The sequence below is a fragment of the Dryobates pubescens genome, chromosome 26 (genome assembly GCF_014839835.1).
Source record: "Dryobates pubescens isolate bDryPub1 chromosome 26, bDryPub1.pri, whole genome shotgun sequence".
NCBI lineage: Eukaryota > Metazoa > Chordata > Aves > Piciformes > Picidae > Dryobates > Dryobates pubescens.
The window spans coordinates 9,151,100-9,223,188 of NC_071637.1; the positions used below are offsets into that span (position 1 = coordinate 9,151,100).

General features: G+C 41.0%; 1 protein-coding gene across 1 annotated transcript; it reads right to left on the reverse strand.

Annotated features, from left to right (window-relative positions):
- Positions 1-3,293: 3,293 nt before the first annotated feature.
- Positions 3,294-55,159, reverse strand: BCAS1 (brain enriched myelin associated protein 1). The gene is made up of 12 exons (XM_054173354.1): positions 55,091-55,159; positions 54,904-54,985; positions 45,699-46,282; positions 40,024-40,179; positions 39,289-39,333; positions 34,341-34,481; positions 31,147-31,182; positions 30,622-30,825; positions 21,141-21,308; positions 13,997-14,062; positions 9,870-10,136; positions 3,294-4,398 (listed from the first exon to the last, which is right to left on the reverse strand). The coding sequence occupies exons 1-12, from the start codon at positions 55,157-55,159 to the stop codon at positions 4,324-4,326; spliced, it is 1,893 nt and encodes a 630-aa protein (XP_054029329.1). The 3' UTR covers positions 3,294-4,323.
- Positions 55,160-72,089: the final 16,930 nt, after the last annotated feature.

Here is a 72,089-nt window from a genome sequence, read left to right on the forward strand (position 1 = left end):
TCTATGTACAAAACCCATGGATTTTGTTGCATAAATAATTTCAAAGCCACTGTAAACATTTATATACAACAAGGTATTAAAGTAGTCTTAAAACATGTTCTAAGTAGTCTTAAAACATGTTCTAAGCTAGCAATGTGGAACACAAAAACCCTGGAAGCAGTTTTTGTTACTCCCTTAGATGTGAGATCCAGGTCTCAGTGTGAGGAAATTGACCTCTCATCTCATAAAGTGAAGAATCTCATACTTACCAGGGGCAAGATCCTAATCAGAATCCCAACTGGAAAACTGCTCCAGTTTAACACCAGTCTGAGGGGACATACATGTCTGGCATTGTCAACTGGGAGAAAGTCTGTATCTCAGTGGTGTTTGTCACTTTGCAAACCTCCCTGGGAACAAAAATTGATAGATGCACACAATTTAACAGAACAAATGCTTTCAGCAGACAGGTGGCCCAACAGAAACTTACTATTATACAGGAACACTAGTGTAATTATGATATTTGTAGGCTTATATTCTGCAGGAGATGAGACCCACAGAAACTCCTCAGCAGTCCTCCTGCTTTGGCCAGGGCATGGGTAGCAGGTGGAGGAGGCTGAGGCAGCCGGAAGCATGTGGACCAGGCTGTGGGGCACTGGTGCGTGGTGCCTGCCCACAGAAACAGCTATCACTGTTCTGGCATCAACTTTAAAAGCAGCACTTCATCCTCCACAGGTCACATGCAGTCAGGTCTCTTCGTTTTTGCAACCCACTAAGCAATTCCTTATACTTTGTGGCCATTTTTCAGCTATTGACTGGCCCCATTCCCACACTCCTGCCAGAGAAAAGCTATGTGGGGCCATGGAAGCCTTCACTGTCCCCAGGCACAGGCAGGTGCCAGGCACAGCCCCCAGACTGCCTCAGTTTCTCTCTGTCCCCTAAAATTTAGGGGGAAGTGTGACAACTCTGCCCTTCCTCCTGTCCACCCTGGGGATAGGGACAAGTGACCTCAGGCCAGGCAGTCAGCTCAGCATTGAGACAGGTCTGGTCAGACCTTGCTGCAGCCACCTGGGCCATGGCCTCCAGCAGGGCTCCTTAAGAGCCACCCACCGTGAGACATGTACAAGACAACCAGCAGACCAGACCCCCACCAGACTGTGAGGGTTTTTTAAAGCAAGAGTCTGCAGACAATGCTTACATCATACAAATACTAGCTGCAAGTAGCACAAATACTGTGGGTTTTTTTTCTGGTGTGTGCTGGCAATTAGCTGCTGGTTACACACAGAACTAAAGGCTGACTATTTAACAGCGGAAATAACATTGCTCTACCCGGGCTGTCCATTGTGAGAGTCAGCGCAGGGCAGTTTGGCCAGGAGTTATCTATAAAAACCTTCTTGAAATGCAATGAAGTTAAACATCTGGATAGCTTCCAGAGAAGAACAATTGAGCTCAGATATACTTTCATAGGAGAGAATTTGCTTTCAAGTTACGAAAAACCTACAGCACCCAACCTGCTGTGAGCCTGGTTGCTTCTTCATGAGTTTGGCTCACTGAGGGCTTGTCCTGGAGGAGGCAGGACATGTGGCAGAGTCCTGAACCTCACATGGGAATATGCTCCTCTATTCAGGGGGAGAGAAACATCTGTGTGATGGAGGGAAGCCTTTCTTAACACAAAATGTATCAATTTAGATCCATTCCCTGGATTTTTTAATATCTAAAGTATTGCATTAGCTTCTTAAATTTCTTCCAAAATGTGTACATGAAACACACCATAAGCAGCCTGATCTGCTTCAGATTCCCCTCAAAAGATCCTAAACATAAACTCAGAGCTTATTTGTTGACAACAGAGTCTAAATGCAATGTATTGCTTTGGCTGCTCTTTGCCTTTGTCATGGATTGCAGCCCCTTCCAAAGCTTTGATTTCCAAATTACTTGTTATGCTTTACCGGGCCTGAACATAAAAGCTGTACTTTTATGTTTCTTATATGGCCTGTGGAATGCGGAAGCTCAACTTAACTGTGGATGAATCTCCTAAGACCTTTCTTCCTCTTGGGGCTCCACGTGTTGCTGCTTTATGAGAAGGCTGACTCTCTTCTTCAAAGCTTGTGTTGTTCCTGTTATCAGAGAGGAATCAAACAAATTGGGGAGTTTCTGTGTGGGAGGCAGTGCCAACACTAACCGTTATTTTATCTGCAATAATAGCTCAGTGGCATAAGGGTCATCCACAGCCAAACTTACTGTTTTTCTTGTTTTTCTGCCAAGAGGATTTCCTGATTCCTGAAATTAGCCCCACTGCCAAGTGATACGGTAAAATCACATGGTCAGCAGTCCTAATTGCCTTGGGAATACAGAATTCAGTCAACAGAGACCTGCTCCTGAGAGCGTGGACTAAGGAAGAGCTGGTTTCTTCCACAGAAGGTCTGATCTAGCCATAACATATTATCCACACTCTCTGTAATATAAAAATGTGTATACAGTCTATAATATAGTTGTCCAGAGCAAATTTTTATTTGAAGACTGTTTAAATGTTATTCTAACACAGAGCAATTAACAGCAGTATGAAGTCAGCAAATAGCATGATAGCTTATTCCTCTTTTCTGATAACAACTCCCTGTGCCGACATCTGGCACTTTCATACTCTGTAACCATGGTTGTTGTCTCACTGTATGTAGTTTTACATGCCTTGATTTAATTAAAGCTGTATACTCTGGTAGTGTAGACAAAGCCTATGACTTCCTTTTAGTGAAGTAAAGCTGGATATAACAAGCAAAATTCTTCTCTTGTGCTACCAAACATGGGGATACATAGAAATCACTGGTCCTAAAAGGATGTAGAAGCAGGTCATTACGAATGAGGTTTGAAATCTGTAAGCAGTCACTCTTGATTGATATCACTTTATATGACATCAAAGGCCCATTGTGCTAGGGAGGGGAACAGAAAGTACTATTATAACTACAGGAACTTTCATCTGTGCTATACACACGCAGAGGCAGTGGCAAGTCTTAGTCGTCCGTGGCAAGTCCACAGGTCTGCAGAGGCCACTGCAAGAATACCACCTACCTCAGTGGCTTGTATTGAGAAACAAGGGTTTTTTTTTTTCCCTTTGTCTTCTATGACTGCTTAGAAATGTAATTCTGCAGATTTTACAAAATTCTCATCTGATATGCAGGTAAAACCTTCACTCAGATAAAGAAAGAATGGCAGCTATTCACTCCACAGGCAAGGTTTTTATGTCTTGGTTTATGCCTTAATGTCATATTACTCATCAGAAAACGGTAAATAACAAACTTAAAAATTAAAGGACTACATGATTTTTTTTTTTAAAGGATAAGTGTTTGTTTATTTAATCATAAGGAGGTCAAAATATACAGTACTGTATCACTTAGATGCTAGTATGGATTAAAATGTCAGGCCCACGGTTCCCTGTCCAGGTTAGCCTAGGGTTGAATAAATAGAAATCTTAATTTCTGCAAAATTTGTTAGCTACAGATATTAAAGGTGTCTTGTGAAGCAGGGAGGTGCGTGGACAGCCTTGATTTTGTTTTTCATTAGGATTAATTACATGTATAGATATAAACAAATATCAGATGAAACAAGTTTCCTATCACCTGAAGAAACATTAATAACAGGATTGTAGGTACAGCCTTGTGGTTAGGACTGGGGGGAGGGGGAGGGGATGGGACGACGAGAGTGCCCCCTTGTGTTCCTATTAGAACCTTAAATAGCTTCTAATTAGTTATCCCACTTTACCAAGACAAGAAAGAAGTTGTCTCAATTGTGTAAAGCCTTTGCATTTTAGCATTTTAATTTACATTAATAACCAATATGAAGCATAACTTTATAACCACTGATTCTATTATACTGCAGACTTTTTGCTAATTTCAGCTCTATTGAAAACCATAAAAGGTAACTTGGATGTTTTTACACTTAAGTATAACATTTATCAAAGGAGATTTTTCTTTCCTGGCTGCTTTAAAGCTCTCTAAAGCTGAGGATTTGTTGCTCATGCCTTGCTGCACAAACTGCATTCCTTTGTCACATGCATTTTTTTCTGCCGTTTATTTAATTCACTGCCACTTTCTTACCTTACATACTCTACCCTCTATAGACTTAAAATTGTCCACATGACCTTTCTTTAAATATACTACACATTGATCAATGATCTTTAGAGTTGCTTTCTAACATCTAATGAACAAATCCTGTAAATGATATGCCATAAATGATACACCAGTGTTTGCTTTAGCCTCAGGCATCTGATGACAGCCATGTAAAGGAAAATAATGAGTCATCCCTACTGCAAGGGAGTTTACAGAGAGCTGCTGATCCTTCAGCAGCCAAGTGTATTCATTACTTGGATTTCCCGGCAGGTAGGATAGACACTGGATCTGTTTGCACTTCTGCATCAGACATCCTTTTGGAACCCTGTGGAATAAGATACAGAAATTTATAAAAATTCTCAAATACTTCAGAAGAGTTAAGTCTGAGACTATGTGCTGAAGTTCTGCTACAAGATATTTTCTACTCACTTCACCTCTCTGCTTTTCTTAATTTATACTTTAATTATTAATCATGAATAGATGAGAGTCTTGACAATCCCAGAAAGCTACTGACTGTGACTGCCTGAATGTGTTGGTTATTTTAATATCATTTTCCCAGTTCACATGGAAAGCAATTGTCTTTAGAAACCAGACTGACACACCAGAGACGTGTTGCTGTGTACCTGTAGTATTGTATTTTTGGCATAACTTTCTCTAAAATTTCCCTGGCTTCAATGGTTCACTGAAACCATGCTAGGAGTCCTTCAGGCATGATTAATAGTGTATTATAGCCAGCCTTGGTCTGCTCTAAGTTAAAGGAACATTAAACACTTTTATGCATGACAGGTATTTGACAATGCCAGAGTAATAAAGCTTTTTTGCACTACAAATATAATACTGGTTTTGGAATCAGTTCAAGGCACTAATCTGGTTTAGATGAAGGAAATGCATAGATCTAGCTATACCAACTAAACTTTTGACTAGTAATTGATAAAAAACTTGGCTTTAGTTTAAGATTCCTTGACCTAATTTTACTGGCCTTGAAGTCATTGAAACTTCAGAACATGATAGCAAAATGGGTCTACAACCACTGTTTCAAAGGTCACCTAACATTGCATAGGCTGCCAATCCTGTTTGTAGACAGATGCCTTAACCATTACTTGCTAAACAGAAAAAAACAGCATGACAAAGCTAAAGGTGTCTGCTGTGTGCTTTCCCTACAATAGGAACTGTCCAGAATCACATGCAAATTGTCCTTTCACACACTAGATTTTACACTGAAAACCTGACTCATCAGTTCAGGACACCATAGGACTATTCTGTGTCAGACTGGGAGTATGAAAGATCTCAACTTCCTCATCCCTTTCAAGGAAACAAAAACAGTGGTTTATTTTTTCTTTTCTTTTTAAAATACTGATTAGACTCCACCTCACTGATATTCTTTTAATTTTTCACCTTTGAAAGCCTGAGTATAAAAAAAGAGCAGCCAAAATTTGCAATGGACTGAAAATCTTTAACTGCAATTTTGTACAGCTCAGCTGGGAGCAAGAGGTTTGCTTCTCCTTACACACGTTGAATTTGAAAGATGATCCTGAGCAGAATAATGGAGTTTGGGGTTCTTTTGGCCACTTGCATGGAGCAGCAAATAGAAGACATATAAGGAAAAAAAAAAGAAAATAAAAGGAAAAAAAAGAGTGTAATATGTTCTAATAGTCATCAAACAATACCAAACTCATCTAGTAACCCTAAAAACCTACACACCAGATAAAAGATTTACCACATTACTAGGGTAATGGAGCCTGTAAACGGTGGCTGTTCCTGCCTGATGAATGCAGGTATTGAGCCAGTTCTAGACTGATCTAGGAAACAAGATGATACTACTTGCCATTTCTCCTAAAAACGGTGGGAGGGAGAAGTAGAGCAGGAGCTCATTTGAGATAATCCCCATTTTGACTCATTTAGCACATTTGAAGAAGTATCTTATTTGCTTATACTACAGTCTCCCTGCTGCACCCATTTTCAAGGTGGCTGCTGATTAAAGCAGGAAGCTTTGAGGGAGCTTGTCTGATAATTCTTGTTAAACTGGAATTTCCAATCCCAGTGTGAAATAAAGAACTTTGTTCCTGCCCTTTTAACAGGCAAATTCCGGCTCTGCCCTCAGATTCAGAAGCACAGGTAGCACCGGCTCACCTCTTGCTCTCAGTTACTTGGTGTAAGCCCTTTTTCAAGCACAGTGAAGTTCCCTATATTTGTGATAGCTAAACTGGAATGTATTATTTTGGGCAGAGCACTTTAAAGCACTCACAGAGAAATGTTATGGTATTAGAGGATTTTTTTTTCCCCAGCTTGTGCCCAGGAGAAGTTAGTGTCAGTATACCAGATACTCTGATCAGAATAGGTCAGAATAGTTTCCACATGCTAAGCACTCCCTGCTTCTGATAACTTAAGTATGAGTTATTCCAGCTCAGACAACAATGTCATTAATCTTTTTTTTCTTTCTTTCTTTCTTTTTCCCCCCCTAATCTAATCTTTCTAAGACTCACTAAATACCTTTGCATTTTATATAGCTTATAAATTAATCTCTTTTACCATAGGAACAACCACTGAACCTTATCGTCTGTGCTAAAACCACACAGCTGAGCCGTAACACTGTTTGCTTGTGTAAGTGGCTCCACTTGTATCAAAAGTTTTAGCATTTGTTAGCCCAACTGGGAGCAGATGCTTGAACTGCAGTGTGTCAGCTGCATTCCTGCTCTGTGACATCCTCTTACTCTGTGCCCTTTCCCAGAGGAATCGTATTCAGGAGAGAGTGGTGTTAAAATAGCTGTTATTGAAATAGCTCACTAGAATTTATGAGGAGCTTGGTGTGCACAGGTTATGTGATCAAGTAAAGTCTGCTGGACCCCCTGTTAAATATCCCTGTTTCCATTTTACTAGCAGGCTTAATATTTCTGCTGAGTTTGTACCAGATATTTGAGCTGTTATCTTGAAACTGAAATTTTGGCATTGGTTTGTGCGTGATCTAATACTTTTAGGTTAATGATTACACCTTCCTGGGACTTAGTATGATCACCTAGGAGATGTGTAGATTTTTGTTAGTAGCCTTGCAGAAGCAGGTTTCTTAGGTATGGGTAACCTTGGAGATATTTAAAAAGAGGTAGTCATTTTTCTGTGAGATATTTTCCATACTAGACCTCATTGTTGCCATTTTCTTTGTTTTCTCCCAGTTCAAAAGCATAACAAACTCACCAAATCAGCTATACTGTTTAAAAAACACCACCCCCCCCCCCACACACACACAAGTATTTTTTGGTAAGTGCCACCTTTCATTAATGGGAGAGAGAAACTGCAAGCCTCTATAATTGCATCAGAAGATAAGGGACTATAGAGCCAAACTGTCTGGCATACTACTCAAGCAAGAAGAATATCTCACAGAACATCTCTACTTCTTCTACATTTATTCTGCATTTTTTTTCCCCAAAATGGTCTTTTTATTTCTACACAATCTCCACTCTTGATCAAAAAGCTTTTCCTTGCTGTTTCAGCTGAGACACTTTTCCTGCCTCTCTCTGTGTCTTTCATGAACTTGCACTTGGAAAGCATTTTTCCTCACAAGCTTCCACTTCCTCATATCTCCCTTTCTGGAATAATTCTATATTTGTATCTATTGCTAAACCCTATGAAAGATTTTTCTTTCTTTCTTTGTTTTTTTTTTTTTTTTGGATAGAGCTTGGATGAATGACTCTATACAAAATAAAGTGCACTTGTCAAGAGACAAACACTTTTTCACACAGTATCTACAGTGAGAGTTTTGACAAAGGAGGTCTCTCAGTGTTTAATTTCAACAAATATCTCCAGGCCAGAGAAACAAATCTCAATTATCTCCAGCAATAATAGAGGTAGTTAACATTTACCCCATTTCTTGATAATCTGTGCTAGAAAAATGTGGCTATCTTCCTCCCCTCCAGCTGACATAAGAGATATGTTTGAGTGGTTTAAGTAAGAGAACTCCTGATTTCAGTGCTGGGGAGAGGTTGCCAATAGCCACAGCAGGATACGACACCTCCACACCACAGTGGTGAGCATGGATCAGATGTTACCTGCATGCACCAGTGCACAGTGGAAATTTCATACAGAAATTGGAGGCAAAGGCATTGAGGAAAGAGAAGTGCACACAAACGTGCATTTGATAACTTCAGTCAGCCAACAATGCACAGATATATATAAAACAATACCCTGACCTTTTCATATTGCATTAAGCAAAAAGATCTCTTCTCTTGACTTTACTGGGAGCTAAGAGGAATGGATGCCAGTGCAAGGTGGTAGTTATGCTAGGTGAACCCCAAGACTTCCTTGTTCAATTGAAACTATAGGAAAACCCAGCTGATTTTGTAGTGGATCAGGATTTTACCCTGGAACAACGGGGAGAAAGAGAAAGCAGAAGTGGCTGAACTGTTGCTGATATTGCAACTGAATTGATATTGCAGAAAGTTATTTTTCTTTTGTTCTTAATTCCCCTTCTAATATGTGATTATTTTGGTAATGCAAATTGCCCTCTGTAGGATACATAGTAATTCTGTGAAATGTGTGCAAATTAAACACTTCTCACGATGTGGAAAAACATCTGCCTCTGAATGAGTCATAATGCTCTGCATGCCAGCCTAACTTTGCAACCTGCTGTCCTAACAGGGCTAATTTTCAAATCTGCATTAACATTTCAATATATACTGCTTGACTTTTCTTCTTTCAGGACTGACTTTTTCTTTCCTTAGAAGCAGGGTAGGGAGGGAAGGAGGAAAATCTCTGTCTCTCTCGGGGGGGCAGATTCACCAGGAATCATTGCAGGTAACCGTCAAATCTCTTTAAGTTCTTTACATCACTTGAGATTTCGTGATGAAGCTCAGTTTACACATGAGGTTTCCAAAAAGATGCCAAAAATGACCCCATAGCTCTGTGTATTCATTGCTACTGTGACAGTGTGAGGAAAGAGGAGCAAACTCTATCCTTCCAATGGATTTATAAGAAGTGATGGAAATTGGCCTTCTAGCAGGGGCTTTGAGAGGCAGTCCCAGGTTTAACCTGTGCTTTTTTTTTTCTGCATTGGCCCCTGAATATGCACAAGGGAAAAAATAAATTTTTCATGTATGCAATGCTCTGAGGAGCCACTAGCTGCATCAGTAACACCAAACTTTTTAGAAACCCTGATTCCTAGCACACTGAGTTATTTTGCTTCTACATTTCAAGTTTCAGTGGAGTGGGCACAGCAAATTTAGGGTAAGACATGACAAAATAAAGCCAGAAGCAAAAGAATACCATGCACATTTTCCTATGTGCTTTAAATATTCTATAACTGATTGCTAACACAAGGTGCTTATCTTGTGACCACTATTATGGTTCCCCACCCACCCAGTGGTCTACCTTGAGGTTTTGCTTGCAGGGATTTCTCATCTTTCAGAGACATCCCAGCTGAGCTGAACCACCGTCACACAGGCATCTCTGGTAAACTGGCACCACCTCCACTTTTCCTTAATAAACACACTGTAATTTGTAGGTGGTTCAGTACTTGCTAAAGGAACAGCTAAGTCATCCTAGTAGCCAAGGCATAAACCTCTAAAACAGAAGTGTGGGAACAATTATAGCTCTCATAGTAAACCATACCTGCCTATGAATCAATACCCTGAGGTCCAGAGTTTTCTTGCCTTAGCCCAAAAACTTGCTGTTTGGCCTTAGTCCTGCAAGCTGCTTGTGAAGTTGCACAGCATATGAGCACATATCTCACACCAGTAACAGCTTGCAGGCTGGGTGTTTAAATCAGCTGAAAAAAATGACTAAAAAGATAAGATCAACTTAACGTACAAGGCCCTTAAAAAACCCTCCAAGTGACTGCCTCTTCTCTGTTTTCTTGAAGGAGGGTTCCTTTGAAGCATCTCCTCCGTTCTGGATGGAGTCGGTCTCGGCCGCTTGCTGCTCCCTGGAGTCTGGCTGCTCCCTGGTTTCCTGTTTGCTGCCTTTCTGCTTGCTCAGCTCCACTGTAGACTTCTTGTCTTTTGAACTCTCTTTGCTCTTTTGGCCCACAGGTTCACTTTCAGCTGGGGCAACTGGCCTCTCTGTGGAGTTTAACGTCTAAAGCAGTTTCAAACAATGGTTATTTTTAGTGTGAAATGTAAACATTTTGGAAGGCAATCTATAAATATATTAAAAAATGAAAGGCCACCTGGCAGGGAGAAATCCTGCTGTCCAACAGGTTTGCATTTACAGAGCCTGGGACAAACTCCTGCAGCCTTGGCTTAGGGAAGGACTCTCAGGGAGCTGACAGAATTACTTACAAAGACTGCAAGCTCAAATCATCCCCACACAGACTTGCTCTATTTACACATACATCTATGCTGAAGCTGTTTCAGGAGGCAGAGAATATGCGTGGAAAAGATGCACAGCCACAAACATCCACTGCCACCTGAGGCTGCCAGGCTTTTGCATCCCAGGGTGTGAAAGCACCCAAAAAAATATAAGGGAAAGATTTAGGATAGAAAAAAGACACCATAAAGGAAAGGGTATAACAAACTCTGCTGGAGAACTGCAACACTCCACCAAAAAATTAACAGTTCAGGGTTTGGCTATGGAAGGCCACAGCATCACAGAAAATTTCATGTACAAATGCAAAAGAAGAGACAAGAAATATTCCAAAGACACAATGACAGAGCACCTGTTACAGCAAGGGAAAAGACTCTGAAACTCAGACAAATATGAGCTACGTTTGAAGTTCACAAGAGAAAAAACAGATACGGTAAACAAAGGATAAGACAATGAAACTGTCACTGTTTGCAGAGTAACAAATGACTAGCTATGGTTTTGCTAGGAGATCTGTTTGCAAATGTGCTTTTCTTTTTTTCCCATGAAAAAAAAAATCATATTGTCTTATTTATTAAAACAATAATTAAACTAGCACACACATCTACTGTGAAAAGCTGGAAATCTTACATCTTCCTGCAGGGCACAGCACAGAGCTGATTACTGTGTTATTTTCCAACTTCAGGGATTTTGCCATTAGTTTTGAAATATTTGGTGTTCTTCTAAAGCTTAGGGTTATACACTTAAATGACAAGCTTTGCTTTCATTAAAAACAAAAACATTTTTACACATTATGTTTTCAGAGAAAAACCTGAAAGCAAAAATTCTAGAGAAACACAATTCAAATACACCTCTCATGTCTGTTAAAAAAACCCCAAACCCTCAAGCCACTCTAATTTTGGGGAAACAAGTGAGAGAGGGTGGCAATACTACCACTGACACTTTAAGCTTGATTCACCTTTCTTCCCCATCTAATCTTCAAGAAGTCTCAACATATAAAATGTAGAACCTGCAACCATGTAATCCATTCAGTCTTGACCAGTTAGCTTAAGTCCTTGACAAAGTATTTGCTTGTATTTGACTGTTTCCTTCTCCAAAGGACAGATAGATGTGGTTATAAATTTATTTACAACTGGATTTGTCTGCTTTTAGACTTAAAAAACAAAACCAACCAAGCAGTCATGAAGCGAGCCTTTGCTCTAGTTCTGTAGGACATACATGAAGACAGCATATGACACCTAGGGATGCAGGTGATCAGTAGCCCCATACACACAGGCCCCATCTGGGTGTCAATAGTTTATTAAAGCAAATTCAGTAATACCAGAGTAGAGGAGAACTGTCATCTGGGGCTGCATGAACACTGCACACTGCCTGCATCTTCTTCACCTTGCTTCAGGAGAGAGACCTTCTTGGACACACTTATAAGTGCCCAAGCTCTGCCCAGGGAGGTGTTGGTTTCCCCAGCATTGGACAGTTTTAGGATTCAGCTAGGCAGGGTGCAAGGCCACCTTGTCTAGACCATGCTTTTGCCAAGGTAATCCTTGAAGTCCTTTCCAACCTGGTATTCTATGATTCCCTGCCAGCACAAGGACAAAACAGAACTTCACAACCCCAAGTTTAATTCTCTCTCTCTCTGACTCATTTTAACTATCAGATGGGAAGCTCTTGGTTGCTGAACCTGTCAGTTAGTTTGACAAGATCCTTCTTACTCTTATTTGCCTTCATTTGCTTTTGAAATATTTCTCTTTGGTACAATTGCAAATGTGAACATTCAATTCAAAAATAACCACAGCATCCAGAATACTGCTGTGAAACTGGATACATGTCTGAGATCAGAGGTGCCAGAAAACTTCTAGCCCCTATTAACATTCTATGAAATCTGTGGGTTGACTCTGTGGGTGTAAAATCAGAGTCTTCTTCAGCACACATGTTTGTTTGTGTAGGTGCCTCGTAGTTACGGTATTGCAGCCAACTCTGAATGGGATGCAACAGGACTGTTTCTGTGAGCAGGTTTCAGCCTTTGAAGTTAGTCAAACAAAACAGTTAAAAAAGGCATTCATAATACATTTTCCAGGCAAAATAAGGAAAAAAAAATCCAATCAGATAATCTCTTTGAGGTGTTTCATATTAACCTTGAAAGGCAGGAAATTGGCATATTTTATATTGATGGGAGCAGCTCAGGAAACACAAAGTGAAGCCTATGAATAATGAAACATGTTAATATTTCTTATTCTAAAGGGTGATCTGCACCTGACAGATTGCTTTTACCTCAGCACTAACAGTGCCACTGAAAAAAAAAAAAAAAAAGATTAACAGGATAGTACTTTTTCCCATAGTGTTACAGGAGACCTCATTGCAAGGCTGCTATTCAAGTGTAAAAAGACAGATCCTTAAATTTCTGCAGGTTCTGGGTCAGTATTGTAATGCTGTTCTGTTGCATACAGAATGGCAGTGACGAAACATGAAGAAGAATCGCAGCACTCCAGAGCTGCAATAGCATAATTTAAGGAGATCATTTCACAGAAATCCTAGTAAAGAAAAAAGTTATCAGCAGATGCAGTCTTCTATGAACTATGACTAATAAGTTGAGCTTAAAAAAAAAAAAAAAAGAAGGAAACTGGCTGCTAATTAAAATAATAAAAAGTGGATCCGTGACCGTAATTTTTAGTCACTTACTCAGACCATTTCACAAAGCTGTTGCATGAAATAAGCAATAAATGTCACTGGACCTTCTATATTCAGGATGCTTTTAGAGACAGAATTAATAATCTTAGTATCACATGACAGCAGGCAAACAGGAAGAGGGAGAAAATACTTTTACCATTAATTAAAAGGGAAAATAAAAAAGGAAATTCCGGAAGGTGAATTTTCAGTACAGCTTCAGTTTTGCTCTCAGGTCAAAGGAAACTCTATGTCCATACACAGAACCTGTGTGTTGTGCCTTACTACTGAATGTAAGTACTTGTGATATCTTGTCTTGCAGTGGAGGAGGGTATGACTCTCAGAAGAAATAATATTTGCCTTTCTAATGAAAATGTGATGATTCTGAGGCATTTAAAAGCCTTGAATACAATGTCAAGGTTGCATCTGAAGTTTTGGGTTAGATTTTATGAACACAGAATGAAGAAAAGCAGAATACACACAAAAAATGATTTCCTGGCTTTTGTTAAATTACAGTGAATGGTTTTCATTCTTACTTTCATTTCTCTTTAGAGTTTCCACCTAAATGATCCTTCCTCAGTAGACAAGTATATCAACAAAGTAAAAATTATTCTAGCTGCATATATTTAGTTTCACTGCCTAAGCCAAGGTACATGCAGAAAGCAAAGTAATAGCAAGAGAGAGAGGAATAAAAACTGAACAAACCCCCACCAATTATTTTAAAAGAATGAACACATCTGGACAAAAGCATCAAAAGCAAACAAACAAACAAAACCAAACAAAAACTGATAGCAGCCCTTTGAAATCTTGTTTAATAGTATTAATAGGTAAAATAGAGAAGAAATATGTACACATATGAAGCACAGTGAGCATGTAGCACTTTTATTTCAGTGATTTTTACATGTCAAAATCTAAAGTATGGGAATAGGTGGCAAGAACCCATCACCAGAAGAAGAGAAAATCCAAGGACTTACTTGGTGACTGGGGCTTGGGCCATTTACCTCTTCTGAACTGGCTGTCCATCCATCACCCTTGACTGACTAAAATAACAAAGGATTATAGGACTTCTAACTGAGTTCCTGTTTGAGGCATTAATTCAATACGAAAACACAAAAATCAAGACCTGCAAAGTTTGCTTTAAGGTTGCTCTTCGCAACACTAAACCAAAACCAGACGCTTCAGAAACTCTGCCAACACTTCTGAAACACCCACATCTTCTAGGTAGATTTTTTCCCTAGTTCTTTTCTCTGTGAAGTGATTGTCTCTGGCAAGTCAATTTTCCCATTATGACCTGAGAAATATGAATGAGGTGTCAGCAGACCAGAGATCTTTTCAGCCAGTAAACAAGACAGTGCTATCAGCCCTACCACTGTAGTTTTCTAGGAAAGAGCTCTTCCTTGCTTTGCAGAGGCAAAATCAGTCTTACAAACTCTAGTGGGACTTCATTTCTATTTAATGATCCTACCAAGTGCATATCCTGTGATTAATTAAAACCCATTCAGCTTCAAGGATATATTTTGATATTTTACCATCAGCATCCATTTTTCCACAATTTTTGCTTTCCTGTTTGTGCCTTCTCTTTCTACACATCTAAGAAATGGTCCTTGGTGCCCAGTCTTCCCAGCCCAAGGCTGAGTCACCGGCAAATCATTCTAAGCAAAGCTTGACTCTGAGACGTGTTTTTAAGGTACAATCCTCCACCTAGGCTTAAAAATGAGGAAAACCTCTTTGACATAAAAAGCTCGAGGAGAGGCAGTCACAAGATTTGTGACAAAGGTTAGTTAAAATTATTACTAGATAAGAAACAAGAGGAATAGTATGCACATGTTTAATTAAAAAGCATGTCAGAGGGTTCAATGTGGCATTCTCCTGAGCGCCATATAATCCGCAGGAGCTTAGCAGAAAAGCATAAAATAAACTCCAGAATTTCAAAGTGCCCAGAATTTAAATGTCATTTTTCATTGCATAAGTTCAATGAAAACAATGAAAGGATGTGACTTTTGTTCTAAAGATAGATCAGGCGGATTTGTGGTTTTCTGCAGCTTGTAGATTTGTTACTCGAAGCACAGAAGCATCATCTTGATTATAGGTATGGTGTTACTGCGAGGACCTACCTCACACTGATTTTCCTATGAAACCACAGAAAATCAATAAGTAGCAGTAGCACAACAGAAGACTAAGGCACTCCATGACAAATCATTATTTGTCACAAACGGTGGGAAAAATTCTCTTTCTGGAACATGCTGCTGCACGGTCTCTTTCATGTTTATGCTCGTGACTCTTTATCTGTGCAAGAGGTTGCAGAAATGGAAGGGAGGAAGCACAGTGCGGTCTGTCTCAACATTACAGGATGGAAGCTCAGTCCAGAGTGTATGAAGATGTATTGTGATAAGATCTGGTTTGCACTTCTATTTCAGCAAACCTTTAAATGTCTTCATTAAGGGAAAAAAAAAATAAAGAAGAAGAAGAAGAAGAAGAAGAAAAGAAAAAGAATTTGTTGTAACAGCAACCACTTTGTTACCTTTTTTCCCTGGGGGAAGTGGGGAAAGAAGAACAAGCTGTGCTTCAGCCAACCTTTAGCAATACACCTTTTTTACTTCTTCTATTTTTTTTTCTTATTTTTTTTCCCTCTTTTTAAATTTTCTTCTTCTTCTTCTTCTTCTTTTTTTTTTTTTTTAACCAGAAGACAAATCACAAAGTAAAGACCTTGAGGTCTTTGTCTACACAAAGTTCCCTCTTGCCTTCAGTAAAACGTGTACGTAATGATCACAAGGATTTCTCTCTAGAGCACTGCTGACCTCTTGTCCTTGCCTTTGGTCATTTAGGATTGCTGCTGCTGAAAGCTTCTTGAAAGGGTTTTCTGCCTTCTGCAGCAATAAGGGTGGATCAGCATATCATTAAATAGAGGAGGACAGGGACAAGAATTAGGCTTGCTACATTTTCATGGATAATGAAGGAAAATTAAGTCGGGAGACATGAAACAGTTATTCTCGATTCCAAATGGTATTTGTTATGTCAAAATTTATTTACATGAGGAAGAAGACTAGCACAGACACTGCTGGCAATTTGGAAAAAATCCTTTTTGTTATTCCAGAAGGATATATTCTCCTTGGGAGTATATTCATTAATCCAGAAATAGGACATTTTATTTGCAGAGACCATAATCAATTCCATCTCAGACCAGCCATGCTGCCAGTCAACTTTCTGGCTGAGGACAAGGGCTACAGCCTCAGTTAAAAGTTGGCATTATGATTAAAACAAAAAAAAAAGGTGCCCTTTTTGCACCTTTCTTGTCTCTACAAAATATCTGATTTTGAAGAGATTTATCTTACCTAGCTTTGCATCTCTTTATATTCCATAGAGAAAAGGAGAAACTTTCAGGTCTCACATCATCTGACATGTCCTCAATACTAAGGAGCTCTCAGACCTGCTCACCTCTACCTGGTGCCTTTAAAAGGAACCTGGGATAACTAGCTCGGATGCAGCCACTGCTGTCAAGACATGTGCATTGGCTCTGATAAATGATAAAATAGATGTTTGATTTTGATTAACGAGGCATGAGAAACTTTCATCTGGAAGCACAAGATTTCACATTCACTTAGGTGTGGCTTAGATAAAAGAGCAGTGGTATTTCTTCATCTCTTATTGAATCACAGGGTTTTAAACTAATCCTTTATGTCTTTCTATAATTTCCCTATAGCTTTTTTTAGCATTAGTTAACCCTCTCCCATTTTAACCACAGCAATGGGTTTTGTGACCTTTGTAATTGCAAACAATTCATCACAAATAAGAAGAGACATCTGTAATGAGCAAATCAGCGGGCAGCCTGTGAGATATACAGTGTCTTTTCCATAGTACGCTACCCCTGGCTTTCAGGATGCCTGTACTTGTGTCAGTAGTGGCAACTATGGTGCTATGGATCGAAATGTTTTCCTGAAATCAGTCTGTGCTTGTGCTCTCTGAGCAGAGCACATCAAGACTGAGGCACATGAAGAATAACTGACTTGCCTGTCTGAGACTTACAAAAGACTGAAGTAGAATTAAACTTAGGTTTTGAGTCTCAGACTTGAATCCCAGGATGATAAGCCACCTTTTCTTAGACACCTGGTTGGTTGACCCATGTAACATAGCTGTGGATGTTATCAGAATACTATGGGATCATCTGCAGGAGGAAGAGAAACCCAGTAAACAATCTTATTAATGTAAAATTATAAGCCAATGTCTTTTTGCAGCCCAAGCAATAATACATTTATTTCCAGAATGGAAGCTAAACAATAAAGTGTATCAGTAAACAGAAGCCTGGATTTTATCAAAGAAGTCCTGCCACATTCCTTCTCACTGGCAGTCATGGTTTGTTCAGAGGCCACAAGTACCTGTGCTTAGCGAGATCCTATCTTATAAGAATTCAAGGCCTGCTCCACCTGCAACAAGAAAGAAGTGCTCCAAGAGGACCTGCTGGCTGAGTGACCTGCCTCACGTGGATGGCATACTTTGTACAGGCTCTGATGCCACTTCAAGGCATTTTCCCACACCTCCAGGAATCTCCTTTCCCTGTGTCCCCTGTGGAAGGTGGAACACCACAAGGTACATCTAGGTATTGGCTGAGGCTGGTCCAGATTTGCAGGTGAAAGAGATTGAAGAGATGTAACCACAAGACAACATAATTTTAGCACCTCTTAAGTGAGCCACTGGGGATAAGGACTTAGCTCCTCACACAGGTAGGAGGTGCAAGGGGATAGGATGATAACAGGCTCTTTACTGTGCAACTCAAATGTACATTCATGCTGTGACCGGAGCTGCGGTGTAAACTCTCGTATGTCTGAGTTAGTTTTAAATAAACTAGGGTTAGCAGGAACAGAAGACCAATGACATTAGCATGAGAACTGGGAGTCTGTGAATGGTAGCCCCCCAAAATGTGCAAATTGCTCTGTGCTGAGCTCCATGGTGCCAGAATTATGCTGCTTCCAGGACATGAGCTGGCAATTGCAGAGCTGGCAATTGCAAACCTGGCTCCAGAATTCCTCCACTTTATGGCTGTTACTGTAGAGTAGCCAGACCTCAAGACAAAACTACAGTAAAAAGTGACCTTTTATGACTGGAAATTATACCTTCCAGTAGACAGGCTGCCAGTATAGCTATTCTGAGCAGAAGAGCCCTATTAGACAACTCTGAAGTACTCAGTTTTCAGCCTCACAGCACTGGAGCTTATCCGTCTTTTCCTTGTGAGAAAAAAATCAAGCCTGTGTTGGAGTCTCAAATATTTTGTGCATTTTCAGCTCTTACCACTAGTTTCAAAGCTTTACTGAAGCTACTTGTTTAGTAGTGGCTCAGAATCCTTCTGTCTGCCTTAGGAATCAGAAACACTGAGTGACCAGTCAGCACGAAGCTGTAGGGCAGCTGCATAGCTCTGACTGTGCGTAACAGCATGGCATTGATCCAGTAATCCAGAAGCTTTCCAGAGGAAACAGCCTGGGACATACTTCAAGGACAATACATTTACTAAAATAATCCACAATCTGCTTGGAAATTGATGGCCAAAAGTAGTGCAGATGAATACTAGAGGCTTCAAAAACCTGTAAAACCAGTTACACAGCCAATACAGCTGTTTCCTGGGTAGGCTGAAGTTTGCCTACACACTAGTTCTGTCTTTCTAGGCCAAAATCTGGATTCAACTCCTGCTTTGATTAGAGCAGTGTTACATTTACTGCTTTTAACACAGCTCTGTTTACTTCCATGGTGACTAAGGTGGGTGTGGAATAGCTTTGGGTTTTTTTAATCAGTGTTATTTTTTTTGGTAGGCTGAGATGATCTGAAGTCATGGTTGCAACAGATGTTAGTCTCTGATACACACTGGCCCTGAGTCAGCTTCTTCATGCCCAGCATGCACCATGGTGACAATCCTCTATGCAGGATGACCACAAGTCTCCCTGGATTTAGAAATAAGTTTGTGATTTTCCCAAAGTGACTAGTTTTATAAATCTTACGGGGGTGCACAATTCTTGGCTGATACTAAGAATTTTAGTTTGGATCCTCAAATACACTGGAGCAACTATGTAGTAAAATAACTCTGAAGAACAAAAAGCAAATGCACCCATTGTGTGTTGAGCTGAAGATAACAACAACAAAAAAACCCCACAACAACCCCATGCAGTGCTACAGGCTGGGGTCGGAGTGGCTGGAGAGCTGCCAAAGAGAAAGGGACCTGGGGGTACTGATTGACAGCCAGCTGAACATGAGCCAACAGTGTGCCCAGGTGGCCAAGAAGGCCAGTGGCATCCTGGCCTGCATCAAGAATAGTGTGGCCAGCAGGAGCAGGGAAGACATTGTGCTCCTGTTCTCAGCACTGGTTAGGCCACACCTTGAGTACTGTGTCCAGCTCTGGGTCCCTCAATTTAAGAAGGACATTGAGACTCTTGAACATGTCCAGAGAAGGGCAACGAGGCTGGGGAGAGGCCTCGAGCACAAGCCCTACAAGGAGAGGCTGAGGGAGCTGGGATTGTTTAGCCTGGAGAAGAGGAGGCTCAAGGGAGACCTTATTGCTGTCTACAACTACCTGAAGGGTGTTCGTAGCCAGGAGGGGGTTGGTCTCTTCTCCCAGACAGCCAGCACCAGAATGAGGACACAGTGTCAAGCTGCACCAGGGGAAGTTTAGGCTCAAGGGGAGGAGAAAGTTCTTCACAGAGAGAGCTGTTAGCCATTGGAATGTGCTACCCAAGGAGGTGGTGGAGTCACCGTCCCTGGAGGTGTTCAAGAGGGGGATTGGACATGGCACTTGGTGCCACGGTCTAGTAGGCATGAGGTCTTGGGTGACAGGTTGGACTTGATGATCTTTGAGGTCTTTTCCAGCCTTGTTGATTCTATGATTCTATAAAGCAAACCCCAATATTTTGGAAATAAAATAAAAAAAACAACCACAAACAACAAACAAGCAAACAAAAAAAACCCAACAAAACCAAAAAACCCACCAGGATTTGGGCTGTTGCATGCACCTTCCATGAGCTCACTCACAGATTTTAACCTCTGGCAATGTGACTGCTCACACCAGCATGTACCAGTGAGCAGCCAGCCTGGGCTATTTATTGCATTGTGCAGTAAGAAATTACCTTTTTAAAATCTTAATGCATAAGCTACTCTGACACCCACACCATGTAGCTGCCTGGAAATAAAAAAGCATTGATTAAAAAACCCAGAAATCTTCCATAGACATTTGTGAACCGTGCCAAAACAGATCAATTACCACAGAAAGCCTCAAGGCCCGCTACAATTTTAAACAGAGAAGTATTAGTTCTAGACTTGGGTTATTTTCTTTCTTGGCCACTTTACTGAACTCTTTTGAGGAACAGAGTCTGGCTGTTGCCAGACAAAGCCATCAGGACAGCTTCATGCCTACAACCACAGGATGACAACAAGCCACCTTATCACCTTGGTGGTTTCCTTCCTCTCTCCGGTGTTCTGGGAATAAGGATTAGATTCTACTTTTGTCTTTAATGTTTCTATCTCACGAGTCATTAGCAATCGTATCCTTTTACCTGCCAGTTTAGGCAGCCTACATAAACTGTCAAAAAAAAATACGAATGCTTCCCTACTGAAAATACACCTCACTGAAGCAAGCCCAGGACTTAGAAAGGCGCAGAGCTGGGACAGCAGTGCTGTCGCGGCTAAGAGTTAACACACCTGTAGGCACGTCTCGCATTACCCCGAGGAACCTGTTTGTGAAACTGAAGGCTTCCTCGGTGGCACTTACAAATGCTACCGTGGCATTTCCCTCTTCAAACGCCACGGGTCACCCCGATGACGGAAAAACGGCCAGGTCGGAGCCCAGGGAGCTGTAGCAGCCCCGGGGCCGTTCCCGGGAGAGCCACGAGAGGGAGATGCAGAACGCGAGATGCGCGGGGGGACCCGGGGCAGGGACCAGCGGAGGCTGCGGGGGCAGTGGGCTGCGGGGTGGGTGTGCGAGGTCACATATCTCTGGAAATTGGTATAGCTTCACCCCTGGATTCTCACAGACATTAATTTTCGAAGGATTTTAAAAGACATTCCCCTCCCCCTCCTCCCCCCCATTAAGCCTTAATTAAAGGGAACACATCACTGAACTCTGGAAATGCAGTGTCTGCTTACCAGTTTAAAGAACTTCCTCAGGTTTGCTTTAGGAGTTTTACTTTCTTCTCTTCTAGGTTTCACTTCTGTGGCTTCTGGGCTTTTACTCTCATCTTTTTCAGGAGTCACAGCTTCTAAAGGCACCTCTGCTTTTTCATTGCTCACGATCTCTGCTTCATCTGATGCATTCTGGGGTTATTTTGGGAAGATATTAACAAAGTGGAAGAGACAGATTGAATCAATAAGGTTTTTTTTGTTACTGTTGGGGGGTTTTTTTGGGGGTGGGGTGGGGAGTGTTTGGTTGATTATTTGTTTCTAAGAGGTTACAATCAGGTACTTCAGCAGCACAGTTTGGAAAACAACTCTGGTGTGGAAGCTTTCTCAGCATCACTGTATCCAGCCAGGTTTCTTCAGGAATTTGATTCATCCCAACTCAAAGTAGTACATGAGCTGGTGGAATTTTAAACATTTGTTTAAAGTGAAGAAATAGCCTTTCTTGTACCACAGTACCAGTTCCCAAATGCAACAATTGATCTTTGATTAAGATTTACAAAGAAAACTGGAGCAAAAAGATTTACAGTGGTATGTGGCATGAGCAGATGACATGCAGCTAAAACTCAGTAAAAGCAAGAATGATCATACCCAGGAGTATGCATACAAAATAAAGAATAGGATTAAGTAATTAAAACACACCATGGACTTTACTAATTGTCAAAACTCTGTTTACCACCCTTGTTAGAGAGTGAAATATAAAAATGCAATGCTCCAGCCACAGCATTCTTAGACTGGTCACATTCACAGCACTAGCTCCTTTTCCCAGTTGCAAAGATATAAATGACATCTTGAGGTACAAGGTAGTTAAGTAGCTCATCTATTACTTCACTTAATCCCATGGGTCACAGTCACCCTCTTTGATAGTGTTGACCTTCATCTGAGTTCAAGACAAGCTGATGGGTATTCAGCAATGTTGCCTTTGTAGAAGGATTTTGGGTCCCACTGAGCTTTTGTGAATTACTAGAAAGTTCCTTCTACTATAACAGTACTTAAATCACAGGCATGTGGTTTGTAAATTCCTCTGAAATATGGATCTCCATAAGATTTATTGATTAATCTCCTGCATGTCTCATTCCACAGCCTTCTCAAGGCTGTCCTGGGAATGCTAGCTGTGTTTAAGTGAGCCAGACCCGTGCAGAGCAGAATATATGAGCAGGAGGCACAGTTCTGCTGTAGGAGGTGGAGACACCGCTGAACATGCATTTCCTTAGCTGACTATTCTGCCTTTTATAAGTGTCCTGGCAGATAACACTCTCCTGTTCTCTAAAACTGCTGATTAATTCCCATCCCACTGAACCGCATAAAGTATTTTCCTTCTGCCACAAAAAGTGGCTCATATGCTAACAACCAGGTAATTTGACATGGGGCAAGCCTTTTGTCACTTTGCAGCCTATAGCAGAGAGGTGAAGAGCATTGGAAAACCAGGATGTTACACCCCCAGCCTTCAGTACTGAATCAAACAGAAGCAGTTACCACAGGTATTGGCATTTCAACACATACTGCTGCTTAAAAATATAGCACAGCTCCAGCTGCAATGTGCGCTATGGTTACAGTAGGAAAGAACTGCTGCATATAAATTCCCAGAGGGACATTTCACAATTTTTACATGTACTTACAAGTCTTCACACATAATTCATACTCATAGGTATTTTGACCAAATTCATTTTGGCCACATGAGCACAAGGAGGACTTAAGAGAGAATACCATAGATTCACTCCAACCCCAGCTCCTGACTGAGAGCGGCAAAAAGGGGATGCCTCCTCCAGTGGCAACTTGCGGTACTACTGCCCTCATACACTTTTCATTTTGGCTTCAAAATGGTGATTCTCATGGAGTATCTTTGGTTTAATAGCCCCTGATGGATTTTTATTTTTTTTTTCCCCCCTACAGAAATTTAGGTCAGCATTTTCTGAGTTGATATAAGTTCCTGACTTCCAGTAGCACTCTATGGCAATGGCTTTTACAGCTAAAGTATGATTTAAAAAAAAAAAAAAAAAAGTGTTTTATTTGTATTTGTCATTAAATAATTTTATTTGATACTCCACTGCTTTTATTTTGAGCAGTGACGGATTTTTCCTGTTCACCTTTTGTGTTACAGTCGTCGTTCTGTGTGCTGCTGTCATCATCCTTTCTGTCAACTCCTTTGGGAGCCCAAAACCCCCAAACAATCCTAATTTATGTAGTTCTCCATACAGAAGCCATTCAATATATTTATGCAGTTTTCTCTCAGCATTATGCCTTTTAGTTCCATCATATTCTTTCAGTTGAAGGGGACCCCACATGCAAGACGGGGACTCACCATGGACTTAGCAGCATGAGAGATTTTGCTTTGTTCTTTGCTCCTCTTTTGTGGAAGAAATGAATATTTTGGGGGTGGGGTAGAGGGAGAATAATGATGAGGAAATAAATATTCCTTGTCCCCTGCTGCCTGAGATGACTGCAGCACAGGCTGCTTCTCCATGGAATTGCAGATTTAATTTATATTTATGAACATTTTGGAGATAATCAATCTATAATATTTTTAATCTATATCGCTGCCTATTCACACATACCTGTAATCAATTCACCATCTATTTGCTTGAAGGAAATGATTCATTGCATGAGTTGAAACAGTGGCTCAATAAAGCAGCAACCTAGCTTCTGGGAGCTCATCATTCAAAGATTGCAGTTTGGGATCATATTACTGCTACGCGGTTACAGCTGCAACCTAAATTAGTTTTGTCTCTCAAGCTATGTCTATGCAATGGTGTTAGTGTCACTACTGATAACAAATACATCCTGGGGCAAAATGCCAAACTCTGAAAAGCACTGTCTGTTTAAAAAAAGAGAAGAGAGCTAAGTGATAGTCAGCTATTCAGAAAGATTGATTCGTCTAAAGTAATCAGTGACTTCTTGTACATTTCTTGATGGATTCTGCAGAAGGCCTCAGGAAAGTTTAAATCCTGGTTTAAAATAACTTCTTTCATGTTAAAAAAAAAAATTAATTTCATTTAGGTACACAATGTAAGTTACTCTGATTTGGCACTGTTAGGCATATCAAAGTTGTTGCAGAGGTTACAGGTTATCTTATCTTGTTTGAGATCTTAGGGTTGCTATTAAAAAAATTTATGATGAATTTCTTCTAACTATTAGCAGGGATCTCTCTTGTATAACCATCTTCCTCTGTAGGATTGAATTGACTAATGCTGTTGATTTCCTTTTATGATTTTATGGTCTCAAAAATATCTCTGGAGGCCTAATCCAACTTCCTGCATAATGTTGCTGAGGAACTTGTCAAGTTGAGCATTTAATATTTCCGAGACTGGAGGTTCCACAACTTCTGTGCAACCAGACAAAGGTATTCAGACATGTTGGGACATAAGGAAACTCTAGAAACATCACAAAATCCTCTTCTAAGACTGCCCAAGGTGGCAGATTCCTGGAGACTGGTGACACATGACATGGTATATTGCATACTTCAGAGAATGCTTATGCATAGTCTCTTGCTAGATGGGAAAACTCCTTCCAACAAAGAAGGTTTCTGATATACTTTTAAGAACAGAGTTTTCATTTCTTCCCCCATTTCTCCTAAGAAACTAGGGAAAAAAATTCCATTTTTGTGTTCAGGAGAATCACCAAGGTGTTTCTGGCAGGAACTGAAAGTGTAATAGGAAGAGCCTGACAAAGAAGAGGCCAATAAAATTTTAATGGTGTTACACCAACCTAAACTGTTCTCTAGAGCAAGGGGCTCAGTTTCTTTACTTTTCCTGAGAGAAAAGCAAAAGTTACATCAAGTTTTGTGACTAGTTTTGGGAAGAAACTGCAGTTTGTATATAATAATTTGCAGCCCAGCTCTATCAGTTTCATGAGTCTTTGGTGCATAAACATTCTCATAAAAAGTTACCTCCTTATACCTATAATCAACTGAGATTGCTGGATCCAGGGGTTCAAATTCTGCCTCCAGTTTCCTTAGACACAGATGGTAATAAATTCAGCCTAAGTCAGCAGCTATTGTTGTCATGCACCAGGGAGACAGAAGTGCTGCTGGGTTATTTTTTTTTTTTTTTTTTTATTATTTTAAAGGCACTCTGCCAAGCTTAGAAAACATTTCAAGGTACATTTGTTGGAAGAAAGTTGAGTGCCATCCTTTGCTCTTCCTAATACAGAGTTACCTTTGTTTTACTTTTGAGAGTAATCTTTTAATTTGCCTTTGCTAGTTGTGTCTTCTAAGAGTATTTTCTGAGGCTTTTTGTTTCACTGTGTTTGGGAAGCATTCTCTCAGCTTTTAGATGACAGCATCCCTGATTTCCACCCCCCTCAGTAATAAGCTTACTTAAAACAGTTGTGCTGCAAAGTTTGTGTCTGCTTTGAGTCATCTTCTAGTTCCTACAAACTCTCCTGTTGGTTTGGGGAAGTATCACTACACCATTTTCTTATCTAAGCTCCACAAAAACTCTTGACTCATGAAAGTGTGAGTTAGGTTTCAACCTGGATAACTTCTGATAGGTATCTTCCTTTTGCTTGCTCCGTGTTACCTCAAAATTGAGGTAAACATTATACCCTGCTTTCCTTTTGTGCTGGAGTCTGAACTGGCACTCTTCACTGCATTTCATTAGACACAAAAAAGGTTCTGGTTTTTTGGGTCATACCTTTTTTATAAGCAGTTTTTCTTTTACCTTAACAATGTATATGCGAGATGACCTCTTGCTCAAGAAATTTCCACTTAAAAGAGTGCTTATGCTTGAGATCTGTTCCTGCCACTGGTAGACTCACAGGCAGGAAGCAGAAGGGTTAGAGAGACTTTAACCCACCTTCCTGCCCTCCTTTGCCAACACAAAGATGAGGACATTGCTGCAGTTAAGATAGCTCAGCTTTAACTACCGATGTGCTCTCAGACCTCCACTCTGAAGTCCCCTGTGACCTGTAGCTGCTGCCTGAAGGTGCCACTCAGCAGATCTTGGCTATGGAAGCTCAGACCATTGACCAGTTCATATTAATGACTGTCAGCTTATGGTTAAAGCACACTGGGTTGTGAAGAGCCCACAAGCATGGTTCTGACTATCAAATCCTATTGGTTTTACTCACTGGGTTGAGGAAGTCAAAGAGCCTTCGTGTTGTAATGTTGGCAGCTATGCCAGTGGTCACGTTGTGACATGGCCCCCAAAAGCCCATTGTTTATTGTCCTCCTCACTCTCAACCAGGGGGAAATCTCTTTCAAGTTCCTTCATCTGTTTACCCAGCAAAACCCATCCAAAATCCCTTTCTCCCCTGCCTGACAGGTGGTGTATTTCAATATAGGAACAGGTAAGCTACTTTGGGAACTTGGTAAGTCCTGGATAGTTTGAACATTTGTCTTACACACTCCACCCAAATATTTATCTTTGCTTTCCTGTGGCTGAGTATGGTTGCAGACTCAAGCTGTAAAAAGTGTTATGCTGCTTCACTTAATAGTTAACCAGTTTGTGGTTTGTATTACCAGTGCATAAAGCAAAAAGGGCATGATTTTCTGTGTTTGTATGGCAACAGAATTGCAACAGCTTAAAAGAAAGATAATTAAAAATCTGCACTTTTAAAGATAATTCACTGAGCAGCCTAAATAATATTCCCTCAGTCACTTTCTTCCATCATTCACTGGCATGCTTTAATCAGATATAAATGAAGTGTCATGTCTTTCTGCTCTGATCATGTCTTCCTGCTCTGATCAGATATCTACAAGGTCTTGAAACCAGGTTTCCAACACAGATATGTGAAATCACTAACTGCAATTTTCTATTCATATTCCTTAGTGTTTGAGGGGAAAAAAACCCCAACAAACCAAAACAATAAAAACAACCCAAAACAAACTAGGATGACAAACAGTTGAGTAACAGTTATGAAAATTCTTGTGCAGACTGTTCAGGAAACAGGACAAATACAGTCAAAGTGGTTTCCATCTGAGGAGCTGAATAAGGATTTTTCTTCCTTTTACATATTTATTCATCTGCAGTCAGAGCATAGCTGCAATGTGTTGACAGGCACTTCATTAGCTTTACTTTGAAGTGAAAGCTCATCAGAAGATAGATATTTAAGAGATTGCCTGGAAAGAGAGAAGCTGGATCTGAACTGTGGATATATTGAGGGTTGTCATTGCTATTTTTTAGTTCAAAAGAAAAACTACAGACCAGTCTGAATTGTACAGCTATTTAGAATAGTTGCCAGTGTTGGTTCTCTATCCGAGCCAAAGGGGAGTACACTAAATGTGCTGGAGAGATAGAATCACTGCAGAAAAAACCCAGAAACTCCAAACCAAGATGAGTTTGAGGCTAACCTGTACTCTAAGGACTTAAAAAAAAATATTTAATTGTTTTTAACATCTCTCCTTATTTTTCTTTTTAGCTTCAAGCTGACTGGGTCACCAGGTCTTTCATCAAAGGAAATATAATATCCGTCTCTGTCAAGAAAATTCAGTAGAGCAGCATCAGCCTCTTTTAGGTAAGGTTTCAACACTCAAGCAGGCAGATTATTTTTTTAATTAAAAAAAATAAATTCTTAGGACCAAATCCAGTCCAGAATCCACTGCAGAAATGTACTCCAGGAAATGTACCAAAAAATTTGGTCTCAGCACGATTCCACACTCAAGAATTTCTAGCTAAGCAGCAATGGGCTCATTTAACAAAGTTCAGATTTCACATACTATTAGACTTTGGTGCATTTGCATAAATGATTCAACTAGCTCTTAATATTTTTTGAAGCAATGAAAACACTCATGGAGTTGTAGAGAGTGCTCTACAACACTAGCTGTTCACTGGCCTGAGCAGATGATGCTTAAGCATTGTGAACAACCAGAAGTAAAAGACAGTTTTGGTTGAAGGTTTTTACCTCTGAGATACCAGGACTGCTCATGAAGATTGTTATTCAGGTTAAATAAACACAGAATAGGTAGCTAAACCTAGAATAGCTTAGCTGTAAGGCCAGCTATGGGGAGCTGATGTTCACTGTGGACAGAACTCATACTATGCAGAGCAGTAAAATATTTATAACTACCTTCATTTGGGTTAATCTTCCAAGATAAGGTTTCAAAACCAGATTTGAAAACTGACAGAATCAGAATTGAGGGTGTTTTTTATAAACCAACCATCACGACAAATTTCACCTCCACAGCAGGGTTTATCATTACTTTTCTACAAGAAAATGTTCCCTTTTAACATGCTTTTTCTTTTTCAAACACAGAAGATCTTGTTACTTCATTATGAAAGGACTAAATTTCAGACTAGTTACTCTCAGTTTTACACTGAAACTGCATACAATTGTCTGCCAGAAAGCTTGCTCTCCCCCCACCCTTACTTTGCCCTGATGTTCAGCTTACCTCCTGCTTCCCATTTCTTTTTCATGCAAGCTACGCTACTCAAAGGAGGCTTCTGCAGCAGTAACTATATAAAACCCCTCCTTCTCCCTCTTCTACAACTTTTGTTTCATTTAAGTACCTGATTAAATCAGTTGCACAGAAAATTCAGTCCCAAGCAGCAAATATCTCCCCGAGGAGAGAGACTTGGGGGTGCTGGTGGAGGAGAAGCTCAACAGGAGCTCTCAATGTGCACTTGTAGCCTAGAAAGCCAATCAGATCCTGGGCTGCATCAAGAGAAGTGTGGCCAGCAGGTCAAGGGAGGTGATTCTCCCTCAGCTCTGGTGAGACCCCACCTGGAGTACTGCATCCAGTTCTGGAGCCCCTGTTACAAGAGGGATCTGGAGGTGCTGGAAGGTGTCCAGAGAAGGGCCACGAGGATGATCAGAGGGCTGGAGCACCTCTCCTGTGAGGACAAACTGAAAGAGTTGGGGCTGTTCAGTCTGGAGAAGAGAAGGCTCCAAGGTGACCTTATTGTGAGCCTTCTAGTATCTGAAGGGGGCTTACAAGAAGGCTGAGGAGGGACTTCTTAGGCTATCAGGTAGTGACAGGACTAGAGGGAATGGAATGAAGCTGGAGGTGGGGAAATTCAGGCTGGACACGAGGAAGAAGTTCTTCACCATGAGAGTGGTAAAGCCCTGGAATGGATTGTTGAGGGAGGTGGTTGAGGCCCCATCCCTGGAGGTGTTTAAGAGCAGGCTGGATGAGGCTCTGGCCAGCCTTATCTAGTGTGAGGAGTCCCTGCCCATGGCAGGGGGAATTAGATGATCCTTGTGGTCCTTTCCAACCCTGACTGATTCTGTAATTCTATATTTCAACCTTAGACTGTTTTCAAGCATATTTACTCTAAATCTCAGCAACCTTTTTACTTTTTCTTTTCCTTTTCTTTTTTTCTTTTTTTTCTTTTTTTTTTTTTAATGTAGGTGACATATCCAAACTGTATCTCTGGTATCACTGCTCAGCAGGGAAAATACAGCTAAAGAAACTGCAGGGCTAGCTGCTCACTCAGCATCTGTGTGTTTGGAAGGAGCTCATTTCTGGGATTTGAACTTGAACAGCAGCCCAGAAAAGCAGTTATTCAACATATAGTGAATCAGTAAAATTTAATACAGCTCTTCTCTTAAATGAAACAAGAAAATAATAAGCCTACAGCTTATAAACCACTAAGGATCATGGGAAAAGGAACCATGTTTTCAAAGTTAGTCTGAGTTTTAGTTAAAATCATTTTTTAACCTGAGGAAACACATGTCTTCCCATTTTGGTATAAAACTTCTACTATTGAGCAAGAATAGGCCCACCAGATTCCAGGTTTTCAGATATTTAGAACTAAAGCAAACAGTTCTTATAATAATGAAATTTTATTTTCAGCTGTTATTGCTATCAATGGTATTATTTGGTAAATAAAGCTTTGATCTGTGTGGGATTTTTGACAAATGTGTTGAACTGATGAAGAATGAATTTGCTTCTGCCATGATGTCAAAAAGAAATAAAAAAAAGAGAAAAAAAAAAGGAGGGGGAAAGAAAGAAAGGAGGGGGAAAGAAAGAAAGGAGGGGGAAAGAAAGAAAGGAGGGGGAAAGAAAGAAAGGAGGGGGAAAGAAAGAAAGGAGGGGGAAAGAAAGAAAGGAGGGGGAAAGAAAGAAAGGAGGGGGAAAGAAAGAAAGGAGGGGGAAAGAAAGAAAGGAGGGGGAAAGAAAGAAAGGAGGGGGAAAGAAAGAAAGGAGGGGGAAAGAAAGAAAGGAGGGGGAAAGAAAGAAAGGAGGGGGAAAGAAAGAAAGGAGGGGGAAAGAAAGAAAGGAGGGGGAAAGAAAGAAAGGAGGGGGAAAGAAAGAAAGGAGGGGGAAAGAAAGAAAGGAGGGGGAAAGAAAGAAAGGAGGGGGAAAGAAAGAAAGGAGGGGGAAAGAAAGAAAGGAGGGGGAAAGAAAGAAAGGAGGGGGAAAGAAAGAAAGGGCAAATATATCATTGATGCATGTGGGCTCTGTCCTGCTTTGCAGCTTTGATTACTGCACCGTAAGTCTGCTTAGCAATAACTCCAGATGATGTGTGAAGATGGAGCTGTGGGATGGATCAGCTCTGAAATAGAGACATACCTTTTTCCAAAAGAGCTTGCTCAGTGGCATAGGAGTGGATGATGCTCTCTCCTTCATCACCTCTTTGGGGGCTTCACAGACCACTGTATGCTGTTGAGCTGCGGGCTCAGGAGCTTTTGTATTCTGCTTAGTTGTCTGCACATCTTGAGAGGAAGGGACATTTTTGTCTGTTTTTACAGAAATAACAGGCTGCTGTTCAGTGCTCTATGAAGAAATAGGAACATACAGGCTGTTGGAAACATGTGAAGCACAAGACACTTGCAGCACATTCAGGCATCACCTGGTACAAAAGGTAAACTGCACAGCAGACCATGGCTGCACAGGATACAGAAGGCAACAAGGAGCTGCATCCCTCTCCTTTCAAATAAGCTAGTGTCTTGAACAGAGAAAGCAAATTACATAGTAGCCCACCTTTCATAACAGAGATGATTAATTGATAAATTAAAATGCTGTCTTTTAGACTGGAAATGACAGTAAGAATAATTATTCAGTATTCATACAAATAACTTGAATCATCCTACTCACTTTGGTATTAGTTGTCTGTTGGGTCTCTTTTGCAGCCTGAAGGGAAACAAAACACAAAGACAAGTCTGTTTCTGGCAATGTCAGTGCTCACAGTTACACAGTTCAGGAATTGTCTGTGTCAAATTACTTTATTTTTAGTGAATGTTTGTGAAAGTCCTGGCTCATGCAACCATGGAAACTGCTCCCTGGCAGAGGCAAGGCTGCCTGGAGGGATTGCCATCTCTCATTCCTCTACCTGCAGCAGTGTTGCAGCCTTGTGTGGAATTGTTTTGTGCTCACACTGCTGCACTTGCAGTCCTCAACCTATTCTTTAAAAATGTGTTTTTCCATGCACATTCCCAGTTTCTCCAGGAAAGACATCACACAGGGCTTCAAGACAATAGAAGAGATTTTTCTGAGTGGAATCTCTGTGCACACATACAAGCCAGAGCTGAGCCTTTTCCACTGAGGGAATTGCATACCAGTCTGGGACATGCTAACACCACGTTCCAAGTGGGAAGCTTTGCTTTCCGGGACATGAAACAGAGGGAGACGACTGCCTGGAAATGAAGGGCATAGAACAGCAGTGGCTTTATAACTCAGATGCAGGAGTCACAGCTCAACAAAGAGAAGTGATGCAGGTGCTGGAGGCTGGTTTAGTCCATCCACTAATGCTTTTGTGCATTAGGTGGGATTTATTCTTTTGCAAATGGAAATATTCAGTGATGGGTCTCCTGGTTTCATCAAAATACACAAAACTAGGAGGGATTCAGTTAGTAAAATTCCTTCCTGACCACTGATATGTAGCACTATCTATTGACCCTAACATCCAGTATAACTTAGGCTGAAAAGCAGCATCTGAGCTGGAAAACAGAGGAGCATCAAGCCACAAACTCAAGTAAATGTGAGCCCAGTGCCCCTGGGTTTAGGCAGCCTGCCACACTGCAGAGTTCTTGAAAGAATAGGTGAGAATTGTTTTGCAGGAGCCAAGAACTTTTTTTGTGTGTGTGGTTGAGTCTAATGAACTAGATCTAGAGCCAGTGATAAGTAGTGTAATGCTGTGAGCTGCCTTTAGTACTAATGTTGAAAATAAATGATTACCCTTTCTCTTCCAAGTAAAAATTCTGTAAATCAGTAGAGTTGTATTGCAAAAATGATATGCAATGCAAGGCAAGTACACACAGATGGGACTCCAATGTCAAATGCCATCCAAACTCAGAGTTTGAGGTCAAATGGCCAAATCACACTGCATCAGGTTATGCTATGGATTTATATTAGGAAAACAGCATTCAGAAGTTGCTTTAAAGTTAGTATTCATGTCAACACAGGACACTGAAAAACAATGTTTCTCTTCACCTAATTGTCAAGCTAGTCTTAACTAATACACAAAGAAGTGCATTTTGGAAGACTTGCAGAGAAAAAAAACATTCAGAGGAGAAAGTTCTTAACTATGGATTCAGATATTAAAATAATGATTTCAAATGAATTCATTACCTATTAATCTAGTTGACACATCATGGTAAGGCATCTCAAATGAGAGAGCATGTACAGAAAGAGTTATTTTCTTACAAGAGGTGATAACTTCAGGGTTTGCCTGTCATAGCAGTGCTCGGATTTGAATCTCCACTTATTAGCCAACTGTTGGCACCATTTGAATCCTTCTCCTTTATTCTTGATATGTCATAAACGATACCTCACTTATTGCTTCCACATTTTGTACGTGGAAAGAAAGCTATGAAAAATACTCTTTGAAACAACAACAACAAAATCTGTAAAAGGAATAAGATTTTATGGGACTGATTTTGTGGGTGTAAAACTTCAGTGCTGTTGTATTCCTTCATGGTAACTGCTTCTTTAAAATTCTCTCAAATAACCTAATGAAAACTAATCAGCTCTCCAAACAACTCACTGCAAAATGTTGAGCTCTTGTAGATGAGGTTTAGCACCTTAAAAATGCTAGCCAGGTATGATTTCTACTAGGAAGCTTCAATTATAAGCAAATCATTTGTATCTTGATTGTATGAAATGTATGAAATATTAAAAGTATTAGCTGTTAATTTAGTATATTCAGGAGGAGACTGTAACTTTAAGCTGTTGGCAGGAACTGTGGTACTAAAACCATTGTGGTTTTAAGACCATTGAAGGTAGAACATTGAAAACCATTTAACTGTGGTTTTAAAAACCATTGAAGGAATAACAATAGTCCCAGTAATATGCAGATGACATTTCTATCTCAAGAAAAAAAAAAAACAGAGAAAGAAAAAAAGGCAGTGGAGAACATTTTTGTTTTGAAAATCTCTTCAAGAGCTCTCTTTGCCTTGTGTCCTTGCTTATAAAGCCCCCTACTCACCAGAAATTCTATGTGGGTGTTTTGGGTGAGCATTAAGTATTAATTACTTTCCTCCCCCATTGGAAGGGTCTCTGTTTCTACATTCTTTTGGGCTAAACCACTAAATTCTCTGCTTCCCTGCCACAGAACATTGCAGCAGATTATCTTCAGAGTGCAGAAATGCCCAAATATGGACCTTGAGACAAAAATCTGCAGTGATTGTTTTTTCCCCCCCAAAAATAAAAAGCCAATGTCGTCTGAAACAACCATTTGCACAAAAAAGTTATGCATCATGAGCAACTTCAAAGTACCCTTGAAAAACCAGATTTCTTCCCTCTAAACTAAACCTAGAATTCAACCAGCAATAACTTCTGTTTTCAGTGAACTGTAACTACTTCTGAAGGAAATTCTATGGTCTAACCTTCTCTATGCCATACCAACTGTTCCAATTCACCAGATCGCCAATTTTCACCCCATGACAGTGCCTGCATAGGCAATGTGGATCATGAAGCCTTGGCTATAGTTGGATTGAGCTCTTAAACATGTCCTACAACTGCAAGTGCTGTTTGTCCATTGTTTATCAGTACCTTTTATTTTAAGTGGGCAGGGAAGTTTAGTGAGCATTAGTAACTAGGAAGTATGTAGCAGGGAAGGTTAGACAATTGGTTTCAGAATCCTGAATTCACAGATGGCACAACAAGGGAAACATTGCACATGAGTGTTGTTTCCATAACTCATGGCACAGAAATACTCATGCCAGCAGTGTTCAGAGCACTGCCCAGCTGGCCTGATGCTGATTTCAGTTACCAATTTAATAACTTTGCTCTGTGACAGGAGCCATCTGTTACTGCTCAGGATTCTGCTCTTGCTAGGGCTTCATACAGACCTTATGTCTAAAGAGTTTACTAAATGTGCTGTGTCCTAGCTTGGGACTGTCTGCCTTCTTTTTCTTGGCTCCTTTACTTTGGGAATCTGCTGCTGTCTTCGGCGCGGGTTGCCCACCATGGCCTTTTTCCACCTTCGATCCCTTTTGTACAACAGCATTTGAAGTTGAGTACTTCTTGTCAAGTTCTTAGTTCATAAGAGACAGTCACTCATATATGTAACATTAAAATCCAAACATTTTCTTTCTGCCCAGGACAACAAATTATGTTTGTTTGTTTTTCCCTGAGTGATTACCCAGTTTTCTTTCATCTCTCTTTCACGTGAGTACTAAAATAGATATAAAAGCTCAAGCAATCCATTTGACTCAAAATTAAACCAATTTGCTCCTCATTACCTGAGACCCAAGTCCCACAGAGACCAAGATTTCTGCATTTTAAATGCACTAGTAACCAACTGAATCTGGGATTTATAACGTTGAAATAGGCGAATGTATAAACCTTTGAAAAGATCTTCATTCTTTTCATGTCAGTATTAGAGACTTTAAAGTGATTTGCATAATGCATTATTTATGAAAACAGAAGTATGAATATTCATGACATGCTACAGAAAATATGCCAAGTTTGCACTAATGTTCATGAAATGAAAGTATCAGAAAGAGTGGTGATCGACTGACACGAAAAGCGCTGAATGAGTGCTGCTTCCTTTTCATTGTGACCCAGGTGCCTGCAGGAGGCACTTGTTGTGGGAATCATTGCATGGTGGTGGTAGAGACTAGATCTCTAAAATAACCAAACAGACAGCACATTGGAAAAAGCCACTACCAAGGGCTATAAAATAAAGAAGCGGTGACAGATGTCTATAAGGAGGGGGGTGAGGAGGCGAAGCAGTATCAGGCTGTTTTTTAAGAGGTTGGAGCAGATCCTGCAGCTCAATGCAGACTTACTTATCCAGTACTGGGTGGAGGCAAACCTGTTCAGATATATGACTTTCAACAAGTCTTGGAAAAAAAAAAAATAATTGAGCAACACTTGCTAATATGTTCCATTTGATTTTTCATAGCATTGGAAAAAAATAATATTTTTAATTCATAATCCAAGTGCTTCCCCAAAACTTCACTCTTCAGGATGCTGTTTTTGTCATTTCCCCCCACGCCCCCAGTCTCCAACACAACCCTCGGGAACAAGCTTGTTCTCATGAACAATAGAGGTTTTTCTTCTTTCCCCCAAATTTTAGTCTTTTCCAGTAAAGTAAAAAAGGAGGGGAGATACAAAACCAGACATGTTCAAGGTTGCATTACTGAACTTCAACAACACAAGAGTCTTTATGGTAACTGCATTGTCCATAACATGAGTAATCACAAATACTGTAGGGCAACATTCTTCACTATTCAATGTCTCCTTGTTAGGTTTTAAAGCAGAAAGATGCCTTTGATTACCTTGTACAAAGGAAGATGAAGTATTCTTTACTTCCTATTAGCTACTACCCTGAACTTAATTCTGGTCTCCCTTAGGCAATTTATTTCCTGATTTAATTAAGAATCAGGCTAATATACAGTAAAGAAATACAAATGTTTTAGTGGGCATGGTGGTATTGGGTTGATGACCTTAGAGGTCTTTTCCTGTATTTCAATGACAAATGACTCAAGCATTCACCCTCTGGGTAATCAGCTTGTCCCTCTTCAAGCTTTATTCTGTTTTCACAGAATCACCAAAGTTGGAAGAGACCTCAAAGTTCATCAAGTCCAACCTGTCACCACAGATCTCCTGACTAAACCATGGCACCAAGTGCCACGTCCAATCCCCTCTTGAACACCTCCAGGGATGGTGACTCCACCACCTCCCTGGGCAGCCCATTCCAATGGCTAACAACTCTCTCCGTGAAGAACTTTCTCCTCACCTTGAGCCTAAACTTCCCCCTGGCACAGTTTAAGACTGTGTCCTCTTGTTGTCTTTTACTCTGTTTTCTTTTACACTTGGAAAGGCAAAAATTAAAATTCTTTACTGCATCAATGCTTAAGAGCAAGTTGACAAGAACTCCCAGAACTACAGAAGCAGAGAGAGACACAAAGTGCAAAGAAACAATCAGCCTACCTAGAGTGCTCACAATGTGAAGGACCAAGCACTGTGGTTGATCACAACCAGCATGGTAGGAAGAAAGTTCCAGAATACAGAATATAACATGTGTGTGCATGTGAAGCTGAGATCTTCATCTTGAGGTTGCTTCATTCCAGGCAAGTGCATACTGCCCACAAAGTGCTTTGTACTATGAAGAGCCTGTGGCCACTGAAATTAAAATTGGCCATTTTTGGCTCCAGCCCTCTGCATCATTTTCAGTATTTCCAAACATACAATGATGCAGGAACAAGTTAGGATCTGCTACAGAATGGTCAGAAAGCTTATTTGGGGCAGATTTGATCCAAATGCCATGTTGGTTAGTGTAAACTTGGGAAGGATCAATTAATCCAAGGAAATATGACTCAGCTCATACTAAACTCCTGCATTTACACGGATGAAATAACAATCATGAAGGGTGTGCCTAGGCTGCTCAAAGTATACATGTCTTTAGCCAGCTGATTAAAGCCAGAGGCATTGCTGATGACAGCATGTTGTTGCAAAACCTACCAAGTACAGCTTTGTTCGTGCTGCACAGCTCTGCACAGCAGCAGGGAGCATGCTGCCACGCTCTGCAAAGCTGAAGTGGGCTAGGGCTGTTCCTCAGATTTATTGGAGACCTTGGCTATCCTCCCAGCCATGGGAGAGCACATTGGGACTGTACCAGTCCTGGTGTGATAAACACAGGTTCTCCCTGCAAAAGCAGTGCCTGAACAGCCAAAATGAAAGCATGACACAAAGGCACAGTGGTCCCTCTGTGCCAGCCAAACCACTGGAAAGCACAGCAGCACTCAGGAAAGGCTCATCAGGCCGCACAAGGGGACAAGCCTCACTTAAGAACACATCATTGCCATCAAGATAGAAGTCGTTTCCCAGGGCGAAAATGTCCATTATTTCATTTTACATGCCAGCTGAAAAATCTGCAGCTTTTCTATACAATGGTTGATAAGTGAACCCTTTTAACATTTTTCTTTATTACAGAGAAAATGTCACTCTTTGTATCAGGAAGATAGTGAAGATAAAGGAATTCTTTGTAAAAAACAACTCCCATTTAACTTCCACATAACAAGTTTGCATATCCTGCTAGTCACCTGTACTTGTTTACCCTCACAGGTGTGATAGCAAGCCAAGCCCAAACAGCATATTTGTTTCCAAATGACAGTATCCCTGCACCAACAGTCACCTGTCACAGCAGCATACGAGTGAGCTTGATAAAGTCAGCAATGCAAACGGGACTAACAACTGGTTTTTGAGAAGATGTGGAAAAGCTACAAGTCTCACAAACAGTGCAATTTGATAACTACCTTTTCTGGATATCTTGGAAAACCTTAGCCCTGTGTGATGATGTCTAGAATTATTGAGCTATAATCAGGGAGTGTTGTGTACCCTCCACGTACTCACCAAGCTTTCTGGGAAGACTGACTTCACTATTTTAGTATTAGGCTATATAAACTGAGTGGGATAAAAGAAAAGGAAAAAAAAAGCATAGAAAACAGAAGTGTGGATGCCTACAGTGATTTTAGCTCCTTAAGAGTTCCACTAGAAAAAAACCATTTCCTCTTTTAGGGTTTTCATCTTTGTGTTAATTCCATTTGATCAAAGGAACTGTGAGAAAAACTTTGGTTGTTGTAGCCACAATGATGGGCAAGGACATATAATGTGGAAATTGCGTCAGTGATATGCCTGCAAGCTGCTGAAACAGTAGAAGACAGGAGGCAGTTCAATACAAATTGTCTCACTTCTGCTTCTGTTGAAACTATTGTAAGTTCTAGCACTGACAGGACATGACAAAAAATAATGAAAAGAAGTCTTTAAACACCTACATTTTTCCATTTTAGAAGATTGTTTTCAACTGAAGGGCTTTTTTTACAGTTTAGATTTTTCCACATTTCGGCTCGGTAGGGTTGGTTTTTTTTTGTAAGTTTAGATACATTGGATCAATCTGATATTTTCAGTATCTCTAATAGCAAATGAAAGCTATAGTTGTGAAGTTTTTCTGAGTTCACGTGTGAAGGACTATCACTGCTCACAGACACACACCCTCAAAAGTTTCCTTTTACCAGTGGAATACAAGAACAAATGGTTTGCAATGAAAACGCAAGAGGTCACAGCTGCCTGTCACATGTAGGAGTATTTCTCAGACTGATTCTGTATCTGTCTGACCAGTACCATTTTCAGTTCCCAGTGGGAACATTACACACTCTGGTAGTCAGCCTGATGCACTGTGCTACAACAGCTTGAGTGCTCAGTTCACTCTGCTTAACACTCCCTGATCCTCTTCTCTGCATGTAAAGGGAAGAGCCCTGGAAGTCCCTGTCATGTTGGGATCTCCTGCTTTTTATTGATTTCAGAGGGAAACTGATCTGACCCACCCTCCTGCACACCAGGAGTGACCCTGCAGGGCAATACCTGGGAGCAGGCTTCTGCCCACAAACCTGTTCACCTAGCTGCAGAGCTGCAGCAGGCAGGGGGATCTTACTTGTCCTTCCTACCAGGATGTGGCAGCTTCAGCAGGTGCTGAGAGATAAGACGACAACACACATATACACAACTGGTAATGAAAAACCATCAGCCCTGCATAGCTCTGTGAACAATGGAGTTAAGAGTCAGGTCATCATCAGCCCTGCAGAAGATGCCACAGTTCAGATCCTGATTTTAACATATGGTATGAAGAATTGCAGTTTACGCTCATCTTGCTTCCACATTCATTCAGAGAAAAAAATATTTCTGATTATTTCAGGTGATAACACTGACTAAGCAAAGAAGCAATAAAATGAAGAGAAAGCACACGTGTCAAAAACATCTAGTGACCAGTGACAGGAGAAGGAATCTGCCTACCTTGTCTTCAGAATCACTTTTGGCTTCAGCTTTGCTTGGGGAAACCTTAAATGTATTTAAGAAAAACAAAATCACACTCAACTCAGGCTTTCAAGAGATCTGAAAAAATCATATGTTTGAAACCAGTGGGTTTTTTTTCCTAGCACAAAGGTGAAGGTACAAATATTGCTTTTCCCCCCAGGTGGGAATATCTATTAAATAAATATTTCTTTAGCACAACTTAAAGTCAATGGCTAAAATGAAAGTTATCTAGATCAAAGATACATTATTCAAGCTTATCCATCAATTAATCCATAAAAATGAACTTTTAGAGATATTACAAAATAACTTTTCATCATGCAAAAAAGCCTTAAGTGCCTCCAGATCTACACACATCTGTGGCAGTTTGTGCAGAAGATTCCAGAGTAGATTATCATCATTTGATCATAACTGCACTGTACCTACACATCTTGGATGGGGCATTGAGCAACCCAGTTCAGTGGGAAGTGTGTCTGCCCATAGCAGGGTGTTGGAACTAGATTATCTTTAAGATCCCTTCCAACCCAAACCATTCTATGATTCCATGATCTTTCTATCACACCCAAGTCATTCTCTAAGGCATCTGTTTGGCTTCATTACCTCTCAGTGCCTGTGGCAGCAAATGTTGCATTTAGCTCAACCTGCCCACATGGGATTTTTATAAGCAATTTAAAGTGCAACCTAGACATGAAAAGCAAAAGGCAAAACCAAACTTACCAGTGTTTTAAGGAAACTCATGACGGAATTATCTGTTGAAGCGGATGACTGGGGGCCGTCTCGTTTTACCTCTGCCTTTTCAGGTTGCTCAGCAGTAAGACCGTTGACACCCGCCAAGTCCTGCTGCAGGTCTTTTCCCTTGCAGGCATCTATCTCCTAAAAAAAAAAAAAAGGAGTGAGGGGTGGGGGGGTGAGGGCAGAGTTTCCTTAGTCTTAGCTTGCTTAATTTCCAGTGGAATGCAAAAAGTAACATTTGTGACTTGCGTTATGTTGTGCTGAGAGTCACAACCCTAATTCCAACCATAGTTCTCCAGCCCACGTATTCAAGACAATGGAGCATTTGTGCATCCCTTGCCCCTCTCTTGTAATATATTCGGCATTTGCCGTTGGTTGGAGGAACATTGTTCTCAGCTATCAAGTACAACAAACACAAATAAAGTTGCATGCAGCTTCCCAAACAACACTGCTTTTCTCTTCTCAAGGCTGAACTTGTGAATAGGAACAAGCGCTGAGATTTTGGTCTGTGATGGCTCAGTGTCTGATTGTACCACAGAAAGATTGCTTCCGATATTCTGCATCCTGCAGCTCCAGAAATAATTTTTATCTAACAAACACAAACGTGGTAGAGATTAAAAGAAGGGGGGAGGGAAGGGGAAGCAACAAGACAAAGTAATTCTGCTGCCTCCTTTCTTCCTAGAACTACAGTTCCCAGAACCCAGAAATAGTCATCTAATGGTCAAGCACTCACAAAAGTGTAAGACTAAACTGCTCAGTTTCTGTTTAGGCACCTAGACAAAGGTTTGTGGGGGTTTGGTTTTGGTGGTTTTGTTTGGTTGGTGGTTTGTTTGGTTTTGTTTGTTTGTTTTTTTTTTTAAGCAAGTCTTCTTGCATGAATTTTAGAGAGCTTGGTGCCCTTTTATGCAGAATTTGCCTGCCATTGTGGCCATCTTTGCCTTGAGCCTGCACAGGTAAAGCCAACACTAACACGCAGGGGAGGGCAGCTTGAGACAAGTCCTCTTGTCCCAATTCAATGTTTCATTTTCAATATTTAAGAGTTCTACAACATCTAGCTGGTAATGTCTATGTCCTACCAATAATCCTCCTTCCTTATGTCTAAGTATCTGCAGGGCTTGACCATTAAATTTTGTCTCACACAATGGTGGTCTTGACTTTGGTAGGGGATTTGAGACTTCATTGAACAGACAATCATAGTGTCATAATTCTTCAGCAGAAGTTATCATCCCTAACTAACTTGTCAACAGTACACACTTAGGAAACAATGACTGAAGATGTTGTTTGGATACTAGATGTCTAGATCACTCCAGAATAACAATTCAGGACAAGAAATAAAATTGATGTCCAGACGTCTCCAGAAAACAGCCTCTTTGAATCACTGCTCTCAAAGCCTGCCTGGTAGTCTAAGTGACACCAAGGGTTTTTCCTAACCTGCCAATTAAGACGTAGTTGTTCAGTGCTATTTTTTACTAGGAAAAGTTAAACTGAAGTTCTACTCTTGAGAGCTTTTACTTGCACTGGGCAACTGAAGAACCCACAATATTTGTATAGGATTTTCAGAGGACATGCATCTAAAGAGACATAAATATTTAAAACTTCAGAGGGCTAATCTGGCATCAGGAAAGAGGAATATGGAGTGGCAAATTTCCATGCAGCATTTGAGGAGTTAAACTGTGCAAGGTTTTACTTGCAAGAACAGACTTCTGTCTAATTATCCACCCAACATATTCCGAGTTTACCCAGGAAGGAACACAGCACAGTAGTTCAGAGGGCTTCAACAAGCTATTTAGAAGTTTCTTACAAAGTTCTAACACACCACTTTGTCCAGCTGCCAGTTACAGGCCAGAGGGGCTCCAAGCACAATATGTCCCGTGCAAAACGTGCATGACCATGCCAGCTTCAGCAGCCCTGCTTCCAGGGATGCCATCTAAAGAGCCCTGGTCATATGAAAAATGCTAGCTCTATTTCAAATGTTAAAGGGCCAGCAAAGGCCTGAGGCAAGAGACCAAAGAAAGAGGAGGCAGAAGATCTATTGCTTAACAAAACTAGCTTCGTAACTGGAGTACTTGATGGTATCAAACCCCTTGCTAGTTGATGCTGTCAAAAATAAGCAAACCAAGCTTTCACACACATTGTCCCCAGGTCTGGTGTTGGCCTGCACTCTGTCTAGGAAGAAGGGATCTTTTTGCTAAGCACTGTAGCAAACAACTGTTTACAGCAAGAGATAACTGGGGACAGCTGCAGAGGTGACAAGTACTACCATAGGCAGCATCAGGTCTTCCAGGGTATCTCCCTGCTAAAATCACTCTTCACCCTGCAGAAGTGAGAGCTACTGCAGACTGTGCAGAGCTTGAAGCACATTGCCAGCCCAAAATTCCTCAAGTCCAGCTTGTAGAGCATAAATGGAAGCCCTGAAGACCACTACTGCACAAGGAACCCTACTCCAGGACTCTGAGGTCAAAGCTGCCATTAGCTACTGCGAAACAACTCAGATCTGGATCCGTCTTGTGCTTTCGTGGGAATACTGCTGTAGGAAGGAGCCCAGACTCAGGCCATCAGCATATAAATCAGGGAGAGAATGTGGAGTCCTACAATGTCACATTTTCAGAGCTGTAGTCAAATAACCACAAAACCCTCTGTAGCAGCTCACTGCATAATATGCTGTGCAAAGCCCTGGAGGCAAATAATGAAAGAAAACACTAGAAATAACAGAAGAAAGTCAGTATTAGAACTTAACAGATACTATGTAAATGTTCAATTCATTTCTTTGAGGAGTCAAACTTGGGGATAATAAACACCTTAAATACTTATACTGTAGTTTCAGTTCAGTCATTAGAAAAACATATCAAAAGATTGTATTCCTGCCAGCACTTTTGTTTGTATGAATCATGGCTCAGAGAAACATTTCAGGCATATAATTTATCTTTTCTTTGGCTTACATAGTAAATGCTTCATGAATTCATGAATTCTGCCCTTGTTTTAATTATGCTGTGTTCTGAATGTAGTTTTGTAAACCACAAAAATAAAGAGTGGTTCACCAAACACAGAATGTTTGTGCAGCTCTTAAGCTACAACTGTGGAGCCTCTCTCTTACTTACCAGCAATGCTGTTTGTTTTGTGTTGGCATTCAATTCAGGGAAACTTTGCTTTGCTTTTAGCTTTTACAGATACTACAAGTCATAATCCACACACAAAAAAAAAAGAACTGTTGGCAGCAGTATCTGGATTTTTAGTATGATTATTTGGTAACAGTTTGTAGTTACTACAGAAACAGCAATTAAATTAGACTTGGTCATTCTCCCTTCCTACATGGGAACTAGCAACTTCAGAGGAAACAGAAGGCAACTGTGCTGCAAGGCAGAGCCACAGCCTTTGTTTTAGAAATGGTTGGCAATATATCAGAAGTGTTTAGTTGATACATTTCCCCCAGAAAAGGTCCTTTTCCTATTTAAAGAAAGTAAAAAAAAAATTACTGTCCAGAAAGTCAAGGAGGAGGTTAAAATGTTACTGTGCCCTGCGATACAGTTCTGGCACTCATTTACAGGGAGCAACTCTAACCCCAATTTTGAGTCTTCAAAGATTTTCAGTGACACAGCTTCAAGCTCCTGTGTAAAAGACGTACAGGCACCTTTGTTAAACAGGAAACCTGTCCTCAAGCAGGCCCCCCAGCACCAAAAAGCTGTTGTGTGGGCTGGGATCCTGCAAACACTTACACATACAGCCTATAGCTGATGAATGCCTGGGATTTCCATGTTAATTCCCATTAGTGAGGTTTAAGATGTGGATAAGCACAAGTTGAAGACTGGAGCAGTATTCAAAATTAATAATAAACCTGGGTATAACTTACAAAAAAAACTTGATCTGAGTGAACAATGCTTCTAGTATCTGTTTGAACAGGAGAAATAAGATTTAGATTATTTTTCTCTGTCCCCTGATGGTTGCTCATTACAAACACTGGCCTGCTTGTGCTCTCCCAACACGACTATTTGCCTCCAGCAAATGTTTAACTCTGACTTCTGGTCAAAGCTATTTCAGATTATTTAATTACAGAGAGTTTCACACTGTACAGCTCCAGCAGCACGACCCGTGACCTTTCACACTCTGTGCTTTGCCGAATCGAAAGTTATGAATTTTGCATTTGATTGTAAAAGTAACAATTGTTGCATGCCGCAGACAAAACTTACCCTGTGTGTATTAGTCAAAAATATCTGCGGGAATTCACGTTATTGAAAAGCTTCAGTCTTACAAGCTGCAAGCAGAAGTGCCAGTATGCACTGAATAGATTATTCATTGTGAATTATTCAGCCTGTTATGTTTATACAGTGAAGGATTTGATGTTCTGCTGGGTTGAAGCTACGGATTGTATAAATGCGTGCATACAGCTGTCTGAAATACTACTGATGGATGCTGCCTTTGAAGGGCAATGGTCAGAATTGCAACTGCTTTGATCTTACAAATGAATCTCCAGAAAAAGATTGCAATTTACAAGTTTATACAAGGAATGTGATCTTCAAATGCAAGGAGGTACAAAACAGAGAATACAAGGCAGAAGAATAGAAATCAAAGAGACTTTTGGGGACAGCCTGCAATGTCATCAGTGCAAGCAGTGAGCATCCTGTGAACTATGTTCAACACTACCCAAAGCATGCAACAATCATGCAGCAGTATTATTTGAAAGCCTGAACCAGGCCAATAAAAGCAGTTTCTATTAAAATAGCATTCACACAAACTCTGATAAGGAAGCCATGCAGCTAGTTCCCCCTCCTGGTCCTGATGTTGGATAGGACTTGAATTAGATCACCAATTAGTGTGTTATTGGCACCTTTCCAGCAGAACTAATGAGAGTTATTCACAGATTGCATGGTGTTAAAAGGGACCCTCATAAGGTCATCTTGTCCAACCCCCCACCTTTAGTGAGCAGGGACACTTCAATTAGATCAGGTATTCCACATACTTCCATTCAAGAGTTAGACTTTTTCACTAGTTAACTACCTGAAAATTAATTCTATAATGTATTTGCTGATGTTAAACTTTGTAGGAAGTGGAAAATCTAAACTCATATCTATTTTCAGCTCCTTTCTTTTTGAGTATGCTCTCTCAGATAAGTTATTTCATTTCTTGTATCACATTCTTGTCCTGTAAAATCAGTTCTAAGGGATCACATTTCCTCAACTAAAGAAAGAAGAAATGAAATCACAATAGCTAAGTGGGAAAAAAATGTTACTGTATAATACAGCTTATTCTTATTGCACAAGACTGACTATTTCAAGAATGGCATAAAACATGCTAAATAAAACCATCCAGTGGCAAACTGCAAGCTGCTAAGGCACAGAAACAATCTTACTTGCAAGTGCTTTTGTTTTCATTGGTAGCTGGCAAGTGGAGAATGAACACAGCTATCTGCCCAAACCTTTCAGAGAAACACAAATGAATTTGAAGTTGAGGTCAGATGCCAGCATTTAGCCATTAGGTAGACATCGGAGATATTCACCACTACTCCATGGGTTCTTCTCCCATACCTGCATTGAGCCAACCCCACGGAGTTACCTCCAGCACCGATTCACTCATACAGCCATCCCTACATCACCTTGTCCTGTGTCATTAATATTCCCAAGAGGTTTCATTAAGAGTGAAATGGATATTCCTAGTCAAGCACTTGCCTTCCCCTGTGGGACACTGTTTGATGTGCTCTGTAATCCAGCAGCTTCTCTCACTGTGATGTGCCCGTCAGGAAGGTCTGAAGTCTGCTTTTCCTCCTGGGTATCAATTTGCCTTTTACTCCTTTCGTTTCCCTTCTCCAGTTTGAAGATCCTGTCAAAGAAGGTTACTTGTTTTGGCTTTGAGGTGGTCACATCCTCTCCCTCAGGTGTCACTGATGCTGTGAGATCGATGTCATGAAGTGCTGCTGCTGGTGGGGCCTGGGTCAGGTTTTTATGTGAGCCTTCCTCCCGCGCAGCTGCTGCGGGAACCTCCACACTGTCACTTGGGGCTTTGTTTACTCCGGGTGCCTCCGAGCTGACATCAAGTTTCGCCGATCCAACTGATGAATTTGTAGCTGGATCTTCAGTACGCCCTGGTACAGACCATGAAAATGCGAAGACAGAGCGGGACTTAGCAGATGGCAGAGCTCTCCTGGCAGCACTCCCGAGACTCTGCCCACCCGCGTCGGGAACGGGGCTCTGCTCCATTGTCTTCAGGGAAGAAATGGCCACATTATCCTGTGCAACACTTGCCTTTGCATCCACTACAAACAGAAGCATAGAGCAGTAATTATCCAGCACAGCAAAGAAGTTATACTGGGTGTACAATTAATCATGGCGACCTCGCTCTTTAATAAACTCATTCCAAAATGTAGAGCCATAGGGAGGACCACACAGAGTGGAGCTTGTTCAGAGACCCTGCTGCCTTCCTGTGCTAAATGCTGCTGTTCATCTATCAGATCTGCCCCTCTGATTTTCCTTCCTGTCATTCTTGATAGAAGTTGCAGCAAGTTTCATCTTCTCCACAGCCCCTTCTCAGCTACCAAAATCTGATAATAGCCCAGGTTTTCGACTGCTCAACTCAGTGGACATGCTGAGGATATTTTACTTTTCAATTAAAGAAGTGACTATAAAACAAACAAAGAATTAGACAAATCAATACAACTTGAGACAAGGTTATCTAAGAATGTATTACACCTTTACTATGTCAAAGCTTAACAGGAAAAAAAAAAAAAAAGAAAGGAAAAAAAGCACAGAAACTGTGAGGACTGATTTCATTTCCTGGCTTGCTGAACTCCACAGAGCTTTGCAGTCATAACTTATTTCATTCATTTCTCCAACACTATTCCTTGCCTTGCTGCCTACTCTGCATAGTGTGGTTTACACTTGCAATTCTCTACTGTCTGTAGGTTAATTGAAGCCTGATACAAGTATTCAGAAATGACATCCAAGCCAGGCTCCTTATTCTTACTTTTCTAACTCTTTACCCATGAACATTATGGCTCTTAACACATTTCCCTCCCTTCCCCCCCCAAAAAAAAATCTCACAGTAATTCCCTTTTGTCTACACACAGTCATCACACTTCAGACATGGAAAAAAAACCCCACACTTTCATCTTAAAAAGTAGATTTTATAATTGTATAATTACAATGCACTTTGATGGTACAGCTGAGTTGAAAATCCCTTGTACTGTGTATGCAGACAGAGGGAGAAGGCTCCTGCTTTATAGCAGGGAGAAAAAAAGAAGTTAATCTTTCCTGTATCTATTTTGCGGATGGGAGGCTGAATCACACATTACATGGTCTGAAACCCCAGTAAACAAGAAGAGGCTTGCTGAGAGGTAAACCTTACAGCTCCCCTCAGTTTGAGCTCCTCATCCCTGCTTTGTCTGGAATATATATCTGATTTCCCTGTCAATCATCACCAGGGTTTTCAAGGATGAATTTAGATCTACTTAATTATAACTGTGAAAACCTGACAGTCTCAAACTCACTTGCTAAATTAGAATTTTTACATTGTCACTTTCAATGCAAAATTGAAATTATTTCAAATTATAATTGCAATAGTCTAGTCAATATTATGCCCTTCACATTTTACTTGAACAGAAATAAAACCCCAGATACCAACACAACCTGACTGAGAACACCTGTATTCCACACTACAAATCTTCAGTGTTCAGTTTCAGTTTTTAAATACATTTTTATGACAAGGAAGGAAGAGCATTTTTAGATCACAGCTTTCAAAACCAGTCATTCTACTTTTCACAGCAAAATTGCTCCATATTTCCACCCTTCCAAGGGTTTTGCATCAGGCCACACAGGCAGCAGCAGGCACTGTGTTACCTGTGCCTGGGTCCAGTTGATGCTGTCCTGCAGCAGTGCCCAGGGACCCTGGTCATGGAGGAGAAGAGAGCCCCAGCATCCAGACATGACATCCTCATTCCAACAGCCCTAATTCAGTGACCAAGAGTCCCTGTTGGACCCTTGTTTCACAGTTCAGGGCTCATACTGGCTAGCAGGAGATGGGAGCATCCATAAAGCCAAGGGCTGAGAAGTGCCAGCATGCCAGCCTGAATCTCACGTGACATTACTGAAATTCTTGCCAGCATTGGAGGAAACAGCTGACAAAGCACAGGCTGTGGTGACACAATTCACAACAGCATCTTGCCAGTGGCCAAGGAGCTGGTTCCTAACTTCGCTGTTTTCAACATTTTTAATCTGACATTCGCTTTCTTATTGAGTTTGGGCACATGCAAGCATGCAGAGGGACCAGAACAGTTAGCACAACCTGTTCTGTCCAGGTCAACAGACTTGCACCTCTTTATGTACACTCTACTAGGGAATTTCAGCCCTCACCCTGAATTCACTGTCACCATTAATATAAGAAAATAACTCACACTGGTAAGAATCCTTTGCCAGTATTAATCTTCTGTAATTTTTCATGAACACCCATTTCAACATACTGACATACAAATAACTAGATACTCAACCACCTATTCAGTCAGGGTCAGTAAATATCAATTATACTTTGCTAAGCCTCCTGTAGCACTGTATGAGAAAAAAAAAATAAGAGAAGGAAAAAAAGTGAAGCAATAATTTCTAATTATAGTTGGAAACTTGGGAAGGAAGCAAAAAGCAAACCCTTCCCCAGCTAAAGAAAGCAGAAACAATATCCATTGGGAAATTATTGTAATAGATGCTGAACTTCTGCTTTATGTAACAGATAAAAAAATTAAACACAGGAAAACTGTCTTTAGTGTAAAAATAGGAATATAGGCTCATCATTAAGAAAACCAACCAAACAAAAAGTAGCTCATGAAGCTATCAAGCTCCTTTTATCTCTAATTATCATGGAAAGAATGAAAAGACCTGGAAAACATCACCAGCAAGAGCTCTGCAGTGTGTCTCTTGTGTCAAAACAGTTCAAACTATTTCAGGGAAAGTCTGCTCAGACATCAGGCAACACAGATCCCACCACCAGAAAGGAGACACTACTGTGGTGGGTTGAACGGAGCAGTTTGATTCATGCCATATTTGCAGCAAAGTATGAAAGAGAAAGGCTTTGAAATGGCAGTATTTGAATGAAAAGTGCATGGTATTTTTGTTTTTAAGGAGACAAAGGAGTGCTATTCTTTCCAAAATTATTCCACAATCCAGGGGCAGAATAAGGAATAGAAGCAAAACATCCCCAACTCTAGGCCAGGTCTGTAAGTAGATCAAAGCTGCTCACTGTGAATGAGATTAATAACTGCTCTGAAACTAAAATCAATATACAATTTACAGCACTGCTGTGAGGTTGCATTTCATACTACTTCTACACAGGCGCTTCCCTTTCAAGTATTTTAACAAAAGACAGTCACACTACAGAGGGTTTGTACTTCCTTTCCCTTTAATTCATCAGGATATGGTAAAAAGACAATACTAGAGCCACATAAAGTCTCTCCTGTAAGAGCACCCAAAATAGGACTATTTTTTCTGAAATTTGCTCTATTAGGTGGACTTCATTCCTTAATTTATAAACAAAACTGTACAGAGAAGAGTTATGGTTAGTGTAATATTATGTCAATACCATTTCCCTACTCAGAAATAATTGCTGACAGACTTTCTTCCCCCTCTCATAATATCTTTGACTTTAAGATGTTAAGCCCTTTCATAGGATGAGAACAGCAAAGACACGGAATTTTGCTGGCACAGGATGGGATCAAATCTGCAGAACTAGCACTGGATTTTAAAATGTAAGTTCTTAGGTTTTAATAGCCAGAGCCAGCAAATAAAACATTATCATGGACAAAGTCTTAAGACAAGCACAGGCTATAAACTGACCAGGTGGGCTGCAAAGATGACCATACAGGTATGGAACTATTTCTGTTCCTTGTGGGACCTCATGTATACAGAACCCCACGGGCAGGTAGCAGAAGTCAGAACATGGGTGTAGACTACCTGCAGCAAAGCACCTCTCACACAGTTTAGGGACCAAGATGCAGCTCTCAACTAGAGGGAAGAGCAGACATGGGCAGGAATCTTGAGGATATGACCGACATGAAAGGAAGTTCAGAGCTGCCAGACCAACATAAAAAAGGCTGTGAGAGCTTTTGTCAGCTGATTTGCTATTGCTAACCATGGGGAATATAACCAGACTTCAGTCTGGTGCATGTAACAGATGGCAGCCAAATTCCCTCAAGTGGGACCAAAAGGAGTTCTGTCCAGCACTTCCAGATTGCCTTCTTCCCTCCTTCACTATAACCTGATTTTCTCTGTAGCTTACTCTTAGTTTACTCTTTTTATTCTTAGTAGGATCCTAAGCCATGTACTAGGTAAATATCTATTTTTGACACTGCTTGCCAAAGGTCAATCCTTCAGATGCTTTCTTAAAACATCTTCCTTTTACTTAGCCTTTGATTGGCAGCCTGGTTTCAGCAGTTATATGCACCTTCAGTGGCTAATACACATAGGGAACATGTGAAATAATGTCTGTGATGTCTTACATTCACAGCTTGCCAGCTCATGCCATTTAACCTACTGACTGATCCATAGTGCAACAGATTTCCAGCTCTTGAACGAGGAACAACTTGAACTGGCAAGTTCTTCAGCAGAGACATCTCCTCCTATAGGCTACTAGCATACAAACATGCCATGAAATAAAAGCTTGAAGAAAATGTTTTGATGCTTTGTTGCTTTTGAACATTAAAAAATAAATTAAAAAATCACTTTTTGCAACCAAGCAGAACAAGCCATTAGCTACAAATCTTAGTGCCTTTGACTATTTTGAATACAAGCCAATTATAAATGGATATTTTGCCTTGCAATGTAATTACAGTACCACAGCATTGTTTTGCTCCCTGGAGTTCAGATGATCATGGAGACAATGGATTTCAATGGCCAAGAAGGAACCATTAAGGGCTACAAGGCAACATTTGGCACCAATAAGTCCATCAGTACAGGCTAGTGGATTACAATAGCCCTGAATGAATTGCTGCAGCAAATACTAGGCTTAAAATAAATAAATAAATAAATGAAATCCTTAGCAACAAAGAGTGGAATTCCTATTTTACATTTCTGACAGATTTTATATATAGTGTAGGTTAATTTCTGTTCCATTATTTAGAATTGGGTTGATATCATAGTGCTGCAGTAGATGTAGAATTTTCAGATCTCCAACCATAGCTCATGTTTGTGTGGGAGATCTCCAAAGACCATTGTGACAAGATGAAGTGGCCAAGTTATCAGAAGTACTAGAGAATTCCAAATAAGTCATCTTCCCACTTTCTTTTATAAAGAAAAATAACCAAACTAATCTTTTTTCTTTTGCAGTCTTGCTCAATTATTCCATGCAAATAAAGTTGATAGTACATTTATGTTCTAAGAATAATTCTGCTTCACAAAGCTAACCAGCATTGTCATTTAGCTAGATTGGCTGAAATTAATGGAAATGGGTATAGAGAAGCCAGCAGCAAGAGGACTAATGATCATTCTTAAAACCAGTCATAGCTAAAATGTGTTGTCTTTCACAACTTAGTTATGGCAATGCACCCATTTCTGTTAATAGCAGCATTTGCAGAATCAGATTTAGCCTCTGCAATAAAGGAATTGTATCTTAACTGAAGTTTTCTCCCTTGTGTCATCTTTCTTTTCTCGGAGAAGAGGAGGCTCAGGGGAGACCTTATTGCTCTCTACAACTACCTGAAGGGAGGTTGTAGCCAGGAAGGGGTTGGTCTCTTCTCTCAGGCAATGAGCACCAGAACCAGAGGACACAGTCTCAAGCTGCACCAGGGGAAGTTTAGGCTCAAGGTGAGGAGAAAGTTCTTCACTGAGAGAGTTGTTAGCCATTAGCCATTGGAATGGGCTGCCCAGGGAGGTGGTGGAGTCACCATCCCTGGAGGTGTTCAAGAGGGGATTGGATGTGACATTTGGGGCCATGGTTTAGTCATGAGGTCTGTGGTGACAGGTTGGACTTGAAGATCTTTGAGGTCTCTTCCAACCTTGGTCATTCTGTGATTCTGTGGTTGTTTTAATCTGCATGTAGTTGCCACCCAAATACAAACAGAATTTTACCCATTTTGTTCTCCTAATATATTTTTGCTCCACGAAGTGCAAATCTCAGAGATGTCTGACTTTTTATTCTGGCCTTCTTCCCTTTGCCTGTTACCCAACCAGTACTTCTGCTTTTTAAAGCACAACCAGGCCAATACAAAACATTAGGAAAAGTCAGGACCAAATTTGCTATCCTTTTACTGGCAAAGCAAGATGTCCTAAAGCAGCAGTAAGGGCACCACTACTATTGAAATGGCATTACAGGAGGAGAAGGTGAATGCTATCACTCTGAGCAATGTCTGCAGCCCTGATAATCAATAGAAGCAGGAAAGGCAAATCGTGGAAAGAATCCCTAAATCCCCACATCTGTCAGCCTGTTTGAGCAGAAGCAGCAAATGTAGGGAACTAGTCGCCAATCTGCTCACCCAGATGTGAAACAGATGGTAATGGGGGCTCTTTCAAATAACATTACTTCCTCTGGTCATATTAAGTTAACTCTCTGGATTCTTTTTTTCATTATATTAGCAGATACAGATTTCATGGACTCGTTTATCAGCTATACCACTTAATGCACAGCACATGGGCTGATCGCTGGCAATCACAGCAATGCAAACTAACAAGAGAAAGACCACAAACATACATCTAACACTATTAATAAAATCCTCTTGCTTCACTTGCCTCAGATTATAGTAATATTCCTGCATTATTTCATTTTAGAGACACTATCAGCTACATTTTCTATAGGAATAACTTCCATCTCCATCTCTAATTTCACCAGCTTCTTTCTTACATGACACAAACCAGTGAGATTGAAGTGGCATCCAAATAGTTAATAATTTCCACTGCTCTTTTGACATTAATAAAGTTACAATATGACAGGACAGTCCAATTTTTCAACTTGCTACTTAAACTAATTCAGTAACTATATTAATTAGGTAATCCATTTAAGTAAAACAATGCCATATGCTTCATTTTATGTATTAAAACCTACACTTAGTTTCTAGATCTTTAAACAGTGTAAATCATCTGGCTTTTATTTACTTCCCAGAACTCTGCTGGTTTACACCAGCAGAAAAACAGAGCTACAGGCTTCTATTTTCTAGTAGGCAATCATTTAAACCAAGTTATTAAAGCTAGATGGCATTAGAAAATTAGCCATGAAACAGAGACTCTGAACTGTAATCAGTACCATCCACATAGTGCCATACTAGTCTGAGGTTATTTTGTCTAAGCTTAGATTTTTCAACCAAATGTAACAGGCTGAGAGGGCTCTCTCAACAATGAATAATATTTTATTTCCTTAAGGATAATTGCTGGGGTTTATTGTATTCTGGGAACAGAAAAAAAAGCAATAATAAAATCCAGTGCAAGCCAAACAGAGGTAAAATTAACAGGGCTAAATCTGCAGGCATGTGAACTGAAGCAATGCTGCTCCAAATGAGTGCTGCCTGAATGCTCCTCAGAAAGGCTTCAACACCAAAAAGAGGTGGAAGGAGAAATTAGTGAGGTGCTGAAAGGTGAGGAGAGAGAGGCATGTCTGTGGATGAGAGCAGTCAACCATGAATATGTGGAGAGAAATGTTCAAAACTACTTGGAGCCAAATTTGTAATGCTCAGACCACGTAGTTCACATTACATTTTCAAGATGTCAACTCTGGAATGGGGGCTCAGGTGCTGGCAGGAACCTTTTCCTGGTGAGCCCAAAATCCAACCTGCCACTGGTGTGATCATTCCAAAACCCATTTGCTGTCCTGCTATGAACACCACCCAGTTAAGTCTGAAATGGGATGCCCTTACCAAGTAGTGGTTTACCCATCCCCACCCCCAACATTTAACTTCCACAGAAAGACAAACAAGTCATCGTCCCCACCTGTCTCATGCTCTTGCTGCCTTGGCAGTCACTGAGTAATATCTAATGTCCCTTGTAACAGCAACAGGAGAGAGGTGGTTGGGGTTACAACATCAGGCTTGCGACACAGTCTGAGTTAAAGCTGGTAAACAGGACTGACTTCTTCAGAATACTGTTGCCAGCCATGCTGCATTCCCAGCTGTCTCTCAGCCAGCTCTAGAAATTACTGTGCTATACTTAAATTTTCTAATTCTCTAGGATTCAAACACAAGCAGAGGACACAGTTAAAGTTTGCTTACTAAGGTCTCACTGCAGATTAGACATACTCTGCTCTCTTCAAGAAGTCTGCTACTTCTTAGGTGAGAGCAAGGTAGATTTCTGTATGGGAAAGTTACCATAAAGTGGTTCCAGAAGTGGCATTTTACTCAGGTGCAGAGACTTTTGTTATACCCACATCATTGCAGGTGTAATGCCTATCACCTTACAGTACTTTTCCAAGCCAATCACTTTTACTATATGATAAACAGGCCAAAACCAAAATCATCCCTATACATATTTAGTTGTGAGTAACTAATTGTTTGGTATCTTTGAAGTCAAGGCAATGCACCCACTGAAGAACACAGGACACAAAATGAGAGAACATGGAAAGTCTTAGATGAACAATCAGATTCTCACCATTCCTGCACTACAATACTTCACACCTACCAAAATCTTCAGTGTACAAACCCATTTTTTGTGGACCAGGTACAGAACCAAATTCTTAGAACAATTAAACAGCTTCAGATGACTTAAAAAAATATTTTCCCATTTTACTCTTTGTTATCTTCAACTTTCAAGCTTCTGAAAAAAATAAGTATGCACCCATTTATAAGTAAGAGCTGAACCACAGGCTTATCTTTTAATTTGACACCATACACCAGTATTTATTGTTGCTCCAATATAAACATCTCTCTGCCTGTCTAGTGACAAAAGAATGACAAAGATGTCACCCTTTCCCAGGACATACCTTCACCATTCATTACAGGAGAATGAGACTGAACAAATGCAACAGATCCATTTTTAATGTTGTCAGGGGATTCAGATAGAGCCTGAAATGGCAAATAACACACTTCTTAGGGCAGGGCACATCATGGAATTGAAAAATTGCAATATATAACATTCAGAAAAGTTGAGATTGGGCAGCCCACACTTACCTGGTAGCTTTTTACTGTACATGTGTTGTCATCTTCAGTTTCCTCTGGGATGCTTGCTGTGTTCCCCATAGTTCCTGTAAGGTGGAGGGGAAAGAAAAAAACCTAACACCTGAAGCAAATACCCCTTTCTTTCTCATTAATATAGATTTACTGCCTAATGCAAACTGAGAGACAGACAATGGTGACAGACTTTGACAGGCTGTTTCAATTCCTAATAAACCCTCCCTGCTTGCCCAAAGGCACCTGCCCTTAGCAGCAGCCTGCCCCAGCCTTGTTCACACCTAGTTAAGCACAGCTGCTCCTAAAAAATGGCACAAGCTAACAAACTTCTCTTGTTTCTTGAGGAGAATTGGATGCAATCACACTTGCATCATTCATTAACACTCAGTAGAGACTAACTAGGATTCAGCAGCAGTATAGAATGAAAAAGACCAAAAAAAGTCAATAAATGACAGCAGTCTGGTAGAAAATTATATTTTTATATTTTTCAGAAAACAAAACAAAAAACCCTGACAATAACTACAACAAAACCAAAACAAACAAAAAAAACCATCAAAACACAAACCCCACAGAACACAAACCCCCCCGACCAACCAAAAACAAACAGAAGAGAGAAGAGAGGCAGGGTGTAAACTCTGAAAATTAGACCTTGCATGTCCTGCAGTTACGTGCAACAAATCACCTGGGGAAAATTTTCACCTGTGCCTGTGGAAACATTTGTCCTCCTCTAGGCAGCTTCACCACTCAACTGCAGCTCACAGAAGTAACCAAGCTATGTTTTCTTCACTAGTTTGAGCCCTGCCAAGACTGCAGCTGCAGCAAGTCCGAGACAATATGAACAACCACTGCAGCATTCATCTGTGGTCGTGGATGTATTTTTTCGAGCATCTTGCACAGCTCTGACAAAAATCCATTTTTAGGCTTTTTCCTATCTACAAGTGCAATACAACTGTTGGTTTTGTTATTGCTGGTTTGGTTTTTTTGTTTCTTTACTTTCCCCCTTAGTTTAAAACACATTTATGTACTCTTTGAGCTCACATGGTTGAAGGCCAAACCAGACTGAAGTCAAGGGGAAGGTTCCTGTTGTCTTTGGCTCAGGATATATATGTATACATACAGTTAAAACTACACAAATAAACAATAAGGTGAAATTAATCAGAGGCACAACTTCAAAGGGGAAGGTCTTCACAGACAAGAGAACTGGAGCCTGCTCCAGCCTCAGTGCTCCTGCAGTTGGATGCTGTGTGCAGACACCACGGGTACCCAGTGCTCTTCTGCTTTGCTATTGATCTGGTTTATGCCTGAATGGACCAGTGAAGCTGCAGAGGTACGAATGAGAGTAACTTCTTCAGTGTTTTAACTGAGAAATCATTGACTATTGGATAAAAGAAGGAAAAGAGTAATTTTGCTAAATCACCTTTACCAGAATTTGAATGAGAGAGCTAGGGGCAGCTCTGTTTTCAGCCCACAGCCTCAAGTGCCTGCTTCCAGTTACTCTTACAGAGCTTAAGCTGTTTGTAGGTCTTTTTTCTTACCCCAAATTACAAGAATATGCTTTACAGGGATGGGCCAGATCTGCCTTCTATTTTATGCTGCATTCTAGCTGATGTGACATACAAGCTCCAGAGCTGGTTAATGTTCTCTGATAAGAGCCTAATGTTGGTGATGCTGAAACATGAACTGCAGTTCTGTGCTGCTGAGACCACTGCATGAATGGTGGCTTTAGGACTGAGCCTTGATTTTAGAGTGCACATTGTACAGGGGGGTTATCTTCTCAGCTGATATTTCCACTATAAATCAGAACTTCGGATTTATGGTGGAAAACAGCCAGCATTTCCCCATAGATGTACAATGGCCTCCTGTCCTTGCTGCGTAATCCTGTTTCCTAGCAACTTTAAACATTATCCTATCAGAGGAGAAGAAAACAAGATTCAAAACCTACTGCTTAGTCTCGATGGTAAATTTAGTATCTAGTTGAATTTGGAGGATTGACTCTTGTTTTCCATTCACAAGGCCTTCTGGTTTATGCCAGGAGACAGTTTAAGTGGAAGGTGGAAGATTGCATGTTTCATGCTTTCTTTTTTCACACACGCTGTAAAATCAGTACATATCTGTGAGAGGCAAGGGAAGGGTTATTTTTTTCCCCCTATTTTTGTCTTTTTTTTTTTTTTGGCAATGATTTGTAGCTTGATTCCCAATTACTGCTGTTTCCTGTTGATGCAGCTCTACTCTTGTCAGGTAAGTTAGCTTTAGATGATACAGAGCAGAGATCACAGGCTCTGATCGCTGCCATACTTTGCTCGAGGAGAAATTACCCATTCTCTACAATCAAGTTTATAATTCTCACTGAAATAAAACACAGACAGTGGTCATATGGAATTTGAAAACATGTTCATTCACCAGAACCCTCTCCCTCTCTCTCTCATAGAAAGCTGGACAAGACTTGGTGGTTATTTTTGCCAAAAATGGAACAAACCTGCTACACAGCCCTTTTGGGAACACGACCCCAAAACACCAAATGCAATTCTCCACCATGAACATATATAATATGTCTTCAGGATTTTTCCCTCCTTGTGAGAGTATTGGATGAATGAATGGCAGTGAGTTTTGCATCGTGTGAGCAGTATTACCACCGTGTTCTGGGGCAAAGTGGCTAGTGCAGAACGATGGCAAGCCTGTGGCCGTTCCTCTGGGTGCAGAGCTCAGCGAATGGCACAGCCTCACCGTCCTGGCCGGGATCCTTCAGCAAAATTAGGGAGATAAACATGTACGTATCGCGTGCTTCTGCCCTCTTTTAAAGAACCATGAAAGGTCACTGCCACCTATAGACAGAACTGAGCAGCAGCAGGAGTGACGGCATACGCGCACAAAATGGTATCAAACTGGCTGAGCTTCAAGTTGCCAAGCAAATAATGCCACAGCTAGTCACTCCTGCCGCCCCGTCTAGAAACTGCTGCTCTAAAGATTATTTCATCTGATTGCACCCATATGTGGCTCTAGAGCTGCATAAAGGAGCAGCTCCAGCTCTGTCATTAACATGAAACAGTTATGCTCTTCCCAAGGTGTTCAGGCCTCTAGTTTATGCAAACAAATCTATTTTTATCTCACATTTGAAACCCCTTCTCTTGGAGCTGAAATTATTAAATGTGGTGACAAAGTTTTCTGAAACATAACAGGTTCCCACAATCTCATTTAGTGTCTTTTTTTTCCCTCTTTTTTTTTCACACCACAGTGTTTACAAAGATCACCATTTGGAATGAAGGCTGCCAAAAGCTAAGCACCAGACCCCATTTTGCACCCAGCTAATATCCTCACATGATCAAATGATTTTTTACAACATGTTGAGGACTTCCAGTGTGCAGGAACTTGCCTGAGAACTGCAAATCAGAATCACATATTGTCAACCTCTAAAGACTTCTGTCCAGCTGTGAACCCTACACTATCTCTTGGGGTGCTGACTTGGTCTCTCCATTGGATGCTTTTGCTGGTTTGGTTATTAATGGTGCTTATTTATAGGTGGTACAACCAATAGGCAGGATCTATTTGTATCCTTTGTTCTACACCTGAAAAGCACAAAGCTGGTCTCTGTACTAAGCTGTGAGTATAGAGGAAACCTCCACCAGACCTGGGAGATATGCTGGCAAGTTATCTATTTTATGAGAGAAGGTTTGACAATGTTTACAGTGATACAACAATTTTTGGGGGTCGGGGGGGGGGGGGGGGGGAAGAGATGATGCTGTGTGTAAATACTTGTTTTCAAAATGAGAAGGAACCCTTTAGAAGCTGAGAGGAGCTGGAATAAGCTCACTCTTATCCTTAGGCTTCCTTTCTAGATACTGATTCTTTTATTAAGTTTCGGGGATATTATCCTTGCAGGGGGTTCATTCACACCAGCTGGAATGCAGCCTGACTGGTTTAAATGGGAATGTGAATTACCAGCCTGCAGACCAGAGACAGCTCTGAAACTGTTCCTTTACCAAATCATGCTTCACTGCTTCTATTGTAATGCATAAAATAGTTCAAAATAAAAACGTTGTTTAGTTGGTTGGATTTTTTTTACCTTTTATGAACCATAGTATGCCCCAAGTATGAGCTCAAGGCTGATAAAATTATCCTTTTTTTTCTCTCACTCTCAAAATTAATTGCTTTGGTCCTGACAGAGTGGTAAAAGCTTCAAAAACGAGAAAAATGACAACAAACTCCATGATCTACTGTGTACTCTGGTTAAAGCCAGCTAAGCCTGACCTTCCTAATGTATTGACCCACCTAGATTACTACAGTCACCTGTGTCACGGTGTCTATTAATATAAAAAGTTCACAATTAATCCCTCACCAAACCTTGCCATATGTTGTACTTAAATATCAGGGAAAAAAATCCACTTTAGTTAGTTCTCTTTACAGCTCATTAATTATAGATAGGTCCAACTCTACTGGTGTTTGAGGAAGGCTTCAGTAGACTCATATATTCACGAGGCAGAAGAAGGACCCAGCATGTATCAGCTCATGCAGAAAGCAACCTGCTTTCTGTTGTGGCCACAAGGCAAGAGCTGTATCCTCAGTCCTTGAGTCTACCCTTGCCCTTTATCCTGCCTTTTGGAAAAGAGGTGAACAGGGAGGACCAGTCTGGGCCCTGCTACAAAGACAAAAGGTCCTGCTCTGATTCATGTCAAAGCTAAGCAAGGACTAGTAATAAGCCAGAGTTTTAGCAAGTCCACTTACCTTCTTTCAGTGCAGCTCTCAATTGTTTTCCTGCAGAAAAAGATAGCTCAGACACGTGTCAGGTGTGATGAAGCCAGGTGACGAATGCATCTGAGCATTGTCCGTGGTTAAGGAGCAGAAATGGACACACAATAGACAGTAGTGAAGGGACAGGAGAAGGAAGGATTGAGATGACTCACCTAGAGCAAACAAGAAACACCCAAGAACAGTCTGAACGGCAACCTGGTAGCTGGTTGTGCATCCAGGACATGCAGAATTGCAGCCCTTAAGGCTCTAGGGGCAGTTTTTAATACAATCCTTTCAGCCACAGCATCACAGGCAAACAGGAAAAGCAAAACAGCTCAAACTTTCACACCCTGGGCTTCCAGGGAGGTAAACACTTCAACAATGCCACAAAGGTGAACAATCTTAACCTGGCCAGTAGAAACACTCTGTCAGAAAGCTGGGGGTTTTGTTTGTTTGATTGTTTTTTCATTCTTCTATCTTTTTGCAGAAAAAGCCAGTGCACCAAAAGGGAAAATTCATAGCAGGCACTTTAAAGCCCAAATGTGACAAGCTGAGCATTCACAGGAGCTCCCAAAATCATTTAGCACAAGAGCACACACAGGACTCTACTAATGCATGGAACAATTGGCAGCAGGAGGACAAAAGCCAAACCCAAGAAAATCCAAACCCACAGCAGCAGGAGCAGGAGTTACCTGAGACAGAGTGGACAGGGCACCCAGTGCTGGAGCTGGTCTGGGTGAAGTGCTGCTCGCCCAGCCCTGCAGCTCTGCCCCTGCCCCTGCCACCAGTAATCAGCCCAGGGAGTGCTCACAAACACTGGGTGCAAACACAGAGGGGTGGAGCAGTCCACCTTCCCAGCCCTTCTAGAAGTATTTTCTGGTCTTGAATGTTCTGGCCACCCAAACCTGTTCAAATACATACTTGACAGTATGGCTTCAGGGCAGCCCAACACAGACTGTCTGTGGTTGGAAATCAGGACCTTGTACTGAACACCTAAACCCCTTCCAAATACAGATTTTCCCCACAATAGCAGAAAAAATCCCAAAGTATATTTAAAGACATGACTATTTGTTGTAGTTAAAGTGGATCTTAATATCTTCCATGATGCACAAACTGACTAAGTGTTAATATTTTAAACCTATTGTCACAATTTACTGCTCCCTGATGTGAGTCACTAAGCCCACGCTCAGACTGGGGGTGTCTGGAGCAGGGAAAGGCTTTCTTGTTCTGAATTTTCACACCACCTCAGCCAATAAAACTTAGCTTCAGGAACTAGGGCTCCCACAGGCTGTTGAATTTCCCCCCAGAAAAATAAATCCTTATTTTGTAGTTTGAGAAAGCAATAGCAAAGTGTTGTGAAAGGCTCAGACAGGACAATACCATAAACCAGTTTGGGGACTGGCTGGAGGTCCTGCTGCAAGGCTCTGAGAGAGACCATGCTCCTCCCCAGCACAGCAGGGTGACAACGGCAATGCTGTTAACACTGTCATGATGTGAAGACACTAAAAGCACAATGTCAACTTCTCCTTAATTATTAATGATGTATCCTGAGGCCAGGGGTTCCCAGCAGCTCTCTTTAGGCTCCCTTTCATCCAAGCCTGGTGTACATAGATCACTTGATTGTCACCTTCAAGTGCTCAAATATATTAATCATCTTGCTCCAAGTGGCACATTCTCTCCACAGTGTGTGTCACAAGATTCAAATAAGCTGGAACACCGCTGCAGTCCCCAGGATCTTTTCCCCTATTGACTTGCTTATATATTATCTGGATGGCACTTTTGTTTCTGTGTTGTTTTTTATGGGTTTTAATATAATTCTGTTATTAGCCATGATATAGAAACAGAAACAGACCTGTATACAAGGGTTATGTGCTGGCTGCAAATGGTGTCAGATGCTTCAGAGGAGGCTGAAAAAATTGTAAGCACAAAAGCAGAGCTTCTGGTTACATGCACTGTGAGTGCATATTTGGATTCCCTCGGGTCTTCAAGCACTGAGCCATGTATCTTTACAATTTCTCCCTTATTTTATCACCTTACATATTGCAAACCCTTGTCTACTACAAGCGTGGAGGGTACCCTGAAAGTTCAGTCTCATAATCCTGTCCAAAGAAGGAATATGATCTTGGGTAAGGCCTCTGGATGGCACATGTTGTGGTGGCAACAAAACTTACCTGCAGACTCAGGCACAAAATACCAACCTGGATGCAAAACCAGTCACCCATTCAGTGACTCTGGACTAATTTTCATCCATTTTTCTTTTCTTTGGGCCTTCTCCTTGGTTTTAAATGTTACCATGAAATAATTTTGAAGTGCAGGGTGTAACTATTTGATTCCAGAAATCCTGAATTTCTTTAAGAAACCATCATTAGGCTTCGGTATATGACTGCACCATATTTTGTTTTCCACGGATCTATTTGCTCTTAAAAAGTCATCAAATTCAGCTTGAAAAACTTAATGTGCACCATGAGAAAAACAATTTGGATTATCATTATACTTCACCTTATGGCATGTGCTGAGAATATATGAATAAAAATATTCCTTTTCCTCAAAACAGGCTATACTTAGAGTTGAGCCCAAACAGATGGTAGTGTTGCTGAAGGATGTTTGCATGCCTTCTTTTATTTTCCACAGAACTGTGTTTGCCATTATTCATCCAGGCATTTTTTTTCCCCTTCATGACTTGAATAACACAGGAATAATTTAGATACTTTTAAAAGAAAAGGTCACTGCCTAGCTTTGGGCATTTAACATAAGTGCCTAAGTGAGGGCACAAATCTCCTTTGGATGCTGCGTAGGCTGTGGTGGACAAACCAGAGGTGGCTGTGACACCCACCCAAAGTGCCTTTCTCTCTCAAGTCTGATCCCTGAATTTTGGCAGATGGGTTGAATACCTGCAGTCATGCAGTGGGAATGCTCCCAGTGTCCCCATGTGTCCTTCCACAGCATCAAGGCAATATTTACACTGAGATAAAGCTGTTTCTCCCTTCCTCCTCACAGCTCATCCTTCTCTGACCTGGTTTGGCAGCACTTACAACAGAAATAACTACAGCAAATATCAGAGGAAATGTCTTTCTGCTGTGACTCCTCCAGCATCAGTGCAATTACATTGAGATCTAATTTGATGTGCACTTGCTGAGATGCTCTTCTGGATTACACTGATGTAACCTTATTAAATTAGAGAGCTCAGTGAGGTTTATACCGATTTAATTTTTCCCAGTTATGTGACCCTAATGGACAATTAACCATCCATTCTTTGAGGTATATTCCAGCTCTGGTTTTATTATTCTTTTATAGCCATTTCAAAGACATCCCATGTATTCATCAAGGACACACCAGAGGGCCACAGGGTGAGTTCTGTTTTGCCTCATGCTTGGGAATTATTTAACTGGCTGGCAGAGGAAGGGGCATATTTGGTACAGAGGAGAATCCTCACCAAAGCCGAGGAAACTGTGAGCTTCTTTCATGATTTTTCAGTAACTAAAATGCTTTTCTATCTAAAAATCTATAACGGAACCAGATCACCAGATAAATCTTTATCCCCTGCAGGAAATGCTCAGCTTGTGCATCTGACAGCTGTACAAAACTTCCTGTTAATTAATGGCACAGAGCTCCCAACAATTACATATGATTAGCCAGCTTCTTTTATTACTGTCCAGAATGAGAGCCAACACCATTCAAACACTGACAATTGAAGAGTAGATTATTATTGGTCTATATTTGCATCTGCTTTGGCTATATGTAGTCTTGAAAGGGGCTGATGTGTTAATTTAAGGTGAGGACTTCCATCTGGCTGTTACAATCAAGGTTTGTTTAGCAGAGCAGGAGGGATGAGCAGCAATACACCCTCAGAAACACTAGAGAGAGCTGAAAGGAGGAACCTGCAGGAGAACCACTGAAGAAAAAACCATTAGGCATAACTCCAATTGAATTCTAACAGTTTCAGGCAAAATATAACTGAAGCTTTGACTCAGCCTTTCCCATTACAGTCTCAAGAGAATGGATGAAGTGACTCATGGACCTACATTATTTCAAATGAGGGAGGGCCAGCCTAATACTTGCATTCCTCAATTTACCCCAGATCCCAAGTGGGGAAAGCCACGAGAGCCACCTAAGCCCCAGAGCCTGCCCCTGGCAGGACTCGCATGCCTTTGGCACCCAGGCAGGTTTGGACCAGGTCTGAAGGCTTGGCCCTCGCACTGATGGATGAATAGCAGTCATAAACAGGGATGAGTTGTGAAATAAAAGATGTTTCATTTACAGTGAAAAACTCCCAAGTTCATTGAGTTCAGTTTCATTATTTCCAAGAAGACTGTGGAAGGGATAGATTGGGTATGTTTCTGCATTTTTTCGTCAGAGAAACAGGCTGAGGGACAAGGAGTGCAGCAGGGTTGCAAGTCTCAAGTAGGTGATTTAGTTCCAGCAGACAATGGAAGGACACAGACATCGAAGTAAATGGCATTAGTGACCTAGAGTTCTTTCTCATGGAAACAAAATAAATCCATCAGGAGCTACATAACCATCTTCCTTTCTACCATTCTGTGGCTTTAGCTTAATCTGAACATCCAAACCATGTTTAATATCATCTGAAAAATCCCAGTGGGAATTTCCCCTAATGAAAATGTTGGCCAAATGTGTCATTTAATACCGTGTCTCAGGGAAGGCTGTGTTGGCAGTGAGAGCTTTTGCACACAGTCATTTCAGAAGAAAGAGAGACACTCCATCCCATCTGACACTTTGGGGCAGATGGCAAACAACGGAGTCTTCAGATGTAACCTGGCATTTCTAAGAAACTTTCCATGAGACCTCTGAGGTTGAGATTTGTCAGATCAATCTAAGTTACTTCAGTAACCCACTGTAGAGTAGGCTTTCAGAAACTCAGAAGCAGTGCAATGACTGATGTTGTGGCAGGTCTGGGGCTTCAACAACTGACATACCCCACAAAAGTGCTAGGACTCCTAAACACCTGAGCTCCAGAGTGAAATTCATAGCCCTCAAGATAGACATGAGCTCAAAAGACAGTGCAGAAGTAGAGTCCAACATCACGCCAGCAGTGCAAATATCCCCATCTTTTGAAGAGCAGGTGCTGTCTTGAACTGGACAAAGAAAAACACATCTGAACTTGTGTTCCAAAAACTGAAAATCCTGGCTCACAGTTACAGGGAAAACTGTTTCTGCTTAAGTTCTGCTTAAGTTTTCAGCTTTATTGGATCTGGCTCCTTTACAGTTAGCAATTCCTTGTGATTACTGAAGAATTATGTTTTCAGCAAGTAGGTTTTCCCCACTGTCTCTTATGGAGTCCATATTAATTGTTGAATCTGTCTTGTATTTAGCCAGTGCAGTCTGAATGGGTAATGAAAAGGAGAGAATAATTGCTTCAGTGCAGGGAGCTCTGGGGAAGCAGCATCGGCAGTAATTATTACCATGCTCCCCAGACCTCTCAGCAGGGACCACAAGCGAGGCTGCAGCCTGCGTTACTGTGGTCTTGCTCTGGAACGACTCCACCAAACCCAGTGGAATCCCTTCAGATCCACACTAATGTGAAAGCAGAATTTGGCTCATGTGCTTCAGCTGAAACACCCTGCTGAATGAGAAACATTCATCCATGCTGCTTACCAAAAAGAGCCCAAACATGACTTTTCAAACTGTATTTCAACCTCTAGTTTCTCCAGATGCTGCCTGTAGTTCACAGTGTTGATGGAGGAAGGGAACTGGTAATGTTTTTCTCTCTCCTTCCCCCACCACAAAAAAAAAAAAACAACAAAAACAACAAACCAAACTAAAAAGCCAACACAGGTTTCTGCTGTCACTCTTTCTTTTTCCCTAAAGAGGGAGAATTCCAAAATATATACCAGCTATTTCTTCACGTGGGAGCTTCTAGAAAAGATAAAAGGTTACTGTGTCAGGATGGAAACAGGGAGTTATTGTATACATAGTGCCTTAGTGGGCAGGACAGGCATTTGAGCCACAATTATTCTCCTGTATGAGCATTTTATGTTTCCATCAAATATGCACTGATGATAACAATACTATGTTAAGCATTTCACTTCATTAATACAGCTTCTGCAAAGGCTGGGTCATGACTTTTGCCAGCTGTCCTAGCTTTGAAGCCTGCTGGCTTTGCTTTCCCCTGTCAGTCTCTCCCCTTTCCCAATCCTGAAATGCAAAATGTAAGGAGCTTGGGTTATAAAAAGAAAAAGAAGGGAGGAAAACAGGCTTATTGCAGACCATGTATTTAATTCTTCAGTGAAAAACTAGTATGGTCACAATCAGCATGAACCTGCAGCAGCATTAGTGGTAAAACACGTAATTATGTTTAAGAGGGTGCTTGATCCATGTGGATCATGTGTATGATGCTTCTCTGTCCTGCCAGCTGTCAGGTTAAGACTGTACCAGCAGATGATGGGATGGGCTGAGCAGGGGATAAATGCTGCCTTTCAGGCAGAGGGTCTTTCAGCCATAGTCCCTCCTGGCTTGGATAATGCCTGGTGCCAACTGCCACAAAGAAGTCCTGCTTTTGTGTCTTATTCTTGATTTTAAATCTTTATTCCACCAGCAGATGCTTTGGGCTGAGGAAAATGTCCAGATTTTCTTCTTTTCTTTGGATTTCTCCCAAGAAAGCAATATTGACTGCCCTCTTAGGCACCGTGTTTCAACACTTCTCACTCACAGGGCATGATCTGGGAAAACTGTGTACAACTCCAGTTGCGAATCCCTGCAGCTGCTGTGGTGTGCAGAGTTAAACTCCTTTCCAGCACAGGAGAGGTCCTGAGGTCACTGCAGGGACAGCTGGAGACAGTTTTTCTTCCTGAAAAATATGATTTGCTAAACCTCTCTCAAGTGAAAATATAAGCATGAATAGCCTTAACATTAGTTATAGTGAAGGGATAAAAGCTCTAAACTATACAAGGAAACAGTAAGTTCAGTGATTGGTTGTGAAGTGTCAGAAAATTTAGTACTATCACTGGAGATGAGCTTCCAGTGAAATACCAGATACAACCTCTGCTAGCTCCTTCACTCCCCTTTCCCTTTCTGAAATCATCACCTCAGCATGTCAGTTAAACTCTGTGACCCCAATGTATTATTCAGCAGCTTCTTGATTGTCACGAGCTAGAGCTTTATTTCAGGCTAACTCCCAGCTTAAACAGAATGAGCCTGTCCTTCAGCACAGCGCCACAGAAGGCAATGACATTACACCAGCAGATTAGCTCAGCAGATAGCTGGCAGAAACAAAGCAGGAATTTCAGGCAGCACAGGAGGACTTCTTGTAAATCTTCCCAGTTCTTGAAACCAGTTGTTTCACATACCAGGAAAAAATAGATGACACACATCCTGGGTGTTCGAAGTTTTATTGATTTAGTGGTGCTTGTGCTTGAAGGAGTTAGAAACTACTTGATATGTTGCTTTGATTTTTTTTTTTTCTAATTAATTGTCAGTGTAAAAAAAACCCCAAAACAAAACCAAACAAAAAAGTCAATATATAAGAAAGAGGTCACAAGAAGTTATGAAACACTCAGAATTTGTACTGCAATTCAAGAGATCTACAATCTGACTGAGATTCTTTACTAGTAAAATCTGTAATAGTATATAGTTTCAAAAGGGATAACACCAAATAGTAACTTCATAACCAACACTCACCTGGCTCCAACCTCCTTTCAGGGAGCTGTAGAGGGCAAGAAGACCTCCCCTGAGCCTCCCTGTTCAGGCTGGGAACCAGGTTGAATAACTCCAGTTCTCTCAGCCTCATGAGATTTATGCTCTAGCCACTTCACCAGCATCATTGCCCTTCTTTGGACATGCTCTGGCACCTCAATAACCTTCTTGTAGTGGAAGCCCCAAATGTGATAGCTGACTAATACTGACAAAAGTAAACAAACTGTAGATCAGATAATCCCAGAAGCAAATGTGGGTTGGGTGGAAGCACCTATTGGTCTTGTTAGTACAGAGTGATTGTAGTTTGCCTTTGGGAATGGTGCCAAAGGGAATGCCTTCTGGGTGGAAAAGCATGTCTGCTGGCTATCTTCAGTACTGCCTTGGGTTGAGACTAAAGAGTGAATGCCTCCTTTGGCTTAATCCTCTGGTGAGGAGGTGAAATGTCAGTAGTGCAGATCTAGGTACAGCTGACTGGAAGAAACACTAGTCCCCACTGGCAATAAACATTAACTGGTACCTGCAAATGGCCTGAATGTCTTGGCCAGTGACACCATGTCTAGCTATCACTCCATCTGAACACTGGACAGGACATCCTCTTTCCTTCTCATGAACCCTGATGTGCATCTGGCTCCACCTAGGTGCTCAGGATGATAATTAGGGCTATGTAAAGATATGACTGCTTGGAAGCAATTACACTTAACTTGCACACACGCAACAACAACATAGAGTGGGTTGCTGCCAGAGAGATTCAGTACAATAGGAACTATACAAAGGTAGATGTTGTGACATGGTGTGGTCAAAACACAGCAATCCCAAATTTACAAGCACCTATTCCTCTCTTGCCCACACAGTTGTGTTTTTTTTTCACAGCTTTTACTGAGGCTACTCCCAGATGGGGCTGTTTGCAGAGCTGGGAGTTGATGTGTGCGAGCATCCGGCCTGCCTCTCATTCTGACTAAACTAGGTGGCACCATGATATGTCCCCATACAGAGCAGAGGTCCTTTGTGGGCTCTCAGGTAGCCTCAATAATGTGGTTTTTTTTTTTTTCAGATGAAGGGAATGTTAATTGTGGACCTGGATGTGGGACTAGGAGCTGTCTTTTGCAGCACTTGCCTCCAGGAGAGCCAAAGCCCTTCCAAGAGATTCCTGCCATTTCCCCCATTTTACAGTAGAAAGTAAGCAGTCCAGCTTTAAAATATTAAAAGGATTTTCTTATGTATCTTAAAACTACAAAATACAGAGTGCAAACATTTGGCTCATACAGCAACTTCTTTCTCCAAACCTGCCCTTTCCAAGGGTACCTTAAGGGCAAGAGAGGTACAGGGTATTTTTTGTTGTTGTTGTTGACATTTTGCTCTTATTGCTTCTAATAAAGACTCAGGAATATGTCTTCTCACCCCATGATATATTTTAATTTAATCATCTTCTGACAGTCACAAACAACCCAGTCTTTCCTGTGATACAAAATCATGAGGATTTCTTTTAACATTTCTTTTCATGCCAAGCTCCAGTCCATTTCAAGTGCTATTCTTGATTCTTTCTCTAATTTGCCAGTTTGGAAACAATGCACATAGACTAAATACATGTCTCCTTAGCTCCAAAGGAGACCACGAGAAGGCAAATATAGTTTATGAATGCAGCTTTTTATATATTTAAAGACTTTTATGTACTTAAGCTATGAGTGATGAATTTATTCTTTGCTACTTGTGCCTTTTCATATAAATTGTACTCTGATTTTCTTCTCCTCCATAGGTCTCTGTTTGAAGTATGGTTTCTCTTGTCATAGTTAGGTCTGCTTTGTTGGTGGTGATTTGGGGTTTTTGTTTTGTTTTCTAGTATGAAATATTTTTTATTCTCTAAACCACTTCTCTACAGCAGTACTATAAATGGTGGCTGTTCTCCACATAGCTGTTTTTACTGGTAATTCAATAAAATCAAAGTTTACCTTGAACAAAGCTTCACTGTCAGGTGAGTCATGACTAGTGAATTAAACAAAACTAACATTAAAGCCAGGCTTTGTACAGCTTCATTGTGACAAACAGAAAAGAAGCTATTTGTGCACCAAGCCTAATTTTTGTCTTCTGAGTACTAACAAGCTCAGACAACCCTCTGAAAGAGGATCAAGATTTCACCTGGGATTTCTGCTGAGAAATAGACAGAAGGAATTAATTCTTCACTAAGTAATACCCCTTCCACTCCAGAGGCTCAAGTATCTTCCTGTCAGCAGGCTTCTCCAGCTGTTAGTCAGCATATTTGGTTGTGAAAATTGATAACCTTTCAGATCTCTTTTTGCAATTATAAAAGGTCTGTTGCCTGCCTTGCACCTTTTATTACCTTCTGCTCAATTCTTCTGTTGCCTGTAGTCCCACATCAACATAGAATGGGGTAGGAAAAAAGACCATGGACTGGTTTATACGGCATAAGGTGTGAATGAAAGTTCAGAACTGGAGTCTGAAGGCACTGCAACATTAAAAGTTGTAACCTCTTCTAGCAGCAGATTATTATTTTTTTCTTTAAGAGACACTGGGATTTTTTTGGCTTTGTTTTTACCATGAGTAAGAGCACAGATCAGGCTGTAATGAATTATAATTCACACATAGGATTGTACCCAGAATTATACAGTTTACCTTAAGGACTTTATTTGGAAACTGTCACCACATTTCAGAATTACCCACACTACTTTGGTAAGTGGTGCTGTCTTCTGGGACTTTCACAGATTCAGAGATCGCATTGGGTTAGAAGGGACCCTCAAAGATCATCTTGCGCAACCCCCTGTTAGGGAGATGATGGCAACTATAACGCATGAGACAAAGCACAAATTATAAGAGCCTCTACAATTTCCATACTGCAACAATTTCGAACTGTAAAAACCTGGGATGAATTCACCCTGCTGGATACATTTCGTCCTTTCCGGCAGCAGAAGCAGGGAGGTGGTACCGAGGGATGGGGGATGGCAGCCCGACGGCAGATGTCAGCCGTGAGCCGCGTTCGGCGAGAAGCTGCTCTGAGCCGGGCGCCTTCGCGCAACCATGGGACAGGCCCTGGCATCTGGGAGGCAACATTCTTTTGAGAGGCTTCAGAAGCCTGCGTTGGAGTTGAACATCACTGCTGTCTGACCACCCCAACCTTCCTAAATAGCTAAAACCACACCTAGGTGATGATGCTCTGTGTTGCAGACACTGGTTTCTGCCTACTCAGCAATACTGTGAATGGTGAAAGATGTTCCCAGTAAAATACCTTCAAGTAGCAACACTTTCCATTTAGATTATTAGGATGTAAGAGAAGACACCCCCTGCCACACACATTTGTTATTTTTAATTCTTTCCCCCTGCATAGTTCTGTCATACATTCACAGATGACCCCTCAACTCTTAAGCAGCTTTGAAAAGAAGTGAGTGAGAGAATTACTCAGGGTTGACTCAGAATGAAAAGGTTTCTCAAAAGAGAGGAAAAATAATGCTCAAATGAGCTGGAAACTCATGCATCACACAGCCTACTCTAATTAATGAAAAAACCCCAAACAAACAGATGTTGAGATTTTACAAAATGAAAACAAAACTTCAAGTTATTGGAAGACTTTTTTTCCCTCCTTGCCAAAACTGCTCATGGGATTTAAGTAGTTTCATCCACATTAAGAACAATTTCCCTCCCACTTTATTTGCCAGCGTAATATTTACCTGCTGAAACCAATTTGCCTTAATCCTTATTAAACACAGGAGGAGTTTGGCTAGAGGCTCACACAATACATCTGTGACTGTGCAACCTCACCTGAACCACTTTGTATTCACCTATTTACAGAATGGCTCAGCCCACATGTTTCAGCACAAGACCCAAACACTTGAGCCAGACAGAAGGTCACTCTCTGTTGCCATAGCTGTGATGACAGATACCTAATTCCTGCATTTGTTCATACTCACAGAGTGCTCCAAGTCAATGGGAGTCTGTTGTCTGCCAACGCTGGTAGCAAGTGCTGCTACTGCAAATTCTGCAGATGGATTTAGGAAAATATGTTCCTGGCTAGTTACAAGTGAATGATGCAGGCAGCTGGAAGGAGCACTCTCTGTCTGAATTACAAATGAGGATTCTTGGAGGCCAAACTCTCACTGGCATCACGTGCTGGTGTTTCTTGCCCACAGCCAGGGCTAAACCACAGCAGTTGTTCTATCACCCAGTGACCCCTCCCTAGCAAAGAAGGTGGATTTGCAAAAGGAGAGAAGACCTGCAGGTTGAGATTAAAAGAAATTAAATAAAACAGCCAAAGCAACACCAGTATAAAGAATGCAAAGTTATACTCAGCCCAGTGAATGCATAGCAACCACAAACAGGACAGCAATCCTTGGAAGCAGTATAAGAAAGAGATAAAAAAGAGCAGAAAACCTCAGCAAAAAGCCTCTTTCCCCATTGCAAACTTCTCCCTTTATCCTGAGCATGAAATTTCTGGTCTGAGATATACCTGTAGCTATCTCAGGTTGGTTGTTCTGGCTGACTCCAAACTGCTAATTCCTGCAGCCCATGGCTGCCCTATAATTCTGTCCCAGAAAAACCAGGACACTCAATTACTCTGAGAGCAAGTGAGAGCTGCAGGCAGATGGTTGACAGGAACGAGCTGTTCAGAGGAGTACAT

Bases quoted from the DNA above. Each gene is read 5' to 3' on its own strand.
- BCAS1 (XM_054173354.1), bottom strand. From the start codon at position 55,159: ATGGGGAACACAGCAAGCATCCCAGAGGAAACTGAAGATGACAACACA. The intron at 34,482-39,288 runs GTAGGCAGATTC...GTTGTACAAAAG, and splicing joins AAAGTGATTCTGAAGACAAG to GGATCGAAGGTGGAAAAAGG. The intron at 30,826-31,146 runs GTGAGTAGGATG...ATTTCTTCATAG, and splicing joins AACAGACAACTAATACCAAA to AGCACTGAACAGCAGCCTGT.